Consider the following 72,089-nt stretch of genomic DNA (forward strand, 5'->3'; position numbering starts at 1 on the left):
TTGCATCGATTGATTGATTGACTATTTATTGGCATTTTGATTTCCGTTAATCACGCACATGATTTTTAAATTCCGATGTGAAAGATCGACCATCATGCAAGGTTAAAAAACTCCGAACAGTGCTATGTCAAAGATTTTGGTAAAATTTAGCGTACAGTTTTGCTTTTTGAACTTTTACTGAAAATCGAACTTTTTTATTTTCTTAAATATTACTGATTGAATACTCTCAAAATAGGTGAATATTTGCCAAAGAAAAAACACACAATTGACGGAAAACGTTCTTAAAATCATCAAATATCCAAGTTCAAATCCATCGATTTTTCTTCAAAAAAAAAATTGTTGATGTATACTGACCGACTTTAAAAACGCAACACTAGATTATCTTTTTAATTCTCATTTTCAAATATACATTTTTTGTAAAATAAATGTACAAACATAAATTTCAATCAATACTTCGTTGTTGAAAAAAGTTTGCAGGTCGAAAGATGAATTGATTACGTCATGTTTAATGTTCAAATCATGTTGTATCTTCTTCTTCTTCATTCAATATAGAGTCGGACTCTTCTTGAGTGTATAATGACTCTTGCTCGTTTAATCATGAGGCCTTTCCTCCCCCATTATCAAATACATGTATGCACTGAATCCCTGGTTTTCTACTTATCAATGGATGTGTCCCCGGCGAAGGCAATGACTGTCTGTTACCAACGCCTAAAGGATTGACATAAAGGTCAACCAGAGCACGTTTTGGAGTTCTGTTTTGTACCTTTTGATTTGACCTCTTTCCTACCCATTACAGTGTGTTTTGGCAATTTTGCGGTTTAAACTTTAGTGCTTTAAAAGCGTTTCTGCAGTCGATTCTTTGGCATTTCAGAATATGTGAAACATTTAAGGCGTGAATCGGTCTGCCATGGCATTAGACATTAGACAACTTGATTAGCAGTTGACGTTTCGGTCGTAAACATATCTCGCAAATGACGTTGCGTAATGAAATTTTAATTGACGTGGCGCTGTCACTACATTTTGATTTGGTCATGGGGGTCAACAACAAATCCTGTCTGCCTGTATCGTTGGTGTAAGAACAGTACGAGGGTTTTTTGGCGTGATATTTTCTTGCAACAGCACGTTCATGTATTCCTGCCTACAATATTCGTATGGCCTGATTAAGATTTGTATTCCTCAGTCTCTGCAATATTGAAATGTAACTTTTTTTACTGATTTAAGTGAGGGTGTGGATTGAATAAAATTTTTCACCAAGAAAAAACCTTAAACAAATCATTTATGGGTTTCAAATTTCGCTTTAAGAAATTCGTGCGACTTCAATAATCCGGCATGTTCAATAACCTCAGGTAAGTCAGTATTGATTTTTTTCTAAACAGAAAGAAGTATGGTAAGCATGAATAGAAATTATATGAGGATCAATCATGATTTGGCCCAACCCAATTCAGTTTTAACTACTATTTCAAATGTGCACATAATGTTTAGAAAAGTTCAATAAAATATAGATGAATAATTCTCAGTTCAACTTCTAGTTTAATGAGCCAAAGGTGTATGCAAAATTTTACCAATATCTGAGACATAGCCCATTTACTGTAACTTGACCTTAACACCAGTAAACCGACTGTAACTTGACCTTAACACCAGTAAACAGACTGTAACTTGACTTTAACAACAGTAAACAGACTGTAACTTCACTTTAACAACAGTAAACAGACTGTAACTTGACCTTAACAACAGTTGACAGGCTGTAACTTGACTTTAACAACAGTAAACAGACTGTATTTTGATTTTAACACCGGTAAACAGACTGTTACTTGACTTTAACGCCATGTAAACAGAGTGCAACTTGACTTTAACACTAGTAAACAGACTGTAACTTGACTTTAACAACGGTAATGAGTAAACAAACTGTAACCTGACTTTAACACCAGAAAACAGACTGTTACTTGACTTTAACAACAGTAAACAGGCTGTAACTTGACTTAAACAACAGTAAAGAGACTGTAACGTAAACAGACTAACTTGACTTTAACAACAGTCAACAGACTGTAACTTGACTTTAACAACATAAACAGACTGTTACTTGACTTTAACACCAGTAAACAGACTGTAACGTAAACAGACTGTAACTTGACTTTAACATCAGTAAACAGACTGTTACTTATCCTTAACACCAGTAACCAGAGTACGAATTCATCTTTAACCTTCGAAGATTTGTGGTTAAATTTATAAATTTAAAGATTACCGAATGCTTACATCACTGAAACTGATGATCAGTTTGTTTATACCGATTAGTTATTATTTTGAAATGATTCTACTTACATGTCCTGGTATAAACAGACTCGATATGAACAAGCATATCATAAATTTCCTTACAATCTGTAAAAAAGAAGATTTTAGTATATTAGAATAATTAAAGAATTATTGTTACACACTAACAAAAAGAAAAATGTCGGACAAGTGGAAACACTCTCTGAATCGACATCATTTTGGACAATAAACAGTTTTCTCTACTAACGTCAAGTTAAGGCACAAACCAAATGAAAACCTTGTCTGGCCATTCACATTTTCTTAATGAATTATTTTTAAGTTCTTTTTTTTTTTCAAAAAAGGCAGAAGATATCAAAACCAGACAGACAAATTACATCAAGGGTAAAAAATAAGACGACAGTCCACAAATTATTTAAAAGTAAAGAGTTTACAACACGAACTCGATCAAAAAACGGGGTCAAACTCATGTGTTTCGGAAGAGTAACAGGAGGCAGTATATTGGTATTTAATTATGTTGCTTATGCCCGGTCATGGCAAGAAAAAAAATCCAGTCGATGGTGCCATAAACGAGGGTCTGGGTGGGGATTGCAGAATAGAGAAGATTGAGCAAAAGATGTAGAATAAACGGCAAAAAAAGATAAAACTTGTTCCAACGAATAAAGAATATTTAGAGAATAATGGGGTGTTAAAATATAAAGAATAGAGAATAATGGGGTGCTAAAATATAAAGAATAGAGAATAATGGGCAAAATAAAAAAGAATAGAGAAAAAAGGTAAAAAAATTAGAGCATACAGAAATGAAGCCCCCCATAAACCTTCATAAGTCGCATTCGATGGTGCCATAAACGAATAAAAAGGACGGCATTGTGCCTACGACAAGTGAAACATATCCATGGTCATCTTTGACCGGCAAGGATATTAAGTTCTATAACAGACAACAAAATCATGATGGCGTCCGTTAAACTTTCGAAGAGATGATTTCAACTTTACCAAAAAGAACCCTTTGCTCAATACATGCATCTTCCTTCTTAGCTGCAACTGTTAGCCTTTGAACATCGTCTCAACTAGTAGAATATAAATATTCCGTATGCAGGTATTGTTGGAATGCTCAGTGCAAAATAGAAATTGAATAATTACAATAAAAAAATGAAATAATCATTTTTATAAATAGTTCTCAATCTGTCGCTGTTAATTTTTAGCTGTAAGTCAAGATATGAAGCAGACGTAGGTCTTCCTATGGTATTCTTTATTTTAAGTTCAATATGGTAGATCATATAAGATGCTAGTAACAAATTCATCAAACTTTGATTTATTCCACGAGAATCCTGCTTCATACGAATAAACGTGACGATAAGAGGACCACGTTTGGTTACTTTTGAAAAAAATCACCAAAGTTAGGCTGTTGGTTTTCTCGTTTGAATTGTCTCACATTTGTCATTTCGGCGCCTTTTATAGCTTGCTATGTGGTATGGGTTTTGCTCATTTTTGAAGGTCGTACGGTGACCTTAGTTGCTAACCATCTACGTCATTTGTTCTCTGATGGAGAGTTGTTTCATCGGCAATCATATCACATCTTCGTATTTTTATAGTTATACAGAATGTTGCCAAATTTATTTTAAAGTTTCATGATGATGTCAGTTTAAGAAGTTTTTACAAAGTATGATGTGTCCATTCCTAAATTGAAACAAGACAAGAGTGTATGATACTCCATTGACATTATCGTGCATATTGAAATTTTTGCAAAAATAAAATGGGATATTACAAATACATTTATTCAGAAGCAAATAAAATGGCTCTGTAGAAAACCATGCATGAGAATACCCTAAGACTTCAATATATATACTATAGATATTGTGTCAAATACTACTGTTAAAAGTCCCATAACTCTGGAATGACAAAGTAGAAAAAAAATCCAAAAATGAGTCTTCATTTAAAAAAAATGAGTCTTCATTCAAAAAAAAATTCAAAAATGAGTCTTCAATAACCAATTCAAACAACAGAGTTGAGTTTGTAAAAATTTTATAACTGCATATAAGAGCTAGTGCATAACATTTGAAAAATGTCTTTTATTTATCTGTTAGTCAAAGTCCAATAACTCTGAATGATATATCGGATTTTTTTAAAAATAGACTGTAGATGTTAATTATATTCACCAATTCCAACAATTATGTAAAGTTGTCAGTAAATCAATCTAAGCAAACTCAAGTCATGGTAAAACACGTGAAAATCTAACTTAAATAAAATCTGACAACTAAAGTTCTTTAACGATGGAATGACAAATCAGAAAATTTTAAAAACCGAAAGGGAGCTTCAATCCCAACAACAATGTAAAGTTTTGAGAAAATCAATCCCGGCATACTGGAGTTAGTAGGAGAATGAGAAAAATTGTCTTAATTCAAATGCTTGTTTAGAAATTCCAATAGGGAATACATATTACTTTATGATTACATTATTAATTCAAACGGTTAAATCCCATAACTCGAGAACGACAAAGCCTAAAATTTTCATAATCGAAACGGACCATTTTCTAATCAATCCTAACGTAGTATTCAAAAGACATAATAATTGGTTAAAGCTAAATTGAGTTATCGTAGAAAGTGTTGAAGACGGATGGACAGACATACAGACATTGGCATACATATAAATACGTCCCGTCTGATATATAAAAATAGGGTCATGTGGTATTATTGTAAACGAGACAACTATTACAAGAGACCAAAGATATCTGTAACTACGTTAGGCTATTTCTTTTAATCCGTAAGTAGAAAATGAGGAATACTTGTAAAGTAAAAAAAAACCGCACATGGAGAGGGAGGGACTGGGAATGTATATAATTATGATTCAAACCGCCACCACAGGTATTTTCACACTAACTTTGAAGCCCAATATTTTGCAGGATAAAATGGACTATCATAATTATTAAAGAGGTTTCGTGGAGCATTTATCATATCCAGCAATATAACGACATTTGTATGGAAACTTTTGCTAGGATGAAATTTGAAAAAAAGGCAGGATGAGCAACTTGGCCAAAAAAATAAAGGCAGGATGACAATTTATTTTAAAAAAAGTCAGAATAAACTAATAAAAAAAGACAGGACCGAATAGAGAGAAAAATAAAAAGGCAGGACAGAGATGACAACTAAATAAAATGCAGGACAAAATTTTTCATCCTAACCCGCACCCCCATAAAAATCAAATGGTAGCTCCCTAATTAAAATATAGATCTCTGATTTCGTTTTTTAATAAAAATTGAAGATTGTTGTGAAATGAGAGGAACCCTTGTGTTTCATTTGTTATTTGCCTTCCAATTTTTGGTTTTATGGATAAATTGTACTAGTGGCAAAACTTGCTGGAACTTCCGATAAAGACTTGTAAAATCATGCAGACAAGTGTCCAGACTTGTTGACCTGTAATCTAACATAATTTAACCTTCATTTTCCTTTACAAGTCACACAATAATATCTTGGTGGTACCTTTCAGCAAATTATGCAGAAACTGTGATGGAATAATGACGGGATTTTGAAATATTTTGTAGCCTTTCTTTTTTGTAAAGGCGCCTTGACGCACACCTTAAAAGTATAGTACTCCTAACAGAAACTACATTAACGAATCGATAAAATGTATAGGAAAAATGGTCAAAGTCCCAAAACTACAGTAAATATTGTCAATTCAAACTGACGATGTAGTATGGTCAGGAGAATGTGACGAAAACTAATCCTATCAAGTATGTAAGTTTTCTGTCAAACGGTCCTTGAGAATGAAGTGTTTCGAACGATCCGACGGACGAAAAGACAGAAGGAAGGACGGACTCAGTCTGCACCAAAATCTTTTCCAACATCTAGTTCGAAGACCAATATTCTAACATTTTTCTTATAAGGCTGAACAAAGTTTTGCAAAATTTTTGCCAGATGCCACAAACATTAAAACAATACGTAAGACAACCACAGACGAGTGTTCATTTAAAAAACGTATGCGGTTTCATCGGCAATAATTGAACAACAATAGTATACACTTGTATAGTCTTTATCATTTACTGAACTAGACTTATCAAGCCAAAAAGAAATTTGTAAAGGACAATTCATATATTTATTATGCTCTCTCCCACTCTCTGAATATACATCCCTCAAGTGACTTTTTTTGTGTGCAGAAATTCAAATATTACGTTTGAGATCTGCGACGTAAGTTCGACTGCTTTAAGTGCTTATCAAAATCAACCAATTTTTATTAACGGCCTACAACGTCTCAATCAAAAGGTTGTTAAACTATTAGCGGACGAAACTGTGGTCTATCAAACCATATCTTCAGACGACTAGACCGGGAGAAACTGGCAACATAAAAAAAAATGGAAAATGGAGTTCCAGCCTGAAAATACAGTCACAAACTCTAAAAAAAAAAGGAAATCCCTATCAACTGAAATTACAAAAATCACGGCCACACTGGAGCAGGTACCATCAACGAAATACCTTGACTGCACCATTGCAAGTGATTTAGATTGGGGAAAACACATAAACAGTATCACAGTCGAAGCATTGGATTCATACAAAATCCATCCAATGAAATGTTTATAATCTGACATTAGTAAGACCACAAATTGATGATTCCACGATAGTATATAGAACCCCGATCATCAAAACAAAACAAGATAGATAAAATCGAAGAGATGCTAAGACAAGCTAACTGCGGTTAGTCACCAGAAGACAGAAATAAATCAAGTGTCAGCAACATGTGACCAACACCACTAATTATACATATTATCAGTATTGTTTTATGAGTATTTCTAATCATGCACAAGATGTCGATTTTGGCAGTATATGGAAAAAAACCTAGATATACTCTATATTAGGAGCCAAAGGAATACCACTGTTCAAGGAAAGGAAAATTAACAATAGGAAAGGAAATGATGCAGTTGATATTGGTAATTTTACTCAAGTCCATAGTAACACACATCATGTTGCTTTATTAAGCTTCAAACTGAGGAAACCGAAAGCTTCATGCATGATTGATTCCCTTTACCCTTTGGTTTTCTCAGCTCTTCGACGTTTGCATAAAGTTCTGGATTTTCAAATATTTGGGCCTCGATCATCACTGAAGAGAAATTAATTGTCGAAATGTGCATCAATCATGCAGTAAAATCAATTCTGATCTAGAGTTTCGGACCGACTATGAAGCATGTATAGTGGCCTCTAGCGGTCAAATTTGGTTAACTTTTGTTGTTGTGTGACTGTTTCCTTGAAGTTCATTCTGTATTTCCTCCATTTATTTGTATTCGTGTTTTACCAACAATAGCTGAAATGAAGCAACAGGCATGAAATTAAACGACACTGAGCATAACAAACGAACAAACAAACAAAATCCCTTTACTAAGTAAGGAGTGGCCCGGGCTAATCGAAAAAAGCCATACTGCAATTCTAATTCGCCATTGTGAGGTGGCGTTCAAGTGTAAGTAAAGTGTAAGTAAGTAAATTTTATTTAGAGTCGGCATATATATACATATTAAATAACAGACAAAACATGAGCTCTGGTGAGCTCTTTAACCGACTGTAACTTTCGCTTGGCCGATTTTTTATGTTTATCTCTATGACTATCTTGGCTTAGTTGGCCACTTTGTCGCGGACAAATGTGAACTCAACTGATGAGGCGCCTCGGCCGTTTATCGTGGAAAATAGTAATTGTAGTCCAAATGAAAGACAATTCTATTTTTGCTTGGACTCCAGCAGGTCAGTAAGACTAAGAGATCTATAAACGCAAAATAAAATGTACCATCAATTTGATAAAAGTGAAACTGTTTTAAAAATGTCTTCACAATGCTTTAAAATGAGGTAGGGTAAGTTTTCTAGGATCAGTTGATTTTAAAAAAAAATAACATTCCATACCTACATCAAAAGACGTCATGGTTTATCACGGGACTCTGAGAATGACAATGCCTTGTCAAATAAAGGCAACAGTAATATAAGTCATAAATCGATTAAGAGGAAACAAATCCGGGTTACACATCAACTATAAGAGGAAAACAACGGAACAACAGAAACACTGAACTGCAACAAAAACAAACGTCAACATACATAGAAACGGACTATTTGATAACAACTGCCATATTCCTGACTTGGTACAGGACACAATTTACTAAAGCAAACTATTCGGTACAACATCAAAGGAACGCAGAGATCTATATCATTCATTTCTGGTGAAACTATTTCTAAAGGTGCTGTTTAAAAAACATCCAGGCTGTACTTCTGCCAAAGAAAACACAGCGGAAGTGGTCTGTTGACTGACGCATTTCCCTTATTTGTAAAAGCCTGAATCCAGCATAGTTGATCATAGTTTATCCCAAATGAAACTTATTTCAATGATCATTGCTTTGTAAAATATTTCTAAAACAGCAGATCTTGTGTTCATTTACCATTTTTATCTGTTCTTTCTTGTAAAAATTCTTTTTAGCACACACAGGACTACAGTGTACGCTGCGAGATGATCATGACGTCACAAATTTAACGATAAAGGAAAGTACCGAAAAAGAACGTCAAACGGAAAAGCGAACAAACGACCCAAAACTATCAGCCAAGTAAATGTCTGCACATTTAAAATATATTTTATTTCGATTGAAAATGTTAAAAATAGCTTCAAATGTTGTATTCCCCGTGTTTTCTTTATATTACATTCATTGACTGTAAATAATATAAACATACATATTAATCCGCAAAAGAGCAAAAGTTCAAAGAAATAGGTCTAAGTCAATACCTAATTTGACAGTTTATAAATGCTATCTCTAACCTTTAAAAGATCAGTTAGCTTACGACTGATATTTTATAATTTTATTTGTAAAAAAATCTAACAGTTCGTGTCTGACAGTTATTCTAAACAGTTTCACTTTGGCCGGAACTATTTTTGTGTATTGAATGATCAGATGCTACAGGTCGTATTTGATGTGTATCAAAATTCGATGATATATGTTGGATTTTGCTGTTTATCATGTGTCTTAACATGTAGGAATAAAACAATATAGTATTCAGAATGTCTTGGAAAAGAAAAACGAGCTATCTAATCGCGTGGACTGTGGTGATAGGTGAGTGTAAAATGTGATGCAGTAACTGATGGCTGACAGGTGCTCTTGGAAAAAAGGGGGAGCGATAGAAAGTCTCAGCTACTTTTTTACACATTTATATAAGATTTTGATTGTAATTTTCTGTATAAAATTCAACCCTCACGTTGTCGAATTTACACCTCATCAATCCTCAATCCTCGTAATCTAAATGCGAGAGGCCCAGTAAACATTGCATAAATGTTGTTACAAGTTGACATTATCTATAGATACTCAGATATAACACATCAAGCATACATTTTTTATCCATTATTTTTTTCTCACATGAAATGTTCCTGAGACAATACACAACTTATTTTATTTTCATTTTTATTAGACCATGTGTTAAATTTGGTTTATTTTTATTGTATTGATTTGGGTTTGTAGATCTATACATACATGAGGGTCGTAATGGGGGTACCTTCATGACGAATAACGGTAAAAATTCTTGCCAAATGACGTTAACAGTAATTTTTGGTGCATGATGATAAAATGTATACTTTCTTTTAGACGATAAAAAAGATCAACTGATTTTGACGAATCACGTTAAGTTTTTTCCAAAAATTACGGTAACAATAATTATATGAGACCTCTGACGAATCACGATAAGGATATTTCGACGAATCACGGTAAAATTTTAATCATCTTGACGCTCACAGTAGCCGAAAATGTTTATGAGGGTGAAGGAGGAGTGTCATCCCAAATTCCTGGAAAAATATAAACGCTAAATCCTGAATTGTCAAAAAAAATTAAGTATTCTTTACCAAATCCTGAAAAATGAATTAATTCCTGAGTCCCAATAACTCTAAATACTGAATTCCTGCAGAAGTTAAGGTCCAATCTCGACATCCTGAAAAATGTCCTTCCACCACTCATGGTGCTATGATTGCCAATGAAACAACTATCCACCAGAGACCTAATGACGTAGAAGTTGGCGACTATAGGCTGGCCTTATGCAACTAGCAAAACTCATACTGTACAGCAAGCTATAAAAAGCCCATATATTACAAAATGTAAAACATATGTTTACATAATGTACATGAACAATGTGGCAATGTACATGATATATAAACCTGGCTGAATTTTTATAAGATTTTGAAGAGATTTAAAATTCTTTGTATTGATTTGAATATTGAAAAAATAATAAATGTACATCATGTACATTAACAAAATGTTGCAATTATACTTCCAGAGATACATGTAGAAAATGTGAATGATATTAAGGTGATACATGTATATGTTTTATATTATTGTGTCTCATTCTTTAAAAGTTTTCCTAAAATAACTACATGTAGGTCCCATATGATTGGTCCATCAAAATGTGTGAAAACAACTGATTCCTACACCATGTACACAATGTTATTGAATTGGCTATAAATGTATTTACACTTTTGGTATTTAGCTGTATTTTGACTCCGAATGACCTTATATCTACTCCGAATCACCTTTTGACGTCAAGCAACAATCACTTTTTATTTGTGACGTCAAATGTTTTGAATTATGATGTCAAAGTTTACGGGAACCTGTGTGATTTTAAAGTAATGGCGGACAAATTTGCATACAAGTGTAAATACGTCTATTGTTAAAAAAGGAAAATACAGCAGGGGTTCAAATTGGTGTGGGTCTACTTAAAATTGGTGAATTGAATATGTAATACATGTACAATGTAGATTGCGTAGTTTTCCATATTTTCAACTTTTACTTTTTTACTTGCCTATCGGACGAGTACACTAATCACTTGTCCTAAGCAAAACATCATACAATCTCTCATGTCATATCCTGATCAGGTAGACAGCAGTCACAAAAGTAATCCTAAAGAATGTCCCCTGTACACATATTTGTTAACAATTGGCCTGAATTTATTAATTGCCAGCATCATGAGCAAGTAAGATATTCACATTATATGTATTTTTGTATACATGTACAATGATACACTACTGTCATGACTGTACATTCTTATATGATTATTTTTAGGACTCTCATGTGGTGTTGACATAACTATAAATAACCAAGAAAATGGATTTTTTCTGAAACCAATTTATGATAAACATAAACCTTGGGATCCTGCAGTAGAAGAGGAAAACTTTGTCATTACACAAAAATCAGATAAATTAACTTTCCATGCATTTAATGGTCCTTTTGATGATTATAAAACAGTTACCGGCAGTGATGCAGGGGACATGGCATCGTACTTACAACGAGAGGGCAACAATAACAACAACTTTGTATATGAAAACATGGATATAAGTGCTCATATTGTAAGTCAAAAAGTTTCACCGAAATGGCCAAAATTACAAATAATGATTCATGCTAGTCCCCGATATAATGTTAACAGTAAGCATCGACAGAAATCAAGTGTATATTCTCGGACGTTGTGTGGTCACATCTTTGTACGTAACAAAGAAGCAGAGTTATCTTCAATTTGTGTCATCGGCAGTCACGAAGAGGCCTGCATTGCAGCTATCAGTCTACCAAATGCATGGTGGCATTCAAATAGTTCAGTGGATGTATATTATGCTGTATCGTCATCTAATCAAAACCAGGAATGTGCTAGCGCATCCAATTCTATTAAAGCTCTTACGGAACCAGAAAAGGAAGAAGAAACCAGTCCAAGGAAATTAATTTTAAGTGTTATTTTATCAAATCCAGGAAATCAATATGAAATTCGACAAGATGAACAAATTCTTATTTATGTTCCAACAGAAGTATTTGAACCAAAAACAATATTTGAAATTCCAGTAAAATTAGAGGCAAACTCAACAGTGCAGGTGTTTGTAATGAGGTAAGATCATACTCATGATTAAATCTAGGATATATGGGACTATATGGAAGAAGGAGTACCATGCATCATTTATACATGTGTATGTAAATTTGGGAAAGACTTCCTTTTAAACCCCTCTTTGTTGACGAAATAGACACCAACATGTATGAAGGGGGTTCAAAATGAAGTCTTGTCTACTTGTTTCCATGAAATAGCCTAAATTTGTTTAGGGGCCAGCTGAAGGACCCCTCCGGGTGCGGGAATTTCTCGCTGCATTGAAGACCTGTTGGTGGCCTTCTGCTGTTGTCTGTTCTGTGGTCGGGTTTTTGTCTCTTTGACACATTCCCCATTTCCATTCTCAATTTTAATCATGATAGCTATAGATATATTTTTTGTCAAAACTCACATGTACTTGTATATGATAGGTTATGTATTTTTGATATTCAAAATATAGGAAAATGATTGGGTATATACACGTATACAATGTATGATGTCTCAGCTGTTCACCCCTACCACAAAAGGATTGAAAATGTTGGTACATGTACATGTAGAAAATGTAGCTACATTATGTATTACGATACAATGTAAGACAAAAGTCTAAGAATAAGAAACGTTGGTCCAAATACAAAATCTGTCTCAACAATGATAAATCTAATTAATAAGTAGTCGTTTTGTGTTAAAGTCTTATCAAAAATTTTGTTAGACACCTTGCAATATCAGACAGAATTTGAGACCTACATGAACATGTAAATGTATAAAATTGAGAATGGAAATGTCTTTCTTAACTAACATCTAATAAAACTTCTTAAATTCAGTTCTTGCTTACTAAAACAAAAATTTGTAACTGCCACTTATTTCATAACATTATGCACATATACATGTACACATGTCCCATGAGCAACCATGATTAAGCCCATTTTTTCAGTTAAGTGCTACAAAGTAGGCTTCCTATTTCAATATTTACTTTTTAAGGTTGGTAAAGTCTGCTGGTATCAATTTAAAGAGCAGAATATGATCTTTATTTGACCAAGCTCACTCAAGTTGATTAAATAATTTTTTTGCTTTTTTTTTGTATCTTTTAAACCTTTGAAATGTTTGAATAGATTTTGAACAGGGAAAAGATCAAAGCATATTAACCACAACATAGAAACATTTAAAGCTAGTTGAATTTGTTTGATGTTCGGGTTATTCACTGGATCAGAGAAAAGAAAGAACTCCACAATTTCAAAATTACATAATTTACACCTTTATTCAACTGCACTATTTTGTAATTAAAACATTCTACAGAAATTTATTGGGAAAAGTTTCAAATGACATGCCTGAATTAGTAAAAATTGTCTGATGTCATTTTAATTGGGTGTAACATTCAGGTGAAATATTGACTATAATGTAGAAACCATTCTTTTATAAATAAACGAAAAGAAAGTGGGAGAAAAACGGATATATGGAATTGCTCAGTTAATGTGTACAATTAATCATCAAATATTATATATAAATGAATTTGGCAAAACTCCTACAGTCCATGACAGTTTTTTAAGAAGTACATTCAGTAGGGAATATTTCTTTAAGATGATTGATTTAAACAGCTTAATCAACTTAAATTTAAATAAATAGACACTAAACATCTTAAATATACCACAATGCTGCACAACAAAAAAGACAAGTACCCTGTCATGTCTGTCTTCCTCATTTATTTTCCTATGTACAAATGTATAAAGGATTAAATGCAATGTGAGTAAAAGAAGATGCTGGTTAATCATCAATGAGACAGTAACCTAATTACCTCATCAAAAACTGAAAGACATCAAGAGGAAAATAGTTTTCTTGTCCATATATTTGCTATTTTAATTTTCTGAAAAAAAAATACTTTAAGGATGTTTAGTAACAAATTCAGTTTTTTTCAATTCCAACAGAAAATTTTAACCATTCTTGGACTACTGGCTTAATAACTTCATTTTGTACATACCAATTTTATGCTTTAGACTAATACGTGTCTTCAAGATTTAAACATTTGATGCAATACTGAACCATAGTTTCTATTGATGATGTACATGTGTACATGTAGAACCTTACATTTATGTACATTATATACATGTACATGTACATGTAACTAAGAAATTCTATTGTAGATGTCGTGTTCGTGATGGACTTATTATCACAGGTGCCATTGCCAAGGCTGATGGACCATGGCAGATACATGTAGATATTAATGAAAGACAGAAAATTGGCAGTGTGACTGCATTTGTCCGAGATACATCATCCTACAAAGTTTCTACGAGGTAAGTTTGAATGTTGATGTTCATGTGCCGTCAGTAATTTCACAAGAAGTACAGTACATGTACACACAATGGAATTCTGTTAAAAATAATTTCTGGTGGTGTTGATCATGAGTAATTAACTGTTAAACAGGGGAATTGGATTGTTGGTGATTAAAGGGAATGACACTCTGATTAACCATCCAATGAATTTTATACCTGTATTCAATGGAATTTCAGAGCGAATTTTCACTTATATATTCACTTTGAAAAATCATTTATGGTGAATCACTGTAGGCCTCCACTATGTCACATACATATATATACATGTATGAGATTTGGTTAAAAGAAAAGTATCCATAGATTTGAGCTGAAGCTGAATAAAGAGAACATTGTGTTTTTCTATTGCTAGGCTTAAAAATCCCTTATTGCTGGTGTCTTCTCTATAAGTTTTATCTCATTTCTTTTATATATGTTAAACTCTTTTGTTGTTAGTACAAAATTTTGTATGGTAAACAACCTTTTTTGGTTCTTGGGTTCTTGGTACAAACTTTAAAAGTACATGTAATATCCTTTTTTAGGATGAGATCACTTGGCTGTTTATATCTATAGTCCTAATGAATTAATGTTGTCATTATTGCATCCCAGTGTTATGTTATAATGCATCAATTTGAATTTTTTCTAAAAGACAAACTACAGTACATGTAGGCTATGTTTTTATTTTATATACATGTACCTGAGAAATATAAAAATGCCAGACAGTTTTTACAGAATGAAGTCTTGACAGTTAAGCTGGTCTAAGCATAGAAATTTTTTTAGACCATAGAAATTTTACAGATGTGAAAAAGTAGAAATCTGTCAAAGACATTAACAATGATAAGATTTGCCCTAATCAGCATTTTTTGAAACCTTCAAACATTTGATCCAGATGTCTAATTACATTTGTACATGTAGCTGTTCAATATCTCTTTTGTAAGTTTTGCATGTTTAAGTATTTGATTCACATGCATGGATTTGATTTGATTGATTTTTGGTGTTTTAACGCCACTTTTAAGCACCGCTTTTGGGCTATTTCGTGGCGGCCAGTTTTTATTGGTGGAGGAAGCCGGAGCGCCCGGAGAAAACCACCGACCTTCGATAGGAAAACTGACAATCCTAGTCAATTAAGATTGGAGTCGAGTGCACCCGCACGAGCGGGGTTCGAACTCACAACCTCATTGTTGACTGGCTAGTGATTACAGTAGTAACTACTTAGACCACTCGGCCACCGAGGCCCCCACACATGCATGGAAACATTCAGGGAAACATGAATGTAAAATGAATGTTGACATAAAAATTTTATTTACACACGTATACCATGTATACAGTATAATGTTTACAATAATTATTTTTTAATTTTGAAATCAATACTTGGATATTTTAAAGGATATTTTGATGGATGCAAGAAAATTGAGCAAATATATTTGATTTCGACCTCAGTGAACTTTTATCTTTGCATTAAGAGACATATCATGAAGGCTGTAGTAAAAAGAATTTATAAATGTTGTTTATCAGTCATAATGAATGTGGGAGGATGCAATGTTTGGAACAAATTTGGCAATTTGTTATGCATTTTACATTTATTTCACTGTATCATTATTTATCTCAAAGATTCACATATTTTTACATGTTTCACCTGGCCTAGCACTAAAAATATTTTCTGGGCCATGAAGGTGATATTTTGTGATCATTACACTATATGACCCAGTTTGTACTAATTTGCAATTCAAATTCTTCTACAGTTTTCTAATAAAACTGTCCACAGAGATGAATTTTGTGACAAAAACTTGTTTAGATCTGTTATGTTTGTGTAAAAATATTTGTCATTTTAACACAATATATACCTTTTGTACCATAGTTCACCGCACACCGTCCTTTCTATTTATCAAGTAAAAGTTTATTCTTTGACTTTTGTATGATTTTGAACATCCTTGTTTTAAGCAGTTTTATACTAGACTGACGTTCTGAATCAAACCATATGGACTTCTACCTTGCCAGGTACATATGAATTTGTTGCAGGAAGACATGTCACCATTTAACCCAGACTTTTTATTTTGACTCCAAGCCGACCTGTCTTGCTCTTTCTTGAAAATGTTGAGATCTTTGCAGAGAATTTGGAAGTTTTTGCCTTTCCGTTTGATTAACAGTGCATTGAACTCGTGAACTGTTGTCTTTGAAGCAAGCATGCTAACAACTACTGAGGCATCCAATGGGAATGATTAATGCAATAAGTTAATTGACCAACTACAACATGCCTTGTTATTAAAGAAAGCCACATTATACATGTAACACAGGAATGGGATCATTGTAGACCTTTGAAAACTAGTATACATCATTGTTTAGGGGCCAGCTGAAGCCTGCCTCCAGGTGCAGAATTTTCTCGCTGTGTTGAAGACCCATTGGTGGCCTTGGGCTGTTTTCTGCTCTTTGGTCGGGTTGTTGTCTCTTTGACGCATTCCCTGTTTCCATTCTCAATTTTACTTTGAAAAAAATGCTGACTCTGGGGATCAATGTTCTACACAGACTTTAGTCGTCTTGAGAATGTTAATGCATAAATTATCAAAATAATTTAGCATAGAAACATGGAAATACCCAGTACACTCTTTCAAAAAAAAATGTTCTCTGAATCTCGTTAGATAACCATGATCATCATTTGAACTCTGGTGGATAGATGTTTCATTGGCAATCATACCACATCTCCTTATTTTTATAATGATAACAGTTTTAAGAACTAATCTTTTAGAAGATGATGTTTAATGGTAGTATTTAGAAGAAAAAGCTGATTCCCTGACAGCAAGTGGAATAAACGGTAATGTTAAGTGCATATTGAACAAATTATTACCGATAAATATTCTGCCGTAAGCTTGCTATAGAATATCTAATCCGTATAATGTATTTTAATTAGGAAGTAATCAATAAGAATGTTTTTCTGTTGTTTCATTAGGTAATTAGTTGACAAGTTTAAATGCGAAAAAAATGAGAAAAAGAAATCATTGAGTTTCTATAAATCGACAGAGAATATCTAAATGTCATCATGGAAAAAAGATTCATAATCGATAGATTGACAGGTCTAATGATATTTTATTGTGTAGTAGTATACCAATTTTCTGAGAAAATTTATACAAATGAAAATCCAATATACTCGCAACGGGAAAAATGGTTTCCGGGTCCTTAAACTCGTACAGAAGATTTCATTATGATTATTGTTGGTTCAAAAAACTGTTAAAGTATGAGTCATTTATTGATGCTAAAAAATAATTTCTTTTCAATTTTACAGTTTATTAAGGACTTTTTTAAGTTCGTTGTGTTTGACTTTTATTGTGTTCTTAATAAGTTTTGTTTGCATTCTGTTTTTGTTCTGAATCAGCGCGAAGATTAATCTCTGTAACAAGCTACAGGTTGAATCAATAGTAATGTTGAGAACCTAAATTGTATTACTGATTTTTTTATTCATTGCAATTCTTCATTTTGTCTAAGGTATTTGAATAGTTTTTTTTTAGAAACTAATAAAATTGTTAATGGTGTAATCTCGTTGATATTATTTGAAAGCTGAAATCGGCAATACAAGTGGGGTTAAGAATTAGAATACAAGCATCAGCGGCACAACATTGAAGGCTGGAACTTTTACAAACTTGTAGACTATAACTCGTCATGTGAATTGTTTTCATCTTGAATGTCCTGATCCCACTTTCACTTATCTTCTATTTATAATGATAAATCAATTTACATATCTAATATAAATTCAGGATATATTTTAGATACATTCAGTTATTAGGAAACTGTATATCAATGTTACATATTTCGAAACATTTAACTTTAAAGTGAATTTTTTGGTGGAAAGAATTTTTCTACTCTTATTTGTGGCAAGAATTTGCTTATATTTATAATTACATTTGTACACCTATATACCTACAATCATGAAAAAAATAGAAACAAAGTATTTTGTTGTTAGATGAAGTAGAAAATTGTTTTTTCTTTATGATGTTTCCTCTTGTCTTCATCAGCTTTACTTCACCAATCTCTATTGATCTTTTAATTTGTCTCAGAATACCTCTGTGATGTAGCTTAATACCAAACACACAGAAGATACAGCCAGGAATGTTTGATGACCTGCCAACTCTGTTTCATTGATTTTGTTGAGGGGTTCTTTTAATGCTCTCTAAATTAGATCAGAACTTGTTTTGTCATTTCTTGTATTTCTATTTTCCACATTCTGACATTCTAATTCCATACTGTAATTGTATGTAAATATAAATATTAGGAAAACATGTTCATGCAAATATCTCTTATGGGGAGGTCAGTGGTAAGACAAGCAGTATTGACCACTAGACTGATTAATGCGATGACCTGTCATTAGTTATTTACACTGGCCATAGTCTCTGTCAGTCAAAGTAATATTGCCTATAGGAGCAAAAGAAAAATTTATCAGTTATTTTATTTGGTTGTTTTCTATGCTACTTATCTGATTCCAATAATTGATTACCAGATCTATAGGGGGGGGGGGGGGGGGAGGGGGAGTGTAACAATCTTGACTACCTTATGGGGTTATGCACTAAGGGTAATTATAGGTATACATGTATGTTTACTCATTTTATTGATTTCTACATTTCAGCTTTTCACAGTTAATACTTAGTTTGAAAATATGAAAGATTAATTTTTACTGGAGACAAAACAGTATTGACCACTAGACTGATTAATTAGATTACCTGCCATTGATTGTTGATGTTGGCCCTAATCTGCCAGTCAAAGTTATATGGCCAGTAGGAACATAATTCCAATAACATATACATAAACTACTGGAAAGGGGCGAACAATTTACAATCCTGACTACCCATGGGGTTGTGCACTGTAGGCAATAAGATGCATGTTAATCAATGCATCTTTACTTCTTTTTTTATTGATTTCTGCTTAGCAGCATTGCACAGTCAATATTTGATATGAAAATATGAATTATGAATTTTTATAACTGTGCATTAAGTGAAATTGTATAAATTAAGTGTTGCCTGTACAAGTTTGTTTGTAAAGTGTTCAGTGTCAAATGTATCATATAGATTTAGAATAAAATGAAATTAAAAAATAAATCAATGAGGTATGTTGGCAAAGTAGGTTAACAAGCTTTACCTGGATAGAAAATTTACACTGCAACTGAAAAAGAGATACTTTTTGGTAAGGGCATGCGCATATATTGAATTTTCACTGTAAAAGGCAAAGGTCTGTAAATCCGTAAAAATAGCACTTTTACACCACATGTTTTTTACCCCCTTTTGAAAAGTAGGTGGTGTCATTTGAAAAAAGAAAAATGCACAAATTTTTTCATTTTATTCTGTATCCATGATATAAGCAAAGGAAGAAAAGAGAGGGTTTGCACCATTATAACACACTATAAAAAAGGAGATTGTTGTGAAAATTAAAAAGTAATTTCACAACAATCTCTGTTTTTCTACATTTCAACAGGCTGAACATTGCAATTACTAAAACAAAATCGCTTCAACAAAATTTAATTCCTACCTAAATTGTAGGATGAAGAAAAGCAACTCATACATGTACATCTGCACATGAAAACAAATGATTAGCTATTCTTCTTCTCAAAGACAAGAAAAAGCAATCTGAGATTTATTTTGAATTCTGGTATAAACGGGTAGCTGTTTACCTCAGGATGATTTGTGGATCTTGTCAGAGTTAATTAGAAGCATGATCATTGTTAGATTAATGTTTTAACACACCTCCAAATAACACAGATGTAATTATAACAAATGTAAGGTTAAACTTCAACAAAACCCCATGGGACCACAAATGGAGATGTTGTATTTTAATTGATGTATAAATGTAGCTTGAGCAACATGAATTAAAGTTTATGGTGTAATTATGGGAAGTCAAATAGGAATTGAAGTACATTTGACAGAACTTCTCTTTCTTTCCATTGATTATCCAGACTCAACTGCATTTGTACATGTTCAATTTAGCTGTCTCAAATCCTCTTTCATTTCCATATCGCTGAGCCCCATGGGTACAATATACTGTTTCTACTTTCGTTGAATGATAAAAGTATTTGCTGGGTAAACATAAGTGAAACGGCAACCAAACAAAAAAGTTTACCCAAAAAAAAACCAACATTACGGTAGGTTGCAATGCTTGTTGGTTTAATTAGAATTTATGTCATTACATTTTTATGAGAATCTTCTTACTAATACTTGCATTTAAAAAAAAATCATACTTTGTCTTGATACTAGGAGTGCATTTGTTTCTAACATAAACGATGTAAATGATTACAAGCATAGTGGTTTAATCCATTTGTTTCTTACATTTTTTTGGTCAACGTTGACATCGTTCACATAAATGATGTACGCGCGAAATAGTCGCGTAGTTGTTGATTGTTTATCGTTGAGACGTGTAAACGAAACATTTGTTTCTGCATCTGTCGTTTAAATAATTACAAGCACGTGTAATTTTCGCAAACTCCTGGTCATTCATTTCCCGCACTTTTACCTGTTTGTTTACAGTGCGTGTATGTAATCTATTTCTGTCTCACCACGCTGGGTCAATAAAGTTCATTAAACGATGTATTTGTTTCTAGCAGCTTAACATTTACTAAACCATCGTCATTGATGACAAAATTTCGGGTTAGAAACAAATGCACTCTTAGTTACAAAGGTAGATTCTCTAAGGTAATATAAATTTATAATACAGATATCAGTTTGCACAACAGTTGAACACTGGTTACTAGTATGAGCCATAACTTATTGTATTTGGAGTTTTGGTCAAGTATGCATAAAAATCCAGGTTGTTCCACTCTATAGTCTGTATATGAATCATAATTTAAAAAACCATTTCTCTCCTATATACTGTAAACTCAGAAATAATTACAATTTTTGAAAAAAAAACAAAAAATGCGAGATTTATTATTGCGATTTCAGGAAAATCTGCATATAAATATATGTATAAGATATCAGAATGGGGGTTCTTATTTTTGCGATTCTAGCCCAGTCGTATTATTCGCAATAATAAAAAACTCACAATAATTTCTGAATTTACAGTACATGTTGTATCCGACTTTTGTTACTTTTGATAACCCCTTAACAGATGTATATTTTTTCTTGGCCTTATTTTTTTTTCAAATCTGTTACTATTTTGAATATCATTTTTGTCTTGCCTTTGCTGAAATTGGTAGAAGCATGCTTCAGTGTGCTGTTTTTCGGCATCAGTAAAAATGCATTCTGATTTAATAGCTTACACAGGCACTACATATCACTGTGTGCTAACACTTATGAAAAACAAATATCCAGACAACTTTTGTGTGTTGGGTTGCTGTCTAATTGATGTAAACAATTAGTTGCTTTCAGTCAATCCAAGCAGGAACACAAAACTAAGAGTGCATCATCAATTTTATAACATATTACACATTACATGAAGGTTAAGTTTATCAGTTGATGAGATAAACATCTTTTTTATCTTTTTATTACCCCATTAACAGGGTAACAGCTGATTTTTAACAACAGCACCTGATCTGGCGAAGGAGAAAACCTTCTATTTTAGAACACACCATTTCAAAGATCATCATCAATTATACTTTGAAGGTTAATGCCAGCAGAAGAAAAGTTAATGCCAAGAAAAAAGTTTTATTTAATACTTTTATGTCTTCTAAGATTTTGTAGTTTTATTGTTTTCCTGGTACATGTATACTATTTGCACCTGTGTTTATGTTATAAAATTTTACACAGGGAGTGTGAAACATGAAAATTCTTATACACCTGAAGGTTTTGATGACCCTAATTTGTCAGGTACAACCATTGTCTAGATCTGTAGTTCTGAATCATGAAGCCGTGTAGCTTATTCCCTACAGTGAGTTATAAATTTTAGTTCTAAATCATCTTTTTTCGATTCTGTTAATAGTACAGCGACCATTTTAAAAGATGATGGTTAAAGATATTAATCAAGTTTAACGATTTTTACTTGTATTCCTATCAAAACAGGCACATTGTACAAGGTTGATTGTCAAATTCCATTGAATTTTTTTTCTAATTTCCTGTGGTACAATAAGAAGGGTTGACCATAAATTACTAGTCACTTGGCTTAGAGGGTAACCATTGAAAGAAGATGTAATTTATCAGTGGTGATTTATTGTTGTTGTAATGATGTGGACATTGGTCAAGATTTAATGTGTCCTATGGGAGGTTTATCTGTTTACAGTCTTTATAAAGGTTGTTTTTCTTTAAAGTTTTAGGTCCGCAAGTTATCAGCTTGGTTCAATAGGTTTATTATACATTAGATGTCCGATGGATTAGGTTAGAAAGACGATTGATGGATTCTTTAGAAATCCCAACTTGCAAAAAGATTTAAAGATTAGTAATATCCATGGAGACTGTAGTTAAAATGTTGTTTATTTTTCAAAATTTCTATATTTTGATTTGTTCGGTATTAATGGAGTTCAGTTGCTATGGCCCCAATGGGATTAAGTTTTGTGAGATTTGGCTTGGAGCTATTAAAATAACATTTTATATGTTAACATTTTTTGAAAATTTTATTTTTACAAAATCATTCAAAAGAATATATATCATATGTGTCTAGATATTTATTAATATACTGAAAACATTTTCGTATACATGTGCTATGATCTGTTGTGGGACAAAAGACTAGACTGAATTACCAAATTTGTTTAAAAAGCCATAAATATTTTCCCTAAATATAAATAGCTAAAAAATCAGTTGGATATCTTTTACAATCTGAATGTATTAAATTAAAAGTTGTATTAAAGTTGCCAAAAACACAGAATTAAGGATGAATAGAAATTTTCTTAGTTCAAAATATAGGCTTCAGATGTGATTGATATAGAAAGTGTACAGTCATGGTGGTAGAGTATGGTAGACCTTCTTGTTAAAATGTTTTGTGAAACATTTTTTTTATCGATGTATAAAAATTTTTCATTGAATTTCATTCGTTCCAGCATCATAAATTTTAAGAGAAGTTCTGAGAAGAAATCAGGTATGTTTCTGGGAACCACATATGGTCTGGACAACCAAAACAGTTTCAAACTATTTAAAGGAGGATTTACAGTGTTTTTAAAGAGCATGATAATAACATGGGTCATCACTGTACAGAACAAGCTAAATACGACAATGCTTAAAATTTTTCAATCAACTCTTTGGAAAAAATATGCCCACAAAAATACATTCCTGAGAAAATTTTGCAATTCGAGAGATTTTGAAAAATAATCTGTTATCCTTGTACATGTTGTAAGGGGATCCAAATTAAGGAGGATCCAGTTGAAATCTAGCACATTATATATACCTATGGCATCAATCAAAAATTATTGAAAAATGCTCTGCCTGTGCCTTTTTAATGTTGGGTTTAGCTAGAATCTGCAAAATGTGAATTCTAATTGATGATGGAAGTTTAATAAAATGTTAAAAAAAAAAATATGAGGAAAAATTTAATAAATAAATCACAGCTATTTTTTGTAAATTTCTGCTGGACAAGGTTATTTTGTATTGGATACACCTTGAGGGCGTTAGCCCAAATGGGTGTATCCAATTTACACCAAGATATTATTGTCAATGCAGAATGATATTTTTCAATGATTTAGGATTGAGGGAGGTCTTTCAGTGATTTGACCATATGTTATTGAAAAGCATGATAAATGCAGGGTATTCAATTTCATTTAAAGACATCTATGTGTAAATAGGAATACACATGATATTAACTTTCAATTCTAGAACACAGCACAGTGCCCTATAACTAGAAAATAGTTTGATGTTTCTTTGGATATGTGCTTGTGAAAACATTTTATTCAAGTTTCACTGAGGTGTAAACTTAATGATAGCAAGTAATATTTTTTAGGATTCATCAATTTAAAGAAGGGGATACTTGCTTGACCAGTTAACTTATTTCTTTTCTCACTTGTAATACTAGATCTTTAAAATATCCTACTTTGAAATTAGCTTTTGTACAGCGGAAATATTTAAAGAAATCCAAAAAACACTTATCTCTGTAATCCATTTAGACTTTGTGTAACTGAAGCAGACCTCATATCACTGGATTTAAACCCTATCATGCATACATTATTACTAAAATCGCTGTCGGAATGTTAAATTGCCATCACACTGACAATAAACCAGTGAATATTAACATTTTAATCTTCATTTTCTGGAGTGTATTGCCTGGTATTAAAATACTTTTAGTATGAGAAGGTCAACCACATCAATATAGCAAGTTCCCTACTTGAAGATATCAATGGCTCTGCATGTTATTTAGCCAATATAGGATGAAAGAAAGGATACTGTTGGGAGGGGTTGTATGATGCAGAAATAGTTAAAGGAAGAGAACATGATATGTACCGTGAAACAAGCTAACATTTCATAATTTGTAAACCAATTTATTTTTGTGATACTGTTTCGCATTAAGCCTTTTACTAGCTGACATATTACTGAAAGTTTCACAATTTTCTTACTTTGTTGCTGTATTTTTATAAGAGTAAATCTGAAGTTTGACATATATATATATATATATACTTACAATATATTTCTACTAGCAAAAGTCTAAAAATAGGAATATTTGTTTTAATATTTCTTTGTTGGCTACATTTACACAGTAAAATAATGTGATCAGCAGTAGATACGAAAGGAACTCATAAGTTGAAGACAATCTTACAATACAATACAATGGCAGAATACCAAAAAAAAGACCAAAGGGACAAGAACGGTTTACAAAACAAAACATAATAACTAAAGACTGAGCAACACAAACCCCATCCCAAAAACCAGGATTGATCCCAGGTGCTCTGAAAGGGTAAGCAAATCCTACTCTACATTTGGCACTTGTTGTGTTGCCTATGTAAAATCACAACAGCCAAGGTTTTTGTCAACATTGGGAGTGGTTGCAAAGTTAACTTAACTGCCTGATGGTACCTGTTTCCACCATAGGAAGTGGCATGTCCTGTCTTTCCGTTGGTTGAAACATGTGCACTGATAATACCTTTGAAAATAGGGAATCTTTTGAATTGAATAGTTTTACAAAATTTTATATGATGTATGCAACAAGTCTGTCCATGATGGTAAGATAGAGATGATTAATTCACAAATTGTTTCTACTCAAGGCAGTTATAGCTTCAGACATTTAGAGACAAATAGAGACACTTGTCTCTTGTTGAAGGTTGTATGTTGACCTCTAGGAGTCTTCTTTAGTTTTCTGTGTATTGTGTAGTAAGGTTGTCTTATTGTTGAAAACCCCAAATTTTCTTTCATTTACAAAGGCCTTCACATGTATGATTGGAACAGTAAATGTGCTCAAGGTTATTAAGTAAAAAATCACTCTTTGTAGTGATTTTACCAAGTGAATGTTGGTGAATTACGGTGATTCACTCACTCCAATCTTATAACTAAATTTTGCTTAAAAGGTTTTGAAACAAGCCCATGACCATATTCCTTTGAAGTCAGAAAAATTAAAATAATGAGTCAGTATTGTTTTGTTCATTAGGTGTATTTTCCATGTGATATAATCATTTACCCATAATTCATAAACAAATGAAGCCAAACAGAATTGTAAAATGTGTTAGACAGATATGGAACATGTATTGATTGTACAAAGTAGTCCAGACTCCCCAGAGACATAATTTACCTTGATACCTGTAAAAATCTCATTATAGATCAATAGCCTCTTGTCTTTGATGTCAATTATTACCTGAGAGTCTGTCAAAATATAATCTTTATGGTAAAATTCATTGGAGAAAGTTGATAACCAGTATTTTAAATTTTAAAGTAGATCATATTGGAAGAAGTGAAAACTTATCAATTCTGACACACTAAATTTTTGATAAAGAGAAAACTTGTCTTGAATTACCTACTGTGTATAGAAAGTTTACTAAATGCATATTATGGAATGAAACCATTCTAATTTATAGTTAAGATAAAATCAGGGCTATAGTTTCAGGCAGTAAAAATATAGCTTTGTATGTAAAAAGTCTGTTAAATATGAAGAAAATGCTAGGGTCAAGTAGTGCTTGGAACAACAACTATATGAAAATATAATAAAAAGACAATATACATGATCGATACAGAAAGAAAAAAACTTCTCAAAATATCTATAGGTGATGAAAATAATAAAATGTTAGTTTTAATGTTTTGGATGATTATCCTGTTGCATTTTTATGCCCCCGCTGTAGCGGTGGGGGCATTAAGTTTTACCCTTGTCCGTCTGTAGGTACGAACGTACATCCCAAAATTGGTTTCCGTTCTCTAACTTGAGTTTGCCTCAACCAAATGTTATGAAACTTATACACAATGCTTAATTACCACAAAACACAGATCAAGTTTGAATTTTGGTGGTGTCACTTTAACCATTCTAGAGTTATGCCCCTGTATGAATGGAAAAATTGCAAAATTTTTTAGTTTCCGTTCTTTAACTTAAGTTTGCCTCAACCAAATGTTATGAAACTTATACACAATGCTTATTACCACAAAACACAGATCAAGTTTGAATTTTGGTGGCGTCACTTTAACCTTTTTTGCCTTACATGTAATAAATATTTCCATTAATTTCTAAATTTATGGCACTTGCTGAAGGTCATTTAATTACCCTGGTAAACATACTACAAATCAGTCTGAAATAAGCAGTTTTTGTACTTGACTGTACTAATTCTTACCATCCTCAATAAGTCTGAATTTTACTTAATAAAATTACTTGCCCCCAATCTTAACCTGATCTTGACAGTACTGATTTGTACTCGACCTTTTATCCCGACCATACTTAAAAGTCTGAACTATTTTATTTCTTTTTAATCATTCTTGATTTTGTGACTTACTATTATTTAAAACTATACAATACTTCTCGCTGTTTTCTTATCAATTTTAAACAAAATTCAATCAAGACTTTTACTTCTCGCTGTTTTCTTATCAATTTTAAACAAAATTCAATCAAGACTTGCATTATGTACAAAAATATATGCACTATTCATGAAAAATACTATGATATATGAAGATGTTATTTTAAGCTAAAAACCAATTTTTTGTCCCATTACAGGATTCAGGATATATTTAAATGGCAGTTAGAGGTTGAAGATGATAGATCTGACATTGACACTGGTCGTATTGTCTGGAGTGTGGAGTATGAGAGGACATCTAAACAAGAACTTTATGTCTCTCAGGAATCACGAATTGTTTCTCACATCAATATCAGATCCCAGAAACAAGATCATCTGGTACCTGTTGTTAAGGTAAATATCTTAGGTAACAGTCACAGTCTTATGTTCTGTGTCTTATTTGATCCCAGGAAAATGATCACATGGTATCTGATAATGAGGTCAATATACCAGTGATGAGATACAAGACCAGAGATCCCTGGGATCAATTTCACAAAAAAAACTTACGAGAAAAATACTCTTTTAAGTCTTGAACATTTCAGTATTTGTTACAATCAGTTTTTGTGGTAAGATTTTTTGTGAAAAGAGGATGTCAATTCTATGGTCAGTATTTTGATATTAGTCACAGTCTATTGTCTGAATGTATTAGAAATAGATGAGAATTAAAAAGTTTATAAGGATTCTTTTCCAATCTTTTATACATACTCATAGATACACAAAGCTATATTTGAATAGTACATATACAGATATCTAAATGTTTGGAGTTATATTTGTAGTAATAAAAAGTACCATGTATAAATCGGCACTAAATATTTTATAAAAGAATCCATTTCATTTGTAGATATTGAAACATAATAATACCAATGTTTACATTGGTTTTAGTCTGACAAGTGATTCAATCAATATGTGTTAATTTTCTTCTAAAGAATTGAGATTTCAGCGATAGTAAAACTTTATTGGAATTTTGATTATTGATGATGTGCATATACTGTAAAGTGGTTTCTTTTTCATGGAGATTAAACTTCCAGATTTTATAGGCCAAGGCCCTTTTTACAAGGTTGAATTTTCTGTCTTTCCTGGTCCTAGGCCTAAAAATTTGTTTAAATATCAAACTGAATGGGTCTTGTCTATCATATTTGTTTTTCTTAAATTGTTTTGTTTTAAATTAGGATGTTATTTTTCTAGTTTGAATTGTTTCACATTTTTTCATGTCTGGGCCTTTTATAGCCGACTGCATGGTATAAGTTTTTCTCATTATTGAAGGCCATATGGTGACCTATAATTTCTGATGTATTTTTAAGTAGGGGATATTTTCACAATTTTATCTTAATAGTGAAATTACTGAAAAATAATCTGTCACAAAACATTTCCACTTTACAATATAAGAAACTCTTTTTACCAACTCAACACGATATCATTGCCCACATTTTAGATTTAACTTACTTATGTATATAATAACAGATAGATATATTTTATGATAAGATATTAGAAACCTGTCTCTAATGCTGTTATCAGTGAAAAAAAGAAAGAAATGCTTTTTTCAACAAGAGAAATAAACACATTTGAAGAGAGCATGTTTACTAATGTTAAGAGGAATATGATTATTTCAGTAGGTTTCAATTTGTCTTTATAAAAAGATCAAAGGCAGTTTTTATAACAAGTTGTGTATTGCCTCAATAAAAACTGCACCTAATACGCAGGATGTAATTATAGTTTTTACCTTGGTATTTTACATTAATGGTGTATATACATCTTACGATATTCTCTGATCTTTTCTGTTTAAGTACTTAATTGTACAAAATGTATATCACTCTGTCATAAAATCTGTTATTTAAAAAATCATTAACTGTAACAACATGTGATGTATAGAAAAAAAATTGGACTTCCAGCCGAACCTCAAGTAATTCGGAAGTGAGGGGTCAATATGGTCATTTAATACATAACTTTTTTGAATATTTTTTTTTAAACTAAATTTAGACCTTCCTTTGTTGCATTTTCCCTTAAAATGGAGATTTGAATGGTTCATAAAAATGTCAATTTTTTGAAATTTCCATGATCCATAGATACTTAAATGGCCCTATAAATTTTCTTTAGACGAGACACCAATGGCATAAATTTTTTTACCATCTTGATCCTCTACATTAGTATTTTTTTCAAACCAGCAGAAGATGATTTATTTTAATATTTGTAGTTGACATCAGTAGTTATAGCTTTAGTATTGTTTTACATTATTTAGTACTTTACAGCTTATTTAATGAGTTCCTTTAAAGAATTTCACTTCTTTATTGGAAATAAAAGTTGAAAAGTTGAAATTATCATACAAAGTATAAAAAAACCTTATAAATATTAAGGTTATATCTATTATTTAGTCTAAATAGATTTGACTACTACATGTAGTTTTCAAATGGTTATCAGACTCACAAATATAGACTACATACATGTGAAAACAAACTCAATCATCTAACATCTTATTTTTCTTTTTGAAATTCATTTCTATGTGTTGGAAATAAGTAATTTTTTTGAAAGGTACATTTATAAAATGTACCATCTTACAACCTCTGAATCTCAGCATGTTTGTTCTTATGTTTTACTGTTACACCACTGTCCCAGGTTAGGGGAAGGGTTTGGCACCAGCAGACATGTTGAACCGCCCCACATTCTGTTTTTGCCTCTCCCAAGTCAGGAGCCTGTAATTTAGTGGTTGTAGTTTGTTTCTGTATATCATATTTTTTTTTCGTTTATTGTTTTGTACATAAATCAGGTCGTTTTCTTGTTTGATATGTTTTACATATAATTTGTCATTTTGGGGCCTTTTATAGCTTACTATGTGGTGTGGATTTTTCTCATTGTTGAAGCCTTAAGGTGACCTATGGTCGTTTACTATGGAGAGTTGTCTCACTGCAATTGTACCACATCCTCTTATTTTTATTAGAACCTTCACATACCTAGCAACAATATTATTACTAGCCCTATTCGTTGGCATATATATATGTTACTTGTGTGCAAAATTCTGAAGATGTTGTGCTGCAGGCTCAACTTGCAGCAGAAATAGATATAAAAGAATTAATCTGTTTACAGATGATATAATATTTAATCTGAAGTTCGTATTCCAAACAATATGATATTTGTATGGTTTTGATTATGGAATTAAACCTAATGCAAGATGTCTGTAGCTTTTATCCTGGAGATTTAATGACCAGGTGTAGCGTTTAATGCTAATATTTACAGAAGTTGTTAGATCAGAAGGATTAGTTCATAACACATACTGCAACTCACATGGTTATTGAATCATCACGGAACTGGGATAGAATTATTACATAACAATTGTCAAATCTTGACCAGAAATTTGCTGCTGGTATTGAAATTTGTGGAGTTTTTGGAAATGGAAATATAACATGTTGACAAAGAAATTTAATGATTTTGTTTTAATCTGCTATTTTAGACAAATTAAGAATTCCTGAAACCAATGTTTAGTTAATGATACCATGATAATTCAAAAAGCTGCTGTTAAACACTTAAATGTTTTATTCTGGTATGTTTGTGATACCATCCTAACAATTGGGGGTAACACATCAACACAAATTAATTTCAAAATGATATCTAGAGACCAACATACAGTCTTCAACAATAGACAAGTATCTCATATTGCAAGGTGTGATAATTGCCCTTAGGCTAGAGATTAGAGAAGGGACATTTCTGCTACATGTAGACAGAATGACTTCAGAGGGTGGTAAAGGGTTATTTTCGTGCAACTTGTTTTGCCATTTTTATTATACGACCGCAAAAATTGAAAATTTTTTGGTCGTATATTGGTATGACGTTGGCGTCGTCGTCGTCTGGCGTCGTCCGGCGTCGTCCGAAGACACATTGGTTTTCGCACTCTAACTTTAGTTTAAGTGAATGGATCTCCATGAAATTTTACCATAAGGTTCAATACCACGAAAAGAAGGTGGGGATTGATTTTGGGGGTTATGGTACCAACAGTTAAGGAATTAGGGGCCAAAAATAAGCATTTTTGTAACTTCCAGACAATAACTTGTGTGTAAGTGTATGGATCTCTCTGACATTGTACCACAAGGTTCCATATCACAAAAGGAATGCTGGGACTGATTTTGGGGGTAATTGCCTCAAAATTTTAGGAATTAGGGGCCAAAAAAGGGGCAAAAAACAAGCATTTTTCTAGTTTCATGACAATAACTTGTGTGTAAGTGTTTGGATATTTCTGAAATTGTACTACAAGGTTCCATATCACAAAGGGAAAGCTGGAATTGAGTTTGGGGGTAATTGCCCGAAACGTTTAGGAATTGGGGGCCAAAAAGGGGCCAAAAATAAGCATTTTTATACGACCGCAAAAAATTTTTTGTGGTCGTATATTGGTATGACGTTGGCGTCGTCGTCGTCCAGCGTCGTCGTCGTCCGGCGTCGTCTGGCGTCGTCCGAAGACACATTGGTTTTCGCACTCTAACTTTCGTTTAAGTGAATGGATCTTTATGAAATTTTACCACAAGGTTCAATACCACAAAAGGAAGGTTGGGATAGATTTTGGGGGTTATGGTAATAACAGTAAAGGAATTAGGGGCCAAAAAGGGGCCAAAAATAAGCATTTTTGTAACTTCCAGACATAACTTGTGTGTTAGTGTATGGATCTCTCTGACATTGTACCACAAGGTTCCATATCACTAAAGGAATGCTGGGATTGATTTTGGGGGTAATTGCCTCCAAATTTTAGGAATTAGGGGCCAAAAAAGGGGCAAAAAACAAGCATTTTTCTAGTTTCATGACAATAACTTGTGTGTAAGTGTATGGATCTTTCTGAAATTGTACTACAAGGTTCCATATCACAAAGGGAAAGCTGGGTTTGAGTTTGGGGGTAATTGCCCTAAACGTTTAGGAATTTGGGGCCAAAAAACACATTTTTTTCTAGTTTCCAGACAATAACTTGTGTTCAAGTGTATGGATCTCTCTGAAATTGTACTGCAAGGTACCATACCACAAAGGGAAGGCTGGGATTGAGTTTGGGGGTGATGAATCATAATGGGGGTTCAAAAAATTTTGGGGGGGGATTTATTTTTTTTTCCTTTTTTTTCTTTTTTTCCTTTTTTGTTTCTTTTAAAATTTTCCATTTTAAGTTGGTTATTTCTGATTTATATTTAAAATCAAATAATAATGATATGGTAGGAGATACACACCAAACAGGATGTGTAAATTATTATATAATAAGTATTGTGCAATAGCAAGAAATTTTCAATTGCACAGTATTGCACAATAGCAAGAAATCTTCAATTGCACAGTATTGCGCAATAGCAAGAAATCTTCAATTGCACAGTATTGCGCAATAGCAAGAAATATCCAATAGCACAATATTGCGCAATAGCAAGAAATTGTCAATTGTACAGTATTGCGCAATAGCAAGAAATATTTAATAGCACAGGATTGTGCAAAAGAAGATACTTCCTATAAATTGCTTATTTCTTGACCAATTTCAATGGGGTTTTATTCTTGATTTCATGGGGTTCTTTAATATGCTGAATCTAACTGTGTATTTAGTTTTTGGATTTTGGGCCCCGTTTTTAAATTGGTCCATATTGAGGTCCAAAGGGTCCAAAATTAAACTTTGTTTGATTTCATCAAAAATTGAATTATTGGGGTTCTTTGATATGCCGAATCTAACTGTGTATTTAGATTCTTAAATTTTGGTTCCGTTTTCAAATTGGTCTACATTAAGGTCCAAAGGGTCCAAAATTCAACTTAGTTTGATTTTAACAAAAATTGAATTCTTAGGGTTCTTTGATATGCTGAATCTAAACATGTATTTAGATTTTTGATTATGGGCCCAGTTTTCAAGTTGGTCCAAATCGGGGTCCAAAATTAAACTTTGTTTGATTTCAACAAAATTGAATATATGGGGTTCTTTGATATGCTGAATCAAACCATGTATTTAGATTTTTGATTTTTGGGCCCCGTTATCAACTTTGTCCACATTGAGGTCAAAAGGGTCCAAAATTAAACTTTGTTTGATTTCATCAAAAATTGAATTATTGGGGTTCTTTGATATGCCGAATCTAACCGTGTATTTAGATTCTTAATTTTTGGTTCCGTTTTCAAATTGGTCTACATTAAGGTCCAAAGGGTCCAAAATTAAACTTAGTTTGATTTTAACAAAAATTGAATTCTTAGGGTTCTTTGATATGCTGAATCTAAACATGTATTTAGATTTTTGATTATGGGCCCAGTTTTCAAGTTGGTCCAAATCGGGGTCCAAAATTAAACTTTGTTTGATTTCAACAAAAATTGAATATATGGGGTTCTTTGATATGCTGAATCAAACCATGTATTTAGATTTTTGATTTTTGGGCCCCGTTATCAACTTTGTCCACATTGAGGTCAAAAGGGTCCAAAATTAAACTTTGTTTGATTTCATCAAAAATTGAATTATTGGGGTTCTTTGATATGCCGAATCTAACCGTTTATTTAGATTCTTAATTTTTGGTTCCGTTTTCAAATTGGTCTACATTAAGGTCCAAAGGGTCCAAAATTAAACTTAGTTTGATTTTAACAAAAATTGAATTCTTAGGGTTCTTTGATATGCTGAATCTAAACATGTATTTAGATTTTTGATTATGGGCCCAGTTTTCAAGTTGGTCCAAATCGGGGTCCAAAATTAAACTTTGTTTAATTTCAACAAAAATTGAATATATGGGGTTCTTTGATATGCTGAATCTAACCATGTATTTAGATTTTTGATTTTTGGGCCCCGTTATCAATTTTGTCCACATTGAGGTCAAAAGGGTCCAAAATTAAACTTTGTTTGATTTCATCAAAAATTGAATTATTGGGGTTCTTTGATATGCCGAATCTAACCATGTATTTAGATTCTTAATTTTTGGTTCCGTTTTCAAATTGGTCTGCATTAAGGTCCAAAGGGTCCAAAATTAAACTTAGTTTGATTTTAACAAAAATTGAATTCTTAGGGTTCTTTGATATGCTGAATCTAAACATGTATTTAGATTTTTGATTATGGGCCCAGTTTTCAAGTTGGTCCAAATCGGGGTCCAAAATTAAACTTTGTTTGATTTCAACAAAAATTGAATATATGGGGTTCTTTGATATGCTGAATCTAACCATGTATTTAGATTTTTGATTTTTGGGCCCCGTTATCAACTTTGTCCACATTGTGGTCAAAAGGGTCCAAAATTAAACTTTGTTTGATTTCATCAAAAATTGAATTCTTGGGGTTCTTTGATATGCTGAATCTAACCATGTATTTAGATTTTGGATATTGGACCATAATAGGTGAATGTCCAATTTAAAATTTTTAAGTTCTTAGACCACATTCAATCTGTGTTAGAAACCTATGCTGTGTCAAATATTTAATCACAATCCAAATCCAAAGCTGTATCAAGCTTGAATGTTGTGTCCATACTTCCCCCAACTGTTCAGGGTTCGACCTCTGCGGTCGTATCAAGCTGCGCCCTGCGGAGCATTTTATTCTAGTTTCCAGACAATAACTTGTGTTCAAGTGTATGGATCCCTCTGAAATTGTACTGCAAGGTACCATACCACAAAGGGAAGGCTGGGATTGAGTTTGGGGGTGATGAATCATAAGGGGGTTCAAAAAATTTTGGGGGGGAATTTTTTTTTCTTTCTTTTTTTCCTTTTTTTTTCTTTTAAAATTTTCCATTTTAAGTTGGTTATTTCTGATTAATATTTAAAAGCAAATAATAATGATATGGTAGGAGATACACACCAAACAGGATGTGTAAATTATTATATAATAAGTATTGTGCAATAGCAAGAAATTTTCAATTGCACAGTATTGCACAATTGCAAGAAATCTTCAATTGCACAGTATTGCGCAATAGCAAGAAATCTTCAATTGCACAGTATTGTGCAATAGCAAGAAATATCCAATAGCACAATGTTGCGCAATAGCAAGAAATTGTCAATTGTACAGTATTGCACAATAGCAAGAAATATTCAATTGCACAGTATTGTGCAAAAGAAGATACTTCCTATAAATTGCTTATTTCTTGACCAATTTCAATGGGGTTTTATTCTTGATTTCATGGGGTTCTTTAATATGCTGAATCTAACCGTGTATTTAGTTTTTGGATTTTGGGCCCCGTTTTTAAATTGGTCCACATTGAGGTCCAAAGGGTCCAAAATTAAACTTTGTTTGATTTCATCAAAAATTGAATTATTGGGGTTCTTTGATATGCCGAATCTAACTGTGTATTTAGATTCTTAAATTTTGGTTCCGTTTTCAAATTGGTCTACATTAAGGTCCAAAGGGTCCAAAATTAAACTTAGTTTGATTTTAACAAAAATTGAATTCTTAGGGTTCTTTGATATGCTGAATCTAAACATGTATTTAGATTTTTGATTATGGGCCCAGTTTTCAAGTTGGTCCAAATCGGGGTCCAAAATTAAACTTTGTTTGATTTCAACAAAAATGAATATATGGGGTTCTTTGATATGCTGAATCAAACCATGTATTTAGATTTTTGATTTATGGGCCCCGTTATCAACTTTGTCCACATTGAGGTCAAAAGGGTCCAAAATTAAACTTTGTTTGATTTCATCAAAAATTGAATTATTGGGGTTCTTTGATATGCCGAATCTAACCGTGTATTTAGATTCTTAATTTTTGGTTCCGTTTTCAAATTGGTCTACATTAAGGTCCAAAGGGTCCAAAATTAAACTTAGTTTGATTTTAACAAAAATTGAATTCTTAGGGTTCTTTGATATGCTGAATCTAAACATGTATTTAGATTTTTGATTATGGGCCCAGTTTTCAAGTTGGTCCAAATAGGGGTCCAAAATTAAACTTTGTTTGATTTCAACAAAAATTGAATATATGGGGTTCTTTGATATGCTGAATCTAACCATGTATTTAGATTTTTGATTTTTGGGCCCCGTTATCAACTTTGTCCACATTGAGGTCAAAAGGGTCCAAAATTAAACTTTGTTTGATTTCATCAAAAATTGAATTATTGGGGTTCTTTGATATGCCGAATCTAACCGTTTATTTAGATTCTTAATTTTTGGTTCCGTTTTCAAATTGGTCTACATTAAGGTCCAAAGGGTCCAAAATTAAACTTAGTTTGATTTTAACAAAAATTGAATTCTTAGGGTTCTTTGATATGCTGAATCTAAACATGTATTTAGATTTTTGATTATGGGCCCAATTTCAAGTTGGTCCAAATCGGGGTCCAAAATTAAACTTTGTTTAATTTCAACAAAAATTGAATATATGGGGTTCTTTGATATGCTGAATCTAACCATGTATTTAGATTTTTGATTTTTGGGCCCCGTTATCAATTTTGTCCACATTGAGGTCAAAAGGGTCCAAAATTAAACTTTGTTTGATTTCATCAAAAATTGAATTATTGGGGTTCTTTGATATGCCGAATCTAACCGTGTATTTAGATTCTTAATTTTTGGTTCCGTTTTCAAATTGGTCTGCATTAAGGTCCAAAGGGTCCAAAATTAAACTTAGTCTGATTTTAACAAAAATTGAATTCTTAGGGTTCTTTGATATGCTGAATCTAAACATGTATTTAGATTTTTGATTATGGGCCCAGTTTTCAAGTTGGTCCAAATTGGGGTCCAAAATTAAACTTTGTTTGATTTCAACAAAAATTGAATATATGGGGTTCTTTGATATGCTGAATCTAACCATGTATTTAGATTTTTGATTTTTGGGCCCCGTTATCAACTTTGTCCACATTGTGGTCAAAAGGGTCCAAAATTAAACTTTGTTTGATTTCATCAAAAATTGAATTCTTGGGGTTCTTTGATATGCTGAATCTAACCATGTATTTAGATTTTGGATATTGGACCATAATAGGTGAATGTCCAATTTAAAATTTTTAAGTTCTTAGACCACATTCAATCTGTGTTAGAAACCTATGCTGTGTCAAATATTTAATCACAATCCAAATCCAAAGCTGTATCAAGCTTGAATGTTGTGTCCATACTTCCCCCAACTGTTCAGGGTTCGACCTCTGCGGTCGTATCAAGCTGCGCCCTGCGGAGCATTTTATTCTAGTTTCCAGACAATAACTTGTGTTCAAGTGTATGGATCTCTCTGAAATTGTACTGCAAGGTACCATACCACAAAGGGAAGGCTGGGATTGAGTTTGGGGGTGATGAATCATAAGGGGGTTCAAAAAATTTGGGGGGGAATTTTTTTTTCTTTCTTTTTTTCCTTTTTTTTTCTTTTAAAATTTTCCATTTTAAGTTGGTTATTTCTGATTAATATTTAAAAGCAAATAATAATGATATGGTAGGAGATACACACCAAACAGGATGTGTAAATTATTATATAATAAGTATTGTGCAATAGCAAGAAATTTTCAATTGCACAGTATTGCACAATTGCAAGAAATCTTCAATTGCACATTATTGCGCAATAGCAAGAAATTGTCAATTGTACAGTATTGCACAATAGCAAGAAATATTCAATTGCACAGTATTGTGCAAAAGAAGATACTTCGTATAAATTGCTTATTTCTTGATCAATTTCAATGGGGTTTTATTCTTGAATTCTTGGGGTTCTTTAATCTGCTGAATCTAACCGTGTATTAAGTTTTTGGATTTTGGGCCCCGTTTTTAAATTGGTCCACATTGAGGTCCAAGGGGGTCCAAAATTTAACTTTGTTTGATTTCATCAAAAATTGAATTATTGGGGTTCTTTGATATGCCGAATCTAACCGTGTATTTAGATTCTTAATTTTTGGTTCCGTTTTCAAATTGGTCTACATTAAGGTCAAAAGGGTCCAAAATTAAACTTAGTTTGATTTTAACAAAAATTGAATTTTTAGGGTACTTTGATATGCTGAATCTAAACATGTATTTAGATTTTTGATTATGGGCCCAGTTTTCAAGTTGGTCCAAATCGGGGTCCAAAATTAAACTTTGTTTGATTTCAACAAAAATTGAATATATGGGGTTCTTTGATATGCTGAATCTAACCATGTATTTAGATTTTTGATTTTTGGGCCCCGTTATCAACTTTGTCCACATTGAGGTCAAAAGGGTCCAAAATTAAACTTTGTTTGATTTCATCAAAAATTGAATTCTTGGGGTTCTTTGATTTGCTGAATCTAACCATGTATTTAGATTTTTTATTTGTGGACCTGCTATCAAATTGGTTCATATTGAGGTCAAAAGGGTCCAAAATTAAACTTTGTTTGATTTCATCAAAAATTGAATTATTGGGGTTTTTTGATATGCCAAATCTAACCGTGTATTTAGATTTTAAATTTTGGGTCCCGTTTTTAAATTGGTCTACATTAAGGTCCAAAGGGTCCAAAATTAAACTTAGTTTGATTTTAACAAAAATTGAATTCTTGGGGTTCTTTGATATGAACATGTGTTTAGATTTTTTATTATGGGCCCAGTTTTCAAGTTGGTCCAAGTTGGGGTCCAAAATTAAACTTTGTTTGATTTCAACAAAAATTGAATATATGGGGTTCTTTGATATGCTGAATCTAAACATGTATTTAGATTTTAGATTTTTGGCCCAGTTTTCAAGTTGGTCCAAATTGGGGTCCAAAATTAAACTTTGTTTGATTTCAACAAAAATTGAATATATGGGGTTCTTTGATATGCTGAATCTTACCATGTATTTAGATTTTTTATTTGTGGGCCCGCTATCAAATTGGTTCATATTGAGGTCAAAAGGGTCCAAAATTAAACTTTGTTTGATTTCATCAAAAATTTAATTATTGGGGTTCTTTGATATGCCAAATCTAACCGTGTATTTAGATTTTTAATTTTGGGTCCCGTTTTTTAAATTGTTCTACATTAAGGTCCAAAGGGTCCAAAATTAAACTTAGTTTGATTTTAACAAAAATTGAATTCTTGGGGTACTTTGATATGCTGAATCTAAACATGTGTTTAGATTTTTGATTATGGGACCAGTTTTCAAGTTTGTTCAAGTTGGGGTCCAAAATTAAACTTTGTTTGATTTCAACAAAAATTGAATATATGGGGTTCTTTGATATGCTGAATCTAACCATGTATTTTGATTTTGGACATTGGACCATAATAGGTAAATTAAAAAAATTGAAGTTCTTAGACCACATTCTTTCTGTGTCAGAACCTATGCTGTGTCAAATATTTAATCACAATCCAAATTCAGAGCTGTATCAAGCTTGAATGTTGTGTCCATACTTGCCCCAACTGTTCAGGGTTCGACCTCTGCGGTCGTATCAAGCTGCGCCCAGCGAAGCATTTTATTTCACATGCAGCCGTGAAAAAGGTTCATTATTCACCGTGTTTCCTGAAATCGGTAAAAAGATCAACGTGCAAGAAATTTTTAATTGTTCGTTCATCATGAAATGGCAATTTTATTTCGCATTCTTCCGTGCAAAAACCCCCCCTTTACGCCCCTCACTTCATTCTAGTTGTTTATGTTGAAGTCCTCACATACTACTACTTACACAAAACTATTTTAGATTCTGATGAATCAGCATGATTAAATGCAATTAAGCAAAGTCTAAATAAAGTTCTAAAAGAATTTTGAAAAAAGTTAACAACCATGTACAATAAAACGGGGTGCACTGCACCTACTTATCAGATAAGTCCCTGTATGTATTGATGTAGCACTGGATATTTATATAACTAAGGTTTTCTCTTTGAATTAAACTGTTTATGTTGTAAGTCTTTTATCTGAGGGGAAGATTTATATGGGTGATATTTCAGTTAGAGGCTAAGAGAGTCAATATTGACTGGGATTAAAGGGATTACTATAAAAGATAGATGCTGGGTTCAAGTAGGCGGGTCTTTCATTCATGTTCCGGTATCAAAAGCTAGATTTAATTTGCTTAAGTTTATATTATGTCCAGAAGTGAGTCATAATTGTAACGTTTTAGTATAATACATGGATTTTTCGAGCTTTTAGAATATAAGATTATACCAAGGAGGCAACCAGAAAAGGGTTATCATTAAAAAAAAGAATTGGCATAAAATAACTGTTATTTTTTATGCTTATGTGGTTTTTTAGTTTTAAAAAAACAGTAAAAATGTTCTTGATTGAAGAAAATTTTAAATTTTAATATTTGATCATTGTAAATTTTGACTTAAAAAAAACTAAATTAGAAAATTTGTCCTAATATTTGATTCTGATCATCTTGATCACTGTATGCTCATCATGAAAAGTTAACTGTTGGAAATTCAACGAGAAGAAACATTTTGGATGAAAGATGCCAAAAACATAAAGTTAAAGTTTCAACTCAGGTGTCTGGTCAGTGAGTGTCTTAAGTTACTATACATGTATATCTTGATGTTGTTGTCATATATAGGGAGTTTGCTGTGATGGCAGATCCTTGATAGCCTCTGTTAAATAGTAAATTGAGACACTAGTCTCGATAGATCTTTTGTTTAAAACTGTTATGTATGTTGATATCTAGATATCTTTTGGTTTTTTAGTGTCATTGGGTTTTTGCTTCATTGACATATATAGATATTCCACATCTATTATTCAATTTGAAATTAAGATAGTGAACGGATCAGTAAATTTAAAAAGTTACACCATATACATATAGTATGTTCCATAATTTATAGAAAGAATATTGGATATTAAATGTATAGTGAAATTCATAGGACAAAAAGTATTGCTGTACTTGTTGTATCATAGAAGTTAATTTAATACCATGGTATCTCCTGTTAAAACACAGGATTTAAACACGGAGTAATTTAATGCAGGTGAAAACCTAAACATCCTGATATCTGCAAACATTGGTAAAATCATTAGTCAGTTCTTGAAAGATCTGTAACTTTGCTTAGGTGATTAGTTAGATCTTTGATAAAGAACTGTATCAACAAACATAAGTTTACAGTAAAACAATTTGGGTAACCAGATATATTTAATATTTACTAGGTTTCAATACAATTAAGATAATTCTGTATTTACTTATTGATTAGAAGTATTAACAAGATGGTCGATGAGAAAGATAATTTTTCTGTAGGAAATAGCTTGAGGATAGGTTTTCATTTTAATTTGTGTTGTCAGGCTAACTTGTTTTTGAGTCTCAATGGAAATTCTTAACAACATATGAATGATTTGAATATATAGTGTAATGGAAGATTATATTTCAAAATGTCTACTTTTGTCCTGATTGGTTGACATAAACTTGATAAAGATGTTTCAAATGAAAGTCAACATTAGGTTTTGATTGGTTGCTTTTAAAATTATTATTTTCTTATGAAGCTTTTTGTACATTGATCTTCGGAAAAGGATTTATGGTGATTTAACATATATATTGAACAGCAATGTCACAAATATATTAGATTAACCAATTTATTTATAGAACAGTGCTTATTGCTGTTATTCATCTACACACTTATGGTGATCGATTCTTCAAGAATTAAAGCTCTTACAAATAAATGTTCTTGAATATTATTTATTAAAAGAATATTCAATCAAAATCTTAATTGTAAAAATTTGTCAAATTTGATGGATTATAAATTGTTTTTTTCCTTTGTTTTGTTTTGTATTTCTTTTAAATGAAATCCTTATGACTTGAATATTATTGATATGATGTTAAAAAATCTCTTGAGTGTGAAAATCATCGACACATTTATTTGTTACACAGGGTTATATTTATTTATTGAAAATTTTGCACTATTATACCCCAATGGGTTTGATGGCAAACATGAAAACAAAATAACACATTACATAATATATCACAATGATATTAAAAAAAAAGACATGAATTCATATATGTACAGGAATCTGATGTTCAGTAGTTGTCGTTTGTTGATGTGGTTCATATGTGTTTCTCGTTTCTCGTTTTTTATATAGATTAGACCGTTGGTTTTCCCGTTTGAATGGTTTTACACTAGTAATTTTTGGGGCCCTTTATAGCTTAATGTTCGGTGTGAGCCAAGGCTCCGTGTTGAAGACCATACTTTGACCTATAATGGTTTACTTTAATAAATTTTGACTTGGATGGAGAGTTGTCTCATTGGCACTCATACCACATCTTCTTATATCTATATATCGTGCAGTTTTGTTATACTAGCTAACAATATGGACATTTTTGGTCCAAATTTTGACTGAAATAATGTTTGTGATATATCTAAACTTTCTACAACCTCTTTGTCATAAACCAAAATTTCTCAAGGTTTAAATTGAAATGTTAATTGTCAAACATAGGATACTTGAACCACTCAAAACATTAAAGCGACAGTAACTTAAAACTTTTTCAAATATTTCCTTTTTGTTAGGGATATAATTGGCGATATCGGAAGTGATCTTTGGGGATGTCTGATGTTACAAGTGCCCTCTAATTATATCACTAGACAAATACAATTACAGCTAGAGTTGCATTGTTATGAAGAGATCCTACATTTATAGTCTGCTGCACAAACCTCTAGACTTGTGATAAAGCCTTGTACAAATTGATTCAAGATTATATTCATGTAATATGTATTATGTTTGGTAAAGTATTTGTACTCTCAGTCACTTGACAGAAATAGAGTTAGGGATTGAGATGCAGGTATTAGCTAAGATATGTCTCTGAGGGGGGGGGGGGGTTATTTCAGGTCATGATGATCCGACTTAAATAGTCAAACTTCAATCTGAATATTGACTCTAATAGTCTTCTTCAGTATTTTTTGTTTTCAAAAAAAAGGAGGGGGGGGGGGGGGGGGGGGGGGTCATCTGGGTGTGGGGTTTCACAACAACTCTGTCAAATTTTGTCATATTCACCTTGGTTTTTGTTTTATAAAAAATAAATACAAACCAATGAATTGCAATTGCATGCTTAATTATTTTGATGAACAAAATGAAATGGGATGTCAGCTCCATCGTTTTGGTGCCAGGGACCATGTAGAAATTTTGCCTACTCCCTCCATGGATTAATAAAAAAAATCCCCATATTTACAAGCTGTAGTGTATATAGATTTTTGTATTTATATAACTTAGTTTTGGTTTCCCCAATCAATGCTAATAAAAGTTTGAATCAGGCAAATTTATTATAAGGAACCGGTTTGAATGAGCCAATTTTTATATGATCGCAAAAAAAATTTCGGTTGTTGTATATTGGTATCACGTCATCGTTGTCCGAAGACATTTGGTTTCCAGAGAATAACTTTAATAAATGTAAGTAGAAATCTATGATGGGCTTACTAAGTATCTTTGATAAGAATTTGGTTGTAGAATATTTGTTTTTAATTTGTTCTTTTATCTTTAGGTAAATGAGGTATTAAACTTGGCTATGCTGACTGGTGTTAAACAGATCTATCCACTGGGAATATATCTTGTGTCTGAAGACGGAGGTGCTAGGGATGTCACTTTCAACACAGCTTGTCATTCTGTAGAGGAGGATATCATGAAGGTTTGTATCCCAATTGTACTACGCTCCTCCTCAATATTATAAAAATTTTGAAATTTGTCGTGCTGATTATATCAAGTTAAGATAAAAGTGGAAGATACCAAAAGGTCAATTAAAAGTCTAAAAGATACTGACAAAACCATGGAAAAAAAATCAATTAAAAGTCCAAAAGATACTAACAAAACCATGGTAAAAAAACAATTAAAAGTCCAAAAGATACTGACAAAACCATGGTAAAAAAAAACAATTAAAAGTCCAAAAGATACTGACAAAACCATGGTAAAAAAAAAACAATTAAAAGTCCAAAAGATACTGACAAAACCATGGTAAAAAAAATCAATTAAAAGTCCAAAAGATACTGACAAAACCATGGTAAAAAAAATCAATTAAAAGTCCAAAAGATACTGACAAAACCATGAAAAAGAAAAAACAATTAAAAGCTTTATTATATACTTAGTAGTAAATACAGATACATTGTATGTGTAATACAATCATTGGCAAGCGTGCTGTATCAGTCACCGGTGATGATATCGATATCAGCACGGTTGCAAAGGCTTTATCAAACCCCTTATTTGTATGACGTCATGTCATTACGTCATAATGTTACTTTTTCAAAGATGGACGATGTTGACGGTGGTGATGTAGCAAACGTTGAAATTTATATCGAAGAATTTGTACTGTCTATGAGTTGTTTAAAGTATATATAATAAAGTGTATATAATACGGCTTTTTCAATATCACACACTGTATCAACCCTCAACCAATATAATCCTTCGAGCAGAGCTCTCATGATTATATTGGTGTCTCAGGTTGATACGGGTGTGATATTGAAAATGCCATATAATATTCTCTATTTATTGCTAAGAAGCTGTAAATGAGATATACGTATGTTTATTAGAGGCTTTGTGTATGGAAGAACTAAAAATAAAAAACTGAATTTCAGAAGGATTGAAAAAGATTTTATGCTTATCTTTTGCAGCAAATAAAATGTGCAGTGATCCTCAAACATAGATTTATTATACAAATAAGCAATTTAAAGCTGTACCAATTTTCCTTGAACTGTTTCTTCTTCTTTTTGCATAGTTTAAGTTATGCAAAGCTGCAAGAAAACATGTCAATCATGATAATGTTTTGCCAATTATTCTTTCTTCTTTTCAATATTAAGATCAGAGGGCTGCCATTCTGCAGCTTAACATAATTCTATGTTACATTCTCTGTAATATTTTTCAGGTTGCCTCTAACTGTTCCTATATCTATTTGGATGGTACTGAAAGACGAGGCTCACACAACGTCACCATTATCACAAAGTCTGGACATCACACAGCATTCATCCACCTGACAGTGTGGATACCCATGACTCCACTGGATATCAGTCTGTCAGACAACAAACTTAGTTTGATACGAGGCTGGAAAGTAGCATCTACCAGAGGAAAGGCTAATAAGAAAAGGTCATTTTCTCTTAGACAAGTATTGAAATTAGATAAAGAAAGGGGGTACTCTAATATGTCTGTTAGACTTCATAATCCCTCCCCCTCCCCCCCCCCCCCCCCCCCCCCCCAAAAAAAAAAAACAACAACAAAAAACCAATACAATTATGGAAAAACACATCTAATTATCACCTTCTAGACCTTATCAGGCAGGTAGGAAGCTTCATTTCGACATGGATAAAAAGAAAAGAAAGCTGTCAAAATCTGAACAGACTTTTTGGCTTATTGACTTATAAAGTTAACAATAGCTCTTAATTTTATACAATCTGCTATAGACTTGCAACTAAGTATGAAAAGCAGGGTTACTAATTTTACCCATGTGCCAATATCCATACATTACAGGAAATAACAATGGGATGCATATTTTGTAAGTGTTTAGCAAAGATATCAAGAAAGGAAGCTTTTCATCAGACATTGTGACATTGCTGACAAGTTCTGATTATGTCTCAAAGTGGATACAAGAATTACGGAGTGCCTGAGCAGGGTGATATAGATGAAGAAAAGGATGATAATGCTAATGGTAGTGGGGGAAAAGGTGTTTGATACAAGACAGTGAAAGTCATCAACAGTTTAGGGAATTCTGGGTTGACATTCTCAACTGGAAAAAGAAATTTGATATACATGTATGCCACTTGAAAAAAATACAAGTACTTAAACCTAGATTTCTTAATGGGAAAGCTGAATCAGCAGTTTCCTGTCACTGTAATACAAAATTTTCCATGTCTACCAAGAAAAGATAACATTGAATAATCAATACCTCTTTTGTGTCTGTATTTTATCAAACCATTTTGTTTTTAACAGATCAAGGAATAAACGTTTAGTAGACCTTGGAATGCTAACTCATCCAAGCGTTTATCTTAGAGATGGTGGGAAGAAGTACAAAGGCTGCCATCTACGATATCAACAAGCAGAGCTAGACATTTATGGCGTGTTTTATATCGCCACATCGTCTGGGATCGATTATTTCAAAGGGAAGAAGGTAGCTCTGAAGCTGACTGATCTTCTACAGAACAGGTTGAGGGTGTCTGACCCTAGGATAGCTCAATTGAAGGATGGCATTATACAAGGTGTTGGCCCAGGTGTCACAGAGATACAGGTAAGATGTGGTATTTGAGGAAGATGGCATTATACAAGGTGTTGGCCCAGGTGTCACAGAGATACAGGTAAGATGTGGTATTTGAGGAAGATGGCATTATACAAGGTGTTGGCCCAAGTGTCACAGAGATACAGGTAAGATGTGGTATTTGAGGAAGATGGCATTATACAAGTTGTTGGCCCAGGTGTCACAGAGATACAGGTAAGATGTGGTATTTGAGGAAGATGGCATTATACAAGGTGTTGGCCCAGGTGTCACAGAGATACAGGTAAGATGTGGTATTTGAGGAAGATGGCATTATACAAAGTGTTGGCCCAGGTGTCACAGAGATACAGGTAAGATGTGGTATTTGAGGGAAGACTTCTATCAGGACTTTATAACAACAAATATGATGTTCAAGGCCAAAATATTAAAAGACTGAAACCAAAAACAAATTTTTGAGAGTTGAAAGAGATAAAAACAAAAACAAGAAATGACACAAAATCTGCATAAAAGTATTACTAAATGATTGCCTAATACACATCAAATAGAAAATTACAAAAGAATGGGATTTTTATGAGGATTGCTCTCTGTATGAAAAATAAAAAATACTGGTTTTAGTGCACCAGATCGAAAACAATGTATCTTCAGTGCTGCTAGAGGCCAAAATATTTTAAAATCCATAACTCATACAAACATGAAGAGCTCATTAAATAAGAACATTCTTAAAGTAAGTTTACATGTATCTGTTCATTTTTTTATGCCACCACCGTAGCGGAGGGGGCATTAAGTTTTACCCTTGTCCGTCTGTAAGTCCGTCAGTACGTCCGTCCTAGAGTTATGCCTGTTTACAAATAGAAAAATTGCTAAATTTTTTCGTTTCTGTTCTCTAACTTAAGTTAGCCTCAACCAAATGTTATGAGACTTATACACAATACTTATTACCACAAAACTCAGATCAAGTACAAATTTGGGTAGCGTCACTTTTACTGTTCTTCAGTTATGTCCCTTTATAACTTTATATGATATGCAAGCGGGGGCATCATCTGTGTCCCATGGACACATTCCCCATTTATTTTATCATGAAACAGTTGATTTTCTATAATGTTTTGTGTTCATCAAATCAAAATGGCTGCCTTTCTAACGTGTATTATAGGTACGCTTTGAAGTACAAAAGTTTTAAATTTTCCTATTAGAATCGAAATAATTCTATCATGCATGCTCATTTTAAAATGGGTAGGCATTATATTTGTCAACATTTTACCCCTTGCTAACACTTGGTATAAAGATATTGATAAATATAATGCCTACCCATGTTAAAATGAGCATAGAGCATTGCATGAAAGAGTTATTTCTTAAATTAATTTTATCGTAAATATTAAACATTAGAACAATAGAATAAAATTTATACATTTTTTTCTAGGTTTTGTCTCCTAATGGCCACAGTATAGCAATATCAGAAGTACGTGTTGGTAGTGACAAAGTTTCCCTGACCAGACTGGTCATAAATGTTATCACTGGGGTGACTGTGGATGTACTGGGTTCCAGTGAAGTACCTGGAGCGCTTCTTATAAAGGCTCATATAGATAGCCAGTTTAGAACAGAGTACCAGGTACAGTAATTCAAAACTAAAAACATATGAAGCTGGTGATTGGTATCTTTTCCCCCAATATTATTTTGTAAAACATTAAAAGAAAGGCACTTCTTATTGTTACTTTTTGCTGGTAACCGTAGCCAGTGGCTAAAAGAAAACAGGAATTACCAAAAATATTGGACAGTACAAAAAACCACACTAACACCAGACTCCTCAGGAAATAATACATAAAAACAAAGACAAAGAAAAACAACAAACAACACATGGTCCAGATATCCTGACTCGGTATAGACACACAACAAACAACACATGGTCCAGATAGCCTGACTTGGTATAGGCACACAACATACAACACATGGTCCAGATAGCCTGACTTGTTTTAGTTTTAGGCATGCACAAATCCATTCCTTTGCCTATCTAGACCATATCTCCTAACCAAGGATCCGGAAATTTTTCCACACAATTTCGGTCATTTTGAGATGATTGAAAAGTTGGTGCCCCTTTCCAAATAATTTGTCGATGTCAACTTGAGTCTTGACTAGATTCCTAGCATCAACAAACTTGTATTGCTGTTTCATTGCATTTACTAAGTAAATGTCTTACCATTACCATGAAGAACAGTTTAGGGAAGGCAATAGTTTAAAATTGAAATGATTTTAATGACTCAAAATGGTAAATCTCTCAGACATTGCTTATGTTTCTTTCGATTTGACAAAAGTTAAAACCGGAAGTTTGCGATAAAGTTAAAGTACGAATAATTCCGGATTCATTTCCGGGATTTGTTTTGTTTATCAAATTGACAGGCTTTTTATGTTTTTTTTTATTTTATTACCTTTAAAAGTGTTTGAATGTAACAGACAATAGTTGCACTCGTTTAATTTAGCATGAAATCAATTTGCATTTTTCGATTAAATATTAAATTTGCTGAAGACAATTTCACGCATGCGTATTATATAGTAAATAAAGCACATGAAAAAATACTTTTTTCTCCCTAAATTTAGGTTTAATTTTTAAATCAGATTTGATGATTGTCTTTGCTGAAAAGTAATTAAATAATGAATACCCTTGTCAGGGAATTTCAATTTTTGTTAAGATATTATTCTTAGCTTGTGATCACTGTCAGGTGTGAATTAAAACCACAGGTAAAAAGTGATTAGCGATCATTAGCCAATGTTTCCCGGAGGCATTGATATAGATATTAGGAGGGCCCTCAAGATTATCAAACTACTGGAGTGGCAGTTTTATTACAGGAAAGGGATTATAAACAAAAACAAGTGATCACAACTTACACAAGACAGTGCAAAATGGCGATTAAGAAATCCGATTTCAAACATTGAGTCAATGAAATGACCGAAATTACTTCTTTAAAAAAATAAAATTTGTCCTAAATCCCAATTACTCGTTTAGGACAAATAGTTTCATCTTAGGACATGACTGGCATATATGACCGTTTCCGGACCCTTGCTCCTAACATTAAAATAAACAATATGGTTTTGGTCATCTGTAACGATTTGTTGTACCACTTATCGAGAACCACATCCAACTGTGATTACCAGTAGTTGTATTTGATACCAAGATTAAGTCCAAGTCAGTACATACAAACATAAAATATCCTTATAATGAGAATCAAACATGCAGCAGGTGGATTTGTTTGCTAAAACTTTTAATAATAAAACGTGAACCAAGCAAGTTCTATTACACAATGTACTGGAAATTAAAAAAAATTTGCATGCATTTATTGTTGCCATTTTTTTAACAATGGACAAAAAAAATTCTGAAACATATATTGTCTCAATTTTTTGCAGTAATAAAAACAAAGCAAAAATTTCTGAATTTATAGTATTATGGTATGTTCACACTTCATTGCCTGTTGATATATTGTTTTCCCATTATTAAACTGAAGCCATTTTTATCTCTAATGACACGACTTTCTCCATTGAACTGTGTGCTACTAAAAATATTATGGTACAAAAGTTACTTACTCAAGAAGTTTGTACTGCAATTATTTAAAAAAGAATTGAAAATACCAAAAGATGAAAATTAGTTTAGTTTATACTTTATGTAGAAAAAAGATACGTGATATGAAATAGATATTAAAATAATATTATCTGTTTAACAGGAAGGAATCATCAATATAGCACTGCAGTTTTCTGATGAAACCAGGATACCCCTGAAATATGTCAACCCTGATGATTATCACATGGCTGTGTCTACATCCTACCGCCATCTTGTAGGTGTAGTTAAAGATAGTAAACCATATCAGCCTAGAATTGTGGCTATAAAGGAGGGACGTGGAGAGCTATTCAAAATAGAATTCAAATTAGGGAAGAAATGTCACAAAAAGAAGTCCCTCCCATTACAGACAGATATCGTTATTATTAATGCTGATTTTTCGCTTCCAAATACAATACACACTGATCAGACTTTGAATGATTGGCCTGATCATGGAAACCAGCCAAGTGAAAGACGGGAAAACAAGCGACTAGACAAACCAATTTACAGTTTTAAATCCTCACAGAAAGACGAAGCACATGAGATCAAAGATAAAGGAAAATACAGCAAAAAGAGTTCCTCAGATTCACAAGTGTATGGCATTGGCATTGATCTGAATGAAAACTTAAAGCAAATGGCTCGATCCTCAAAAAATAGGGCTCAATCTTTGCAAAATGAACCTGAAAAGAAGCGGGCTGAAAATCCAGGGCTTCCTCCATTGGAAGTTGGAATGTATGTTTTGTTAGCAGTGTTTGGTGTTGTGTTTACTGTTTTCTTTAGCATTGTTCTAATGTACAGACATAAAAAGAAGCATGCCACAAATAAAAATAAAGGTGGTACTGTGGCACAAGCTAATGACTGGGTGTGGATAGGACGTGCCACTTTAGAACGTAATGCCATCAATACACAGTGTTCACAGGCACTCATGCCTGATAATGATTTCAACGGAAATCGACCTGTACAAGTGGACAGTGGCATCCACTCGGGAGTTCACTCAGCACAGAGTAGCAATCGTAACAGCTTTGTATCTACTATAAAAGGATCTGAATGTAGTATCCGCATCACTGCCAATCCACTGCCTGAAGAGCTACCAACAAACAATAACAACGGCAACAGGGAACCAGAGTGGGATTACGAAGCTATGGGTATGAACTATGACCAGCTAGCAGACTATTTTGATAACCTTAAAGAATCTACTGCTTAAAATGAGATAGTTTAACCTTGTTCAGCAGATCATCAAGTTGAGTTGTGAACTTATTTTTATGGAGGAACTAGCAGTTCAGATATTATTTTGAATTCGTCAGTTAAGTTATAAAAATACTGTTTATAAGAGTTGTTATAATTATATTTCATGTATATATACACATCAATGAAATCCACAATGTTATTCATCTACAGTTCTACACTTTTCGATTTGAGAAACATTAAACATTATCTCCTTGACTGTTAGGTGATTTATTATCCTCTGGTGTAAGTTTTGAGCTTTACACATTTCGATATGGATGTGAAACATTAAACATTATCTACTTTACAAGAGTTTACAGCTTAAATTTTCATGGTCGAAGGGAGATAATTTATAAATCTCTTAAGGAGGTAGATAATTGTGGAATGTTTCTCATTAAATATTTTATGAAAAGAAGTTGTTTTTTGTCATAAAATGATGTATTTGATTTTTTTTTATAAAGTAATACAAGTGTTCTAAGTGAACTTTCAACTATTTAATTTAGAATAAGGGTTTTATTTGGGTTTGCAATTTTTCAGATGTTATTGTATCTAAAATTAAAATTTTGATACTTATGAATTATTCCTACAGGTCTTCAAATCAGAAATTTCTTTCATGACAATTTTTGATAATTAATTGAGTGTTAATAAAAAGTTGTCTTTCTTTAGGGTAGAATTAACCTTTTCAAATTCACTCAAAATTACTGGTATAAGACTGTTACCTGAGCAACAGGCGACTAAAGTTCAAATGATTCATTACCATGTCTCTCCAAATCAGAGAGCTAAATCAGGGCACTTGTTAATTTCCAATTTTGCATGCAGCTTTATTAACTGTCATTTAAGCAACAGAACCCAAAATATTAAGCTAGTTATAACCTTATCTCTAAACCAGATATATGTTTTTTCCCCAGTAATGGATGCTAAAAATTATTACTGTATATGCAATCTGTTTGCAGCACACTTTCACTACCCAATAAACGAAAGAACTAGTTAAGTATTTAATTTGGTCAAGTTTAGTATTAGATTTGATCTAGTTTAGTATTGAATTTGCTTGAAAGTCTCACATTTTTTTAATGAGCTCGGTTCTATGAATTTAGGTTAACTCAAGATGAAAAAGAATAGCTTTATGTGATCTCGTTCTTCTTAGTTCTATAATTCTTCCATTTGTTACTCATGCTTGCCATTTTTATAGATTTTTTTGTTAGTTATGCATTTACATAGATTTTTAGGTGCAATGAATACCGTGTTATTAATCTTTTATCGGCTATATTTGTAAGCTTTATGTAATTTCGTGCTGTTTCTATTATTGGTATATTGTGAAATAAGTTACTTAATTGATAATGTTGGTGAGGTAATTTTTTTTATTTTAATGATTGTTAGCATGTTAGGAAGCATGTTAGGAATTAAAAAGAATAAAAAAAATGTTTTTTCAATAAACTTCTGAAAATTTTACTATTCTTATTTTGAGATTTAGTTAATCTGCTGGAAAATGAATTTTAGATCTGATTTTCACAAATTTATTTTGATATTAAGTGTGCCATACTGTTTCACCTAATATAATGTTTTACAATATATGATAACATTGATAAGTTATATATCTGGTAAAAACTTAAATTATGTGATTGTTTTTTCTTTGTACACAGTTTATGATCAGTATTTCAATTACTATGAATGCTTAACATGCTTAAACTGATGTTTAATAAATGTACGTTATATTTATGACCTATTGAATGTTGTGAATTGAATTAATTTTAATGAATTAACTATTTAACACAAACAACCAGTCTCACTTACTTTTCAGAAATTCCAACCAAAATTAACTAGACTTAGACTTGGGTGTAGTTAATAAAGGCCACAGGCAGACATATACATTGTATATATACCTCTACTGTTAAGTTAAAACGCACGGTACAGAAACAATTCATCTTGGTCTGTATTTCTTCAGTATTGAAAACCGTGGGTTCTTCCTATAGATAAGATTAAACTAAAATATATATGTATAAAGAGAAGGGTATTATACAGCTTTCAGTAGCATAGGTACCGCCACATTTTAGGTAGATTACGAAATTAAACTATGGCTAATTTTTTTTTTATGTTTCTTGCATCTGATATTTGTTTATTACTAGTTACTTAGTATACCCTTCCATAGACTTGTGCTAAAATAATACAATGTTTCTTTTCTCTTCGGACCTTTGTTTCTCCTAACATATTGGTGTATATTTATTGGAAGCAATAAACTCATAGGCCGATGTAGGCAAAGACAAATTTAGTAAAATTGATTTATAGATTCTACCGTTCAACCATTTATTATTATAAATTTCACTACAGACTATTTGAATTTCAAAATATTCAAGTTGCTGACTTGCCACTTGACTTTAAGCAACCAACAATCAATCAATCAATCAAGTTGCTGGCAACAAGATTTTGCTTTTTCGCAAATCTAAATTTCAAAATACAGGGAAGATAAGAAATTTCAGGAGTTTGTGTCAGTCAAGTTTCATCAAGAGATGTTTTTTTTAAATGGTAAGGCACTTCAATAATATCTTTTCAACATTTTCTGTTCGATCAAGAGAAAATAATTTTTTAAATGGTAGACACTTCAATATCTTTTCAACATTTTCTGTGACAAAGAAAAAGCAATCTACACATTTTTTTGCTAATATTTGTTGTTTTATAAGTAGTTTTGTTATTATTTATTAGTTGTTAAATACTCAGTTGTACATAGCTTATTATTTTCTGCTGTACATTATGCTGTATTGTAAATAAACATGTACAAATATTGTGATTATCTCCCTTTGTATATATATATAAAAATTGTCTATTGTGTATGTTTTGTGTAGGGTAAAATCTCAAAAGTCTTTATGTAGTCTTTGATGGTTTTATTTATGTTGAATTAGATATATGAAATATGAGTGATACAATTAAAAATGCAGGACATTGATTTTTACCATTGGTGAATAAATTTTTGAAACACTATTAAGGGTTAACAGTATAATTCAAAATTATTCTTCATGTAAACATTCTCTTATTGAGGTAGAACCCCCCTCCCACATGGGGATAACAAAGTTTGAAATCCCTTCTACCTGGATTTGAGTTCAGTTACTTGATGTGTAACATTTTCCACCAGCTTTATTTGTTATATCAAAAAAAAATTATGAACATTTTTATTAGCACTTTTGGTTAAAATTAGTCATTGAACTGTGCTTTAATTTTACAATTGAATGAAGCACAATTACGAAAGATTTAAAATATTTTCTTTCATTTAGCTGTGAAAGTGTCTCCTAAAAAACTAGTTATTCTCAGATCCAGAAAACATACTTCATTGATATTTGAAGTCAATCAAATCACATAAAAGAAAAAGGTCACATGACACAAGACATTTCGAATGCCTTTCATCTTTCTATAGTGGATAGAAATTTAATCCTGGTTATCAATGATAATTTTACATAATGAAATAATATTTTTGCTTAAAAATTAAATTATGCTAGTTTTATGAAAAGTAATTACCTGACATCAATCACCATGGAGATACCCATCATATATATATATTGAATGTTTAAATCCCACAAATAGTTTATAACCATGGTGATATTTACCCACCAATTAATATATATATATAACTGCAGTGCTAGCTTTTCTGCAAATGGTGATATGTGCCCACCAATTATTGTTGTAAGATCATCAGTTTTACATGTATTTATAATGTGCTATTGTTTATTTAGGTATTTCATGAATACCACATTAAATTGTTATTTTATAAATTTATGGTTGTTCTTTTTATGTTTAAAATTTCACAACCCAAAACATTGAATAGAAGAGAGGTCAAAATTAAAATTGAGAATGAAAATGGGGAATATGTCAAAGAGACAACAACCCGACCAAAGAGCAGTTAACAGTCGAAGGCCACCAATGGGTCTTCAACACAGCGAGAAAATCCTGCACCCGTAGGTGGTCCTCAGCTGGTCCCTAAATAAAATTGTGTACTGGTTCAGTGAAAATGGACGTCACACTAAACTCCAAAACATATAAAGAAACTAAATTTGAAAAAACATACAAGACTAACAAAGGCCAGAGGCTCCTGACTTGGGACAGGCGGCTCCCCCTATACCTCTAGCCAATGTAGAATAAAGAAACACATAGCAATACGCACAGTAAAACTCAGTTTAAAACACTACAAAAGTCTAAAAGTCTGAAAAGACCAGTTTTTGTCTTAATTTGCATGAACTTTTACTCGACATTCTCCAAAAGTATGACTTGTGTCTTAATTGTTCTTGACAAATTCTCATTTATATTAAATTTGTATGAAATTTACTCGACATATTCTCGACATTCTGAATATGGTCTTAAAATTTCTTGACAAATTCTTGACATTTGAATACTGTCTTGAAATTTCTCGACATATTCTCGACATTCTTATTTTTCTCAGTATGGCTTGACATATTCTGAACATTTTGAATCGTGTCTTAAATTTACTTGACAGTTCTGAGTTTTACAAATCATGACCAATATTCATGATATAACTTTAATCTTTATTTCTCTTTATATGATATACTGTTGTTTCAAGTTGCACTTCTTTACAACAAAAATAAAAGTTGGGCATGTAAAATAATTGAAAATTTGGGTATATAAATATTTTTACAAATGCAAATATGGCTATGAAATCTAAAGTATAAAATAATTCAAATGTGGGTGTGTTGATATAAAACAATTTCAATGTGGGATTTTAAATAATTACAAATTTTGATTCCTAAATCTTATAAATTAAATGATTCAAACCAATCATACTGTAGACATATTTCATTCTACATTCATAATATTCAATGTTGATATGGTAAATAATTATTATACCAAAATGTGGTTTATATAAATAGCAAATTATGATGATATACAAATCATTCATTTAACAGAAGAAAAATTTGTGTAATGTCATCTGTTGGAATATATTAAGTATTACACATGGACAGGATGTTCCCCATAAAATTAAGGTATTCCACACCCCAGAGTACACGCAACTGTCAAATAGAAGTTATTGCTTTACCTGTAATCAGCCATACAACTTATCAGTTGACCGACCATGCCACTACAATTTAAAAAGTTTGTTGATAGATGAAAATGAAAATCATCATTTTGATGAAAAAAATTTGAATTGAAATGGATTTTCTTCATCAAAATTATGAAGTTAATTATTTTAACATAAAAACAAATTGAATAATTCCAAAAGATTAAAAGAAAATTATTATCTACTCCAGGAATAATAAATATGTATTTATAATGGGTCCCATCAATGATTTCTATAGAAATCATCGGTCTTATGAAAAGGTTCTCACACAGACTTGCATAATATAGATCTAAACATTTTTTTCTTTTCAGGAAGGAGTTATCACAAATATTTATTTTTGATAAAAAAATTATAAAATTCAACACTCAAATTTGAATAAAAAATGTTTTTGGGTTGTTCTAAAAAATGAATAAGGTTTTTGAATCAAGATGGGAACAAATTCTTTGACCTAAACGAAAGCCCCCCCCCCTCTTTTTTTAGCTACACAGACCCAAAATATGAATTGTGGGGTCCAAAAGAGATACAAGACACCTATTTTAGTAAAGCAAATTTGACTTGCAGTTTTGCGAACGGCAAAAATCTAAATGCTGTTTGTCAATACCTTTGACTTATATTCCAAGTGAAAACAATTACTTAAATGTTTAATAAAAATAAATCAAAATTAAACTACATGGGGGATTATTCAGGGTATTGCAACTTAGTTGCACCAAAAGGGTATCTTACTATACCAAATTAATCCTTGATTCTTCAAAGTTTAGTTTAGCCATAATAAAAAGGAGTATACAACAGCAATAGAATGTCATAAACAGTGCAGAATAAGTCTGTTCACATTTCAGGCGAAATTTATACTGTTGAGATAGTGTCAAGACGTTTTTAAGACTGTCAAGAATGTGTCGAGACATATTCAGACATTATTTAGAATGTCAAGAATATGTCGAGACATATTCAGACATTATTAAGAATGTCAAGAATATGTCAAGACAGATCGAGACAAATTTAAGACAGTCAAGAATTGGTCGAGACTAATCCAGACTCTTATCAGATGATACAGGAAGTGTCGAGAAATTTTAAGACAATGTTCATACTGTCAAGACACTTGTCAAGAAAAATCAAGAACCTTATTAGACAAATTCATACTATGTCAAGAATTTTTAAAAATTATTCAGACAAATTAAGAATGTCGAGAAAAAATTCATGCAAATTCAGACAAAAACTGGTCTTTTCAGACTTTTTGACTTTTGTAGTGAAAGAAGTCTTGAGTCCGATGTCAGAATAGGTAACAAAAGAAACTAAGCAAAATGAAATAAGCTACATAAATTAACAAAGGACTACTAGCAGTTACTGACAAGCCAGCTCCAGACCTCAATTAAACTTATTGAAAGATTATGTCTTCATCATATGAAAATCAGGTACAATCCCTCCCGTTAGGGGTTTAGTATCATACCATCATAAAATATATGAGAAGAACATAACCCGTATCATGCCAACAACTGGTTTTAGAATAAATGTGTTTATTTCTGATGCAAAGTCCTTATGAGTGAATCAATATTTATACCAAAATATGCAATCTTTAATGATCTGACAACAGTATCGTAACTATATCCCTTCCAAATAAGTCTGTTTAAAGGTTTGGTTAGCTTTTGAGGTGAATGATGACATTTTTGTGATTTGTAAAGAATATTACCATAAAATATTGGATGTGAAATACCTGAACGTATAAGATGTCTGCATTTATATTTACGAATGATGTCCTTGTACCGATGATAAAATTTAGTAAATGTTTTGACTAGTTTGTGATATCGAAAACCCTGGTGTAATAATTTTTCAGTAATACAGAGATTTCTTTCGTTGAAATCAAATACGTTGTTACATACACGAGTGAATCGAACAAGTTGAGATATATAAACACCATAAGATGGTGACAAGGGAACGTCACCATCTACAAATGGATAATTAACAATAGGAAATGAAAAATCATCTCTTTTATTATAAATTTTGGTATTAAGCTTCCCGTTAAAGATATAGATATCAAGATCCAGGAAAGGGCAGTGGTCATTGTTAGTATTAGCTTAATTTAAAGTCAGTTCGGCAGGATAAATCTTTTTAGTGTACATACTGAAGTCGTCATTATTGAGACCCAATGTATCATCTAAATATCTAAAAGTGTTATTAAATTTTTGAATCAGATGTTGTTTTGATGGGTCTTTGCTGATTTTAGTCATAAATTGTAATTCATAACAATACAGAAACAGGTCAGCAATAAGTGGTGCACAGTTAGTTCCCATTAGAATTCCGACAACCTGACGATATACAGAATCTCCATAGCGAACAAAAATGTTATCTAGTAAAAACCCAAAGGGACATTCAAAGTAATAAATGGAAAACAAACTAACAAAGTCATGGCATTAAACGAAAAAACAACCAAAAGACAAACATTTTTAAAAAGAGTATACAAAACACATCATAGAAAACTAAAGACTGACAAACACCAACATCACCAAAAACTGGGGTTGATCTCAGGTGCTCCAGAAGGGTAAGCATAAATTCTTTATGTTGCACATGGTTTCAATGCCCAATGTCCAGAATTGCCTCTCTCGAATTCAGCTTTCTTGAGATCTGTATACCCTTCAAACAAAGCTTTTAAAGGTGAGGGATACACTGAACACTGTGTTCATAGGTCAATGCAAGTACTGTCTAACTCAGAATTATTTTTGATGCATAGGTTTGTTTTGTCCGTCTGCAAGCCAAGGTCAAACATTTTTACTTAAATACCATACTTGAGTCCTTGCAATAAAGGAATCACTTTGTAAGTTCTTATGTATATCAAATGTTTCTTCATCAAAGTCACATGTTGAGTTCAGGTAAATTTGTTAAAGTTAAGGCTTTGTGTGTGTATACCTTTGTCTTGTTTTTCAACTGCAAGCTTTATTGGTGGTATAACTAGGCAAGTCAAAAGAAAATGGTTGTTGCAGACATCTTGTATAGATTGGTTCATGCAAAAGAATAGGTGAACTACAACTACATACATGTATGTGTGGATAACCCTAAGCTTGGAATAAAGGTTCATGTTGAAATTAAGTCATAAAAGGAACGATAATTTAACTATCCTGATTGGATCAATCTAAGAATCTATATACATGTATATGTATCAGCTCCTAACACATATTATATATCGACTTTGACCCATATTCAATCTATCGATACCTTTATTTTGGCATTGCACAAGGGCATGTTTTTCTCTTAACTGTTAATGAAGTCTTTACACTAAATCCTTTGGATGTTGGATGTGTACTGATTGATATTTTAGTCTTGGATACATGATTTTTTTTATTAGTCCCCTATCGTCTGTCTGTCTGTCCATCTGTCAGTCCGGCAAATCAGTTTTCCTCACTTTTTTTCGTCACGCTTGAAGATATTGATTTGATAATTGGTATATAGTTTATCATGACAAGTTACAGATCAAGTTTGAATTTTGTTTCCGGTCTGATGATTTTGTTTTGTACAGAGTTATGGTCATTGGAAAATTCACTCAAATAATCAATTCTCCACATTTGTTTTCGTCATTCTTGAAGATATTAACTTGATATTTGTTATATGACTTGATATTTGTTATATAGTTTACACAATAACAAGTTAAAGATCAAGTTAGCATTTTGTTCCAGTACAATGAATTTTTAACCGGTAGGGGACTATGTATTGCCAGGCAATACTCACAGAATGCTTGTTTTATTGGTTGTTGTTGGCTTTGAACTAGCTGTCAGTAACTGTGAGTACTGTCAGATCAGTATATTGTGTCTTTTTTGTTGTCAGAGATGTATAAATACCCTGCCACGTCCTGTCTGTGTTTTTGTTTGGTGTTTTCTGCTTTAAGTTGAGCCCTTTTCAGCTGATTTTTAGCTTACCTCCCTGAAGGGCCAAGTGAGTTTTTCTCTTCACTTGGCGGTCGTCGTCGTTAACTTTTACGAAAATCTTCTCCTCTGAAACTACTGGGACAAATTTGGCCACAATCATCATTGGGTTATTTAGTTTAAAGAACTTTGTCCTATGACCCCGCCTGCCAACCAAGATAGCAGACATGGCAAAAAAGAGAACATAGGGATAAAATGCAAGTTTTGTCTATTATTTTGAAATATTATAAATAGAGAAAATCTGACAAAGGCAAAAATGTTCAGGATGTTGAGCTCTACCAATTGTTCATATACGTCAAAACTACCAGACGACTTTTTATATGAGTTATTGCCCTTAAATGACAAATTTTACCATTTTTTTTTTTTCATTTTTGCTTATTATCTTGAAAACTACAATAGATAGGGAGAAACTTTAAATGCAAAAATCATCAGCAAAAAAAATTTAACAAATAAGTCTCATGGTCGAAAACGTCAGTCGACTCTTTATTAGAGTTATTGCCCTTTGATGACGATTTTTACCATTTTTTTGCGGTTTTTGCCTTATATCTTAAAAATTATAGTAGATAGATAGAAACTAAAATAAGCAAACATGATCAGCAAGACAAGATCTACAATTTAGGCAAATGGAGGAAATCGTCCGACGACTCCTTATTGGAGTTATTGCCCTTTAATGACAATTGTTACCATTTTTTTTTTGCGTTTTGCCTTATATGATAAAATTGTAATAGATAAATAGACACTTTAAATCACAAAAATGATCAGCAAGTCAAAATCTACTAACAAGTCAAATTTTGCCGATATAGTTATTAGACTGTCACTCTTTATAGGAGTGATTGCCCTTAAATGAGGAATATTTTACCCTCTTTTGTGTTTTGAGCAAAAACTAAAGAAGATAGAGAGAAACTAAACAGAATAAATGATCAGCAATCCAAGATCAACAAAAAAGATTTTTGTCATGAATTCTATTCTCATCTACAATGTTGGAGAGTGTATTTTGTTGAATATGCACATAGACCAAGGTGAGCGGCACAGGCTCTTTAGAGCCTCTAGTTACAGTTTATTCTTATGTAGTACTGTTACACCACTGTCCTAGGTTAGGAGGATTGTAGGCACCTTCAAACATGTTTAACCAGCCACATTCTTTAAGTGCCTGTCCGAAGTCAGGAGCCTGTAGTTCAGTGGTTGTCGTTGATCTAAAATATTTTTTCAAAGACATGTGCCAAATACTATGCACAATAGCTGATGCATTGTAGTAATCAACTATTTCCTATCTATTGAAATAAATGGAATTATGTGCTATTTCAATTTTGTTTATACGAAAATGAATTATTTGCCTTTAAAAACAAAGAATAATGGCACTATCTAGAGGACCAGAGTAAAAAAATCTGTCGTATCTACGGTCATTTCCTTTGATGTATTCCTAAGATATATTTCTGTACTGAACTCCTGAAAGATCACTTATTTTGAAAATGAAAATGTTTAGTTGCGAACGAATTTCAAAAGAATTCGCCGAGAGAGGAGCACATATGTTTTCTTTATATAGCACCATTTGAACTATTATATTCGCGACAATGACTTCAACACATCTTCACTAGACGTGTAGACTAATTAGAACGAAAAGTATCAGACAAAATATTTATTAGTAAATAAATCCTTTTATTTAAAAAAAACCAGATATGCTATATTCACTTCCATATTAAAAAACATTGTCTTTTTTTTCCAAATTTGACGTTGCAGGTAGGTGTTCGTTAAGCTTGGTATCTTTAAGCGATGTTAGTCTGTGGAATCATCAAAAGTAATTATGGTAATGCTGAAGGATATTTACTGTAAATAAATGAACGTTTGTATTTGTATATTTTATTAATACAAAAATGGAATACTTGCAAAAACAAAGAATAGTCGTTTATCTATATCTAATGTCAAAGGGACAAGAATAAAAAAATCCTGCTGCATCTAAATGTATACAGTATATTACAGTGGTGCAGTTATTTTTATTTTTTTTCATTCCCAGAATAAACGAATCCAATAACACTGTGAAAGATCTTTGCTACGATGTGTCAGCTATTAAGCATACTATTTTGCACTTGTTCATAAATCCGAAAATAGAAAATAAATCGATCTATTTGACAAACAAAAAACCTTAAAAATATTTGTTCTATTTTCTTAAACGAATAAAAGAAAAAAGGGTTATTAATTAATTATAAAATTCTACAAGCAGATACTAGCTAATATTTAGACTAAAATTTAAGTAAATAGTCGAGGAAGCTCACCAAAGTGAACACGTGCAATTAAAATAAGGACGGGGTACAGAGATCACTGAGTTTTACTGAGCGTATTTATGTGTGTTTGTTTATTCTACATTGGATAGAGGTATAGGGGGAGGGTTGAGATCTCACAAAACATGTTTATCCCGCCGCATTTTTGCGCCTGTCCCAAGTCAGGAGCCTCTGGCCTTTGTTAGTCTTGTATGTTTTTTAATTCTAGTTCATTTATATGTTTTGGATTTTAGTGTGACGTTCATTTTCATTGAACTAGTACACATTTTTGTTTAGGGGCCATTGGTGGCCTTCGGCTGTTTTCTGCTCTATGGTCGGGTTGTTATCTCTTTGACACATTCCCCATTTCCATTCTCAATTTTATTATCGGTGTTAAATCTATGAGGCGCCGTTTTACTATTTATTACCTATTTTCTGATATCAAAAATTCTATTTTTTGATATCAGAAAATCGATTTCTTGATATCAAGAAATAAAGAATATTTTCTGATATCAAAAATTCGAATTCCTGATATCAAAAATTCATTTTTTGATATCAGGAAATAGATTTTTTGATATCAGGAATTCGAATTTTTGATATCAGAAAATATTTTTGATTTTTTGATATCAAGAAATAGATTTTGTGATATCAAAAAATGATTTTGTGGTATGAAAAAATGATTTTGTGATATCAAGAATTCGAATTCCTGATATTAAAAAATGATTTTTTGATATCAGAAAATAAGAAATAAATGAATGATGGCTCCCTGTGTGTCATTTGAAACATTCAGGCTCACCAAGGAGGCCAAACACCAGGAAATATCTGAAATAATGTTCCCGGTAGACCAATTGTTTTTTAGTGTGGAGTACCACTATACACGGTATTGGTCATTATATTGATGACATTGTGTCCCTTGTTACAAAAACAAAATGCTTGTACACTTCAAGTTTTATAAACATGAATAAGACTTCAAAGTCTCCGGAAAACTGCTATTTAATAACAATATTTGAAAAAAATATTTACACTAATCTTCAGTTTGATCAAACTTATTACGAAATTCAAGATACATGCACTAAAAGACAATATATGGAAGATTTTTAAAAAAATATTCCTAAATAAAACATATTTACTCTTGTGTCGTACAATCCGAATTGGCGGGATATGTCGACCTAAGAATTTACTACATACTGGAAAATGTTTTCAAGATTTAGATACGATGGCTCGATAATATATTCAGGTTCAACTGGCGATATACACGATCTTTTCGCCTTATATATCTAATACAATACATAAACAAGTCTAAATTGAAAACAACGTTCAAACCTATGATTGCGTTGGATAAAAACCGCAATTTGTATACGTGTGCATGCAAAACAAATTTCTTGGTAGAGGGGTCTAAATACAGCACAAACAACAATTTCCAAAAGATAAAAAAAGTGAAAAAGTATATTTTAACAAAACGCATTTGAATAACAGGTCGAACAACGGATGTTCTTAAACCCTGCTGACTGCCATTGGCGATTGCCAAATAAACAGATCACAAGATGTAACAAAATTGATCTATATTATTAATTTAATACCAAACAGAAAACAATAAACTTGCGGAAAAAGATAGTATACCGCAAACATGAGGTGCAAACATTTGTACACCATATCCGGATTTCGACAATTAATGTCTCTTCAGTGATGTTAGGAGTCGAAACGGTATTTGGAAGACAATATAATTTACCTCCATTTAGGATAGGCCCTTGAATTTTGAAGAGTCGAAATATATACCCTACTTAATTGTACTTACCACTTTTCTCAAAATGAAGTGAAAATTTTTTGACAATTCTTTCAATATAAAGACAAACTTTTCCAAAATGAAGGTATTTTAGAGATGAAAACGTACATCCAACCTACTGAAACGTTTCATTACTTCACAGAAAAAGCTCATATGTATTTAAAAGGTTTATGGAAGACGCGGTTCATTAGAAATACTAGCAGTCTCGTAAAAAGACGAAATAGACAAATCTTTTGAAAATACAAGACATGCATTTTTTTATGTTGTTGTTGGCTTTGAACTAGTTGTCACTATCACATCTGTAAGTTGTGTCTTTTTGTTGTTGTTACCCTGCCACGTTTGTTCTTACACTATGTTGTAATGTAACACCAGTGTCCCAGGTTAGGGGGATAATTGAGCGCTCAAACATGTTTAAACCCGCCACATTCTTTATGTGTCTGTTCCAAGTCCGGAGCCTGCAGTTTAGTGCATTGTCTTAGTTCATAGAATTGAGAATGGAAATGGTGGGAATATGTCAAAGAGAAAACAACCCGATCAAAAAGCAGACAACAGCCGAAGGCCACCAATGGGTCTTCAACGCAGCGAGAAAATCCCGCACCCGGAGGTGGTTCTCAGCTGGACCCTAAATAAAATTGTGTACTAGTTCAGTGAAAATGGACGTCACACTAAAACTCCAAAAACATATCAATGAACTAAAATTAAAAAACATACAAGACTAACAAAGGCCAGAGGCTCCTGACTTGGGACAGGCGCAAAAATGCGGCGGGGTTAGACATGTTTTGTGAGATCTCTGACTCAATCCTCCCCCTATACCTCTAGCAATACGCACAGTCAAACTCAGTTCAAAAGAAGTCCAAGTCTGATGTCAGAATAGGTAACAAAATAAACTAAGCAAAATGACAATGATAAATAAATGAACAAAGGACTACTAGCAGTTACTGACATGCCAGCTCCAGACCTCAATTAAACTGATTGAAAGATTATGTCTTCATCATAAGAAAATAAAGTACAATCCCTCCCGTTAGGAGTTTAGTATCATACCATCATAAAATATATGAGAAGAACATAAACCGTATCATGCCAACAACTGGTTCTAGAATAAATGTGTTTATTTCCGATGCAAAGACCCTATGAGTGAAACAATATTAATACCAAAATATGCAATCATTAATGACTAATTGACAACAGTATCGTAACTACCGGTATATCCTTTCCGAATAAGTCTGTTTAAAGGTTTGGTTAGATTTTGAGGTGAATGCCGACATTTTTGTCCTTTGTAAAGATTATTTCCATAAAATATTGGATGTGAAATACCTGAACGTATAAGAAGTCTGCATGTTGATTTATATTTACGAATGATGTCTGCCATATTTGTTTTACGTAAATTGTTTTGTTATTAATCATATAGGCCTTTAGCTTTCTAAATTGAGTTGTTTATTTCTTTTTCATATTGGGGCCTTTTATAGGCGACTATATGGTATGGGGTTTTCTCATTGTTGAAGGCCGTACGGTTGCTTATAATTGCTTACATCAACTTCATTTGAACTTTGGTGGCTAGTTGTCTGATGGGCTATCATACCACATCTCCTTATTTTCAAACTTAACATAACTAACTTACTTACTAAATCCTCAACATAAACAACGGGAAAAAAATATAAAAACAAGATGAACAAAACACTGGGGCTTGATATTTGCAAAAACCTGACTGCACAAATCTGTTTCAGAGGAAACCAATAATTTCTTATAAAAGAAGCGAGAACTTACAATTGTTGACTATAAACCTTAAAATAATAAATATGTAAAACACAAAAAACACAAAACTTCTTATATTAAGACTGATGAAGCCGAACTCTGATATATGCTTTCGTATATATTACACGACCGAAACACCAGACTTAATGTAAGGGCTCATTGGTGAGCGTTGATGCTTTTATTGACACACAGGGGGCAATCTTTGATATTTTTCTTATCTTCTGAATTCGAATTTTTGATATAAAAAAATCATTTTTTGATATCAGAAAATGTATTTCTTGATATCAAAATATCGTCAGTAATATTTGATATCAGAAAATCTATTTTTTGATATCAGAAAATGGATTTCTTGATATCAAAAAATTATTTTTTGATATCAAAAAATCGAATTTCTGATATCAAAAAATAAAGATTATTTCCTGATATCAAAAATCATTTCTTGATATCAGAAAATAAGGAATAAATAGTTAAACGGCGCCTCATATAAATCGACTCAGAAATCGATTACTAGTACCAATTTAAAATAGGTAGTTATCATATTAATTTTTTCTAAAGATGCTAACCCGCACGTTTATGTCTCGCAATATTATTTAAATTATCGTTATTTCGTTGAATGGTTAAGCAATATACGGAATATGAAATCCACTCCTCTTGATTTCATTTATTACATCTTTGTCTGACATCGATAGTCGCTCTATATTTTATTACTTCATGTAAGATTAATTATTGACTCAGAAATCGATTACTAGTACCAATTTAAAATAGGTAGTTATCATATTAATTTTTTCTAAAGATGCTAACCCGCACGTTTATGTCTCGCAATATTATTTAAATTATCGTTATTTCGTTGAATGGTTAAGCAATATACGGAATATGAAATCCACTCCTCTTGATTTCATTTATTACATCTTTGTCTGACATCGATAGCCGCTCTATATTTTATCACTTCATGTAAGATTAATTATTGAATGATGAACGATGACCTCGTATCCTAGGCATCGTTTTCTCCCTTATGAACTGATTTAAACTTTCACCGACCCGTTGATTACTTCGTAATTGATTATCAAAATGTGCTTGATTTTTTGATTTTTTTTTGGTCAAAATTAAATGTGACATCACAGTTTTTTGCCGTCGTGCGATATTGCTATTATAACGTCCTGGACAAAGGGAAAGCATATGTGTCCACAATCACACACACTTTTTGCAAATTTTCAAAAGAAAATGAAAGGATGTGTACAACAAAATCGTTATACAAATAAACATTTGTATTCCATCCCTGTTTCTTGTGCTAAATGATGTTTCTCTGCTCCCAACAGTTAACTTTTAAAACGCTTGGCAAACAACGCGTTTTAAAATTTAGAAATTCAACCGTACAAATTTTGACCTGTTCATATATATCCCACGCATTTCTACTTACATTATCGTGATTGCACGAATAGAATGAAATATACTCCTCTTTGGTTTCATTTGATATACTTTTGGCATTGAACTATACTAAAGGGAATGCTGATGTATTATTACGAAGCTTCGCTTTTATCTCTTCGTGTAAGACTAATTATTTCATAAAGGATTAAATAACCGTCTACCCATGAAAAACGGATATCGCTGTTTACCAACACCCGATGAATTATTAACTGTGCAACTAGAATTACAAGCAGTATACCGTATTCTGCTTATAGATGCATATGTATTATTGGCTGCTGCTTAACGTTCAGCGGTTTCCATTACATGACTGTGTACGTGTACTCAAAACGATATATATAAAAGACAGCAATCGTTTACCGATGTTCCTAAAAACCCATAAAAATTTTGTAAATCCATTTTGAATATACAAATCAAGATAAAGAACCCAGAGAGAGAGTCGCATTAATCGCAAACGAAGATAGCCCAGGGGCGATGATAGGGTAAGCGTCTCCGGCTATATACAAATAAGGAGATGTTGTATGATTGCCAATGAGACAACTATCCACCAGAGTTCAAATGACGAGGATAAAACAAACTATAGATCAACGTACGGCCTTCAACAATGAGAAAAACCTATACTGTATAGTCAGCGATAAAAGGGTCTGACATGAAAAATTTGAAACAATTCAAACGAGAAAACTAAAACAGCCTAATTATACAATACAATATGCGAAAAAAAAATATGACAGACACGAAAGAACAACAACCAATGAAAGTCTCCTGACTTGTGACAGACACATTTTGATAATACTGAACTCCCTTTTATTTTTTATGTTTAAAAAATCTACCCGGAAATATGTGTTTCATTACAGCGAAATGTGTAAAGATGTTAATACCAGTGACAATACACCTACCTCATGAATTGCAGTAAATCCGAATACATTTATGGCCCCAGTTACCATGTTATAACAGGAGACCTTAACATCGTTCGTGACCGAGAGTTGAAATCATTCCTCAGTAAAGGACCTAAATATCGTCCCCCGTCAATTATTAATTGGAATGAGTGTCGTAACATCATCCACGACTCACTCCGTACTTACTGCTCTAAATGGATAAAACGAGAAAAAGCTGACAAGAAATCATTAGATTCTTTTTTTAATTCGGTAATGAAAATAGTTGATATACGTATTCAACATTTTAAAGATCATTTTACTCCTAACAACAACTATAATAGCCCAATTTCCCGTATCAAACATAAGCTAAATGAACTCGCCAAGGAATATATTTTTGTCCCGGCTGATAAGGCTGCTAACAATATCATTATTGTTTGACGTAAATTTTACATTGATGTTCTACAAAAGGAAATCACGAATTCACCCACATTCCAACTGACTCCATTTTCGGAAAATGCTACTGTAACAAACATAAACTTTTAGCTACCTCTTTACAAGCAGAACCAAATACAATGAAAGTTCCAACTATGTACTGGCTTCCGAAGCTGCACAAAACTCCTTACAAATATAGATTTATTTCGTCTTCAAGCCATTGTTCCACTACTAAACTATCTATTCTACTTACTAGTACACTTGGTACAATAAAAAACCTGGTAATAAATTGTTCAAATAAGGCCTTTGAAAATAGTGGAATTAATTACTTTTGGAGTGTCAAAAATTCGTTAGAAGTACTTGATAAATTGCATGCTTATATTGGTGATTTCGAATCTGTTCAAAGTTTTGATTTTTCTACCCTATATACCACGTTGCCTCATAAGCTTATTAAGAAAAAATTCACACACCTTATTAAATGGGCATTTAAAAAGTCGAAATGCGAATATATATGTTCAAACTCTTTTAGCTCATTTTTTAGTAACAACAAACAAAAGAACTGTGTCAATTGGACCTGCTTTGATACTATATATGCCCTTGAATTTTTACTAGATAACATTTTTGTTCGCTTTGGAGATTCCGTATATCGTCAGGTTATCGGAATTCCAATGGGGACTAACTGTGCACCACTTATTGCGGACCTTTTTTTGTATTGCTATGAGTTACAATTTATGACAAAAATCAGCAAAGACCCATCGAAACAACATCTGATACACAAAAGAGATTTATCCTGCCGAACTGACTTTAAATAAAGCTAATACTAACAATGACCACTGCCCTTTCCTGGATCTTGATATCTATATCTTAAACGGGAAGCTTAATACTAGTACCAAAATTTATGATAAAAGAGATGATTTTTCATTTCCTATTGTTAATTATCCATTTTTAGATGGTGACGTTCCCTTGTCTCCATCTTATGGCGTTTATATATCTCAACTTGTTCGATTCGCTGGTGTATGTAACAACGTATTTGATTTCAACGAAAGAAATCTCTGTATTACTGAAAAATTATTACACCAGGGTTTTCGATATCACAAACTAGTCAAAACATTTACTAAATTTTATCATCGGTACAAGGACATCATTCGTAAATATAAATCAACATGTAGACATCTTATACGTTCAGGTATTTCACATCCAACATTTTATGGTATTATTCTTTACAAAGCACAAAAATGTCGGCATTCACCTCAAAAGCTAACCATACCTTTAAACAGACTTATTCGGAAAGGATATAGTTACGATACTGTTGTCAAGTCATTAAGGATTGCATATTTTGGTATTAATATTGATTCACTCATAGGGTCTTTGCATCGGAAATAAACACATTTATTCTAAAACCAGTTGTTGGCATGATACGGGTTATGTTCTTCTCATATATTTTATGATGGTATGATACTAAACCCCTAACGGGAGGGATTGTACTTGATTTTCATATGATGAAGACATAATCTTTCAATCAGTTTTATTGAGGTCTGGAGCTGGCATGTCAGTAACTGCTAGTAGTCCTTTGTTCATTTATGTATCATTGTCATTTTGCTTAGTTTCTTTTGTTACCTATTCTGACATCGGACTCGGACTTCTTTTAAACTGAGTTTGACTGTGCGTATTGCTATGTGTTTCTTTATTCTACATTGGCTAGAGGTATAGGGGGAGGGTTGAGATCTCACAAAACATGTTTAACCCCACCGCATTTTTGCGCCTGTCCCAAGTCAGGAGCCTCTGGCCTTTGTTAGTCTTGTATATTTTTTAATTTTAGTTCATTTATATGTTTTGGAGTTTAGTGTGACGTCCATTTTCACTGAACTAGTACACAATTTTATTTATGGGCCAGCTGAGGGCCACCTCCGGGTGCGGGATTTTCTCGCTGCGTTGAAGATCCATTGGTGGCCTTCAGCTGTTGTCTGCTCTTTGGTCGAGTTGTTGTCTCTTTGACATATTCCCCATTTCCATTTTCAATTTTACATAAAAAATGTGGCAGTGTTAAACATGTTTGTAGGCGCTGAACACCCCCCTAACCTTAGATAGTGCACGTGATGTTACTGCACAACATAAGAACAAACTATACAAATCAGTTATGAATGTGTCATTGGTCAAGGGGATACCCACTCAGTCATCATGTTACAATAGGAAAAAGTACACAATTGGTAAGTTGATAGATCAGAGGGCCAATTTCTGTTATCACGAATCATGTTTCATTAATTATCTAAATCAAGGACGTTTGATACCAAAATCATAGAAAGTTAATTAGAAGAGCATCAACACCAGAAATAGTTTTACAGAATAACCAAAATCGTCAAAGGGAAAATTATCATCAGGGTGTTACAACATACTTTGAGTTCCATTCCACATTTATAAACAGAAAATTAATAGTGAAGATATGTTATTTAATTTTGCCAGTACCGAAGAACTTTAGCGAATGGTTGAATATTTTCTCTTTTTTTTGTATTTTTTTTAACACCTAGGCCCTTCAACAATAAGCAAAACAAATGCCATAAAGTAAACTATAAAAATCCTAGAGTAGAAACATGTGAAACAATCCAAAAGAGAAAACTAACGGCCTGATTAATGCTAAACCAAGTTTAGTTGTACATGTTGTACAACAGCTCAACATAAAAACACATTGTAAACACCTTTTGGAAAGTGCATCACTCACCAGATCTGTGCTAAGCACAAATACAACTAACACAAAGACATAAAACACAAAATAGCAATCTAAAAAAGAAAATATCATTTGATAAATTTCGTGCTCAAAAGCGATTTTCTGGATTAGCCATCAGCAGGAACGCTCAAACTATACATTTGAGAGCAAGGGAAGTACAAATGTACAAATACGTAAAAACGTTAGGAGATATGTAATGATGATGAGTTAAGACCTTTTCAACTGATTTTTATAGTTTGTTCTTATGTTGTACTGTTACAAAAGGAGGGTTGACGCCATCAAACTAGTTTAACCCCGCCACAATCTGTATGTGCCTGTCCCAAGTCAGGAGCCTGTGTTTTAGTGGTTGTCGTTTGTTGCTGTATATCATATTTGTGTTTCGTTCATTATTTTGTAAATAAATCAGGCCGTTAGTTTTTTTCGTTTGAATTGTTTTATATTTGTCATTTCGTGGCCTTTTATAGCTGACTATGCGGTATGGGTTTTGCCCATTGTTGAAGACCGTACGGTGACCTATTGCTGTTAACTTCTATGTCATTTGATCTCTGTTGGAGAGTTGTCTCATTGGCAATTATACCTCATATTCTTAATTTTTACATATAACCCCAAAAAGGACATTTGTCAGATTCGTTTAAGGTGAACTTTCCTTAAGGGGTTGGAACTTCATAAGACTACTTATTGAAAGCTTATTACAACGCCAATTAAAACTAATAAATGAACCATATTTACCCAGATTTGAATGTCAGTCATCCCCGACGGATTTAGTGTAAAAACGTCATAAGCAGTATGAAAAAGCATTGACCATTATAACATGCTAAAGCTAAAACATAAGTATCGAAAAGGTGTAAGACTACAAGTGTTAATAAATGCATTGCAGTACATGTTTAGTTACAAAATGTACTCATTTAACTATAA

At 32.4% G+C, this 72,089-nt stretch overlaps 1 protein-coding gene across 1 annotated transcript; it reads left to right on the forward strand.

The window, feature by feature from the left end:
• The first annotated feature begins 9,167 nt into the window (after positions 1-9,167).
• On the forward strand, positions 9,168-54,727 carry LOC127711033 (transmembrane protein 132C-like). Its single transcript, XM_052216978.1, has 9 exons — positions 9,168-9,331; positions 11,321-12,128; positions 14,237-14,386; positions 27,413-27,605; positions 43,457-43,600; positions 44,828-45,045; positions 45,886-46,180; positions 47,583-47,771; positions 49,873-54,727. The coding sequence occupies exons 1-9, from the start codon at positions 9,280-9,282 to the stop codon at positions 50,947-50,949; spliced, it is 3,126 nt and encodes a 1,041-aa protein (XP_052072938.1). The 5' UTR covers positions 9,168-9,279; the 3' UTR covers positions 50,950-54,727.
• Positions 54,728-72,089: the final 17,362 nt, after the last annotated feature.

The sequence above is a fragment of the Mytilus californianus genome, unplaced genomic scaffold (genome assembly GCF_021869535.1).
Source record: "Mytilus californianus isolate M0D057914Y unplaced genomic scaffold, xbMytCali1.0.p SCAF_8, whole genome shotgun sequence".
Classification (NCBI taxonomy): Eukaryota; Metazoa; Mollusca; class Bivalvia; order Mytilida; family Mytilidae; genus Mytilus; species Mytilus californianus.

Bases quoted from the DNA above. Each gene is read 5' to 3' on its own strand.
- LOC127711033 (XM_052216978.1), top strand. From the start codon at position 9,280: ATGTCTTGGAAAAGAAAAACGAGCTATCTAATCGCGTGGACTGTGGTG. The intron at 27,606-43,456 runs GTAAATATCTTA...TTTTATCTTTAG, and splicing joins ATCTGGTACCTGTTGTTAAG to GTAAATGAGGTATTAAACTT. The intron at 47,772-49,872 runs GTACAGTAATTC...TCTGTTTAACAG, and splicing joins AGTTTAGAACAGAGTACCAG to GAAGGAATCATCAATATAGC.